Raw genomic sequence first — 72089 nt, 5'->3', positions numbered from 1 at the left:
TGGAATGAATCTTTTGGAAGGGTTACAACTTAGGCATACATGAAATGATTGCTCAGAGAGAATATCTTTTAAGCAATTCAGCACCCCTCCACGGTTACTTAGGTCTGCCAGGTCGCGAAGAATTCTAAACCTCCAGGTGATATCATAAGCCTTCTCTATATCAAAGAAAACTGCTATACAGTCACAGTGTTGTTTATGTAGGAATGCTCACTGACTGCATTTTCAAGGCGGACGAGGCGGTGAGTTGTTGAACAAGATTTTTAAATCCATACTGATGGGTGTCGAGATGTTCTAGAGATCTAAAAACAAACATCAGCCTAATGTTCACAACACTTTCAAAAGATTATTGAGACAGCTTTTAAGGGCTAATGGCCTATAGCTACTTGAGGACTTTTATGTCTTTCCAGGTTTCAGGAACGGTACTATAATGGCATTTTTCCACTCCTCAAGAATTTTTTCTTGTATGACTATCGTGTTGAAAAAATTCAAACGTCTCTCTTCCGCAGGCTTGGAAAAATGGGCAAGCATTTCATAGTGTATTAAGTCGGGTCCTTAAGCTGTTTGTTTTCTTGCCGGCACACAGTACAGTATTGATTTTTTGAAGTGTAATAGGACTACAAAGTGTAATAGGACTAGGCCCTCGAGGCATACAAGGCACTCTTTGCCTACTTGAGAGCGACTGGATTGAGTAACAAATTGTGACAGCGTTGTGCGTGTGTGTGTGTTATGCCTTTTTTTCTCTTCTATCTTCCTCCTTTTAGTCCCCTAATCCCTCTTCCCCAGTGCAGGGTAGCCAACCGGAACCTCTTTCTGGTTAACATCCCTGCCTTTCCCTCATCCTCTTTATCTATCTATATCTATGTAATAGGATAATTGTATTTTTGATTTGCACCTCCACTTGTTGGTAGTCTGTTTTTTGCTATCTTTTTGTATTTTAAAAATGACTGGCTATAGTGTGAAGAACTTGAAGTCGCAGCACTGTCGTCCCATAATTTATCCGCCAGTTCCCCTATGATTGTTTGTGTACTAGGTGTTGCTAAAAGAGGAATTGTGAAAGGTGAGCAGCGGCCATTTAGTTTTCAAACTTGCTTCCACAATTTTTTTTTCGACGTAGTTGAGCTGTTTATGGAAGACACATAACCTCTGCAGGAGGTTTTCTCGGCACTGCGCTGAATATACCGTGCTTGTGCTCTCGCCTTTATGAAAAGGATTAGGTTATTGTGTGTAGGGTATCTGCGAAATATTCCCCAGGCTTTATTTTGACGTTTTTTTGCCTCCTTGCATTCTCGTGTGTACCAAACTTCGTGGTTCTCGCGGACCGCTCCTGAAGATTTTGGAATTGAATCGTGTGCAGCAGTAAGAATGGATGATGTGAACACTTCATTGATTTCTTCTATGGTGAGATTTTTTACAATAATATTCTCTAAACTGGGGTTTTCTCTAAACAATTCCCAGTCATCTATATGCAGGTTGCGACGCCCTGGTTTTGTAAGGATGACGGTTGGCGAGGACGAAAGGCTTATTATGACGTGGAAATTATGGCGTGGAGTTACATTTAGGTGCGGGTCGAGGTATACGGAGCCGACTGTTATAGTTTTATATGTAAGCAGTGTGACTGCTATGGCCTCCAATCTAGTTTTAAGTTGCATTTCACGAGGTGCGATTCCACTTTGTTCTATAATGGCGACTCCGACAGTAAGCCTGCTCGTCTGCTCTCGGTAAAGGCGGAAAACAGTATGTTTCTTAATGACATTTGTGTGCTGAGCACCAAGGTTCGTTTCTTGTGAGCAAACAGCGGCAGGAGACAGTAAAGGAAAAATTTCTTTTATGTAGCTTAACTTGCCTATGATTCCCCTGCAGTTCCAATGCACTATGAAAGCCATTATAGTTTATATTTGTAATGTGGAAAAACTGGACTAGGTTTTTATTGGTCCCGTGATTCGGAGCCTCAAAATTCTTTATCGATCCAAGGAGCCCCGCCATCCGTCCGACTTGGACGGCATGGGGCTGCCTTGAGTAGTGTCCATCGCCTTTGCAGAGGCGCTGGATGACCGTACAGAAGGCAAGATGACTTTCGATTTAGGCCTCGCCCTGTGGGAGGAGGTCTTGAGGCCCACCGACCCGGGGGTACGCGAGGCCTCTTTTTGGGGTGGCGGAATAGTGTTAGCTACTCTACCCGGCGTGCGAATGGCCCCACCACAGGCTCACTGTGGGTGGCCTGGGAAGAAGATTTCGAAGCATAGTGTGGTGCGGCGCGCCCACACACCACATCGGCGAAGTTTTTTTTTTTTTGCGGTGAAGGAAAATCTGCTTGTTTGAGCGCATCGTCTTCTTGTGTCTTTCAAAAAAAAAATGTTTTCAGCGGTTGATGATGAGGATGATGATGGCCTCTGGCTGAATGGCACTTACCCATGGTGGGAAATTGGCCAGGGTACATTGTTGATACAAACGCACACATGGGTAAGGAGTGGAGTAATTGGATAATTTTGTGAAGACGCAAATTTGGATGATAAAAGGTGAAAAAAAGAAAATGAAAAAGCTGTGAATTCACTTTTTAGCATAAGAATCGACCTGATGCAATTATATACCCGTGAATAAAACCGCACACAGGTTTCAAGGCATATCTCTTGGCGCTTGCCCCAAAGGAGAGTAGGATCGGAATAGATAGAGGGAGCCCCAGTCGAGCGAGGGGGATCTCCAAGTATATTCTACGGAGAGAAGCGAGCCGCCGGCAAAAGACGGAAAAGTGATCTATTGACTCTATTTCGCCACAAGACTCACAAATGTTGGTCAGCGATAACCCTGGTCGACATAAAAAGAGATCTAGTCGCGGTTATCTGCAACGCAAGAGGGTCACGAACACCTCACATTTCCTCGAACTGCACATCCGCATACTCCAAGGAAATGCCAGGTGTTGAAAATCCGCTACTGCAAGGAGAGGCTCATGTTCAGCGTGTATAATTCTTTTTCTTTCTTCTAGAACGGACACGCCCTGTAGCATTCAGCATGGTCTCCTTCACAGTTTGCGCAGCGTGGTACACCGTCGCATTAATCAGAAAAGGGATCTTTCGAAGAGCATTTTGCGCAAATTTGTGAACCATGGCCGAACCTCTGGCAGTTAAAGCATCGTTGAGGGTTAAGAATGTAGGGTCTCACATTTATTTTCAGATAACCCACTTCAATTGAGTCTGGGAGAGTACTGTGCGGATATGTCAAGACTATGTTCTGTCGGGATTTCTTTGTCCTCGTTTCTCATTTTGATCCCGTCAGGCATTTTTAGACAATGAATGAAGACATTATTCTAGCGGAATTCTCTGTTTGCTATGTACGACATGAAACTTCGGGAAACAGCATGTTTCTCTGTTGGAACTGTGGAGTTACATCGATAAGTACTCTCTTGAGAGGGCGATCAGTTGATGAGCCTGAGTTAGCCACAGAATATGCATGTTTTTCGGGCTACCATGCCAGCCACCCACTATGCAGCCCAACGAGGGGATGTGATAGGAGCTTGCATGAAAGTCCCACCCAGGCGAGCTGTACACCTCAACTATAATCAAATATGACGCCACTCATGGTGGCTGGCAACATAAGGTTGACTCTCGGCGCCAGTTCAAAGAAAAAAGAAAAACCAAGAAGTGAGTAGGAGACAGGAGAGTCGTGAGAAAGGGGAATGAAAGTGAAACATGGCGGGGGGATAGGAAAAGGCGACTGCCGATTTCCCCCACTCAGGTCAGGTCGGAGGTGCCGTCTACAGGAAACTGGAGCCAAAGTGGTGTGTTGCCTCCGCCGAGGGGCTTTAAAGGTCCAAACGCTCGGCATCGGCTAAAACACCAAGATCCCTTTTACCTAGCCACGGCGATGCCACGCACGGCTAAGCGCGGTTGCTCGGGTCCGTGGTGATGCCCTGTTCACCATAATCCCCTGCGGGGATGTCCCTGCCGATGCCCGGGAACTTGTGGTGTCGCAGCTCAACAACATCTGCATGAAGCAGATGCCCCTCCTGGGAAGAAGAAAAACTAAATATTATCAGAAAAAAAAATGCGTTTGCAGCATGTATTTTCCAAACATTGTTGTGAAGCGAAAGCTTCACTACGGGACCTAGTGCTTCGGTTGCCGTGTGTCTAGTTTTGACATTCATCTGAGTTAGAGGCCAAACCATAAAAAAGAAAAAGAGAAATTGAATCAATATTTATGACAGGGAGGGGAACCCGCGGCTGCGCGTAAAGATGTCCCTTGAGGGCCGCTCAGCGACACCCCTAAGCTATCGCCGCAGCCAACACGCCTCGTGTTAAACTGCACCACAATGTCACACTGTGCATTGCAGAGAGTCGTCTTCATCAACTTCCATCTGCTCCATTCCGTGGCGCTGTGTTCTCACCGTCGTCTTCTACGTAGCACAAATGCTTGCTTTCGCTCCGATTTGGACGTAGTAAACATTCTCTCCAGTTTCGCTTTTTGCATGCATTAATCTTTAAGCACAGAGAATTAACCCTGAAGGCCGCGAACATCGAGCTGAGTCGACCATAGAATGGTATATTTAAGCATTCCCATTAATTGTATGGCTACCAGAAAAGCATGACAAACTAAAGGGCTATCCGGGTGTGAATGTAGATTGCTTATTTCCTGTTCTATGGGAATGATGCAACATTCTGAAGTGAGGTGTTGCTAATAAAATGTTTTGCTGTTTATAAAAAGCTGGTTTTTTTAAGAACTTTGAAATCGGGAACCGAAGTCCGGCCAGGTACTTTAAGCGTGCAGTTTCTGTAATACCTTCATTGAAATTGCTGTCTGAAATGAGGTCCCCACGAAGCTTTCTGTACTTTGGATACGCAAGTTGACCGTATGTGTAGGGGCAAGGATTAAAACTGTGGAACATATAAGGAGAGGTGTTAAAATTGTCTGCACCGACCTACTGGAAGGTTGCCTAATTTTTCGACTTAGGAGGAGATATCCTTGCTCGCAGCACTACATTTATTACATGATGAAACAACATACACAAGTAGTGTATATTAAGCTCATTGTTTTCAGAGATCAATGCTTTATTGAAACAATGACATGAATGTAATGAGCATTCTTTTCTCCATTTCCGTGTGCTCTACTTGCGACAAAACCTTTCCAACATATAGAACGATGATGACTTAATTCATTTACCAACTCGCTATTCCCGTCGTTCACCTCCACAGTGACTTCCTAAATCCGCAACCTGTTTATCCAGCCCATCGCTTACCTACACTTTAACCTGACAAATATGTAATCATGGGTATTTCGACGCATAGTTCCATTGGGTCTCACCTGGACGAAACCGACAATGTCGCTGTCTCCGATCTCACAGCTGCACCTCACTAATCGTCAACACGCGCAGGTAGGAAATGAAAATGAAAATTGGTTTTTAGAGGAAAGCAAATGGCACAGTAATTGTCTCACATATCTCGGAGGACAACAGAACCGCGCCGTAGAGGAAGGAAGGAAGGTGGGAGTTAAAGAAGAAAGAGAGAAAGAGGTGCCGTAGTGGTGGGCTCGGGAATAATTTCTACCACCTTGGGATCTTTAACGTACCCTGAAATCGCACAGCCCACGAGCGCTTTTGTCAGCCACTGTGGTCGCAGGAGGTAATATATTTGTATTCGAGGGCACCCTCTAAATAATCCTATTTTCAAAGAAGGAAATCAGTTGTCTCGTATAGAAAAAGTTCTGTACAATGTACATATCGCAGGATGTCAGGAAAGCTACATGAATCCTACTTCTGAAGAGCGACAAAGCCTCAAGTGTGCTAAACCCAAGTACGCTAACGGCATAGGGAAGAGAACATTCATGCTCTTTTAAATCTCCGCGCGGTTTTTAAAGTGAACTGCGCCGAGTAGGCACCGTGTTACAGAAGAAGGGAAGCGTGCAGAAAATCGATTTTTCAGAAGAGAGTCCAGAAGTTTGAAGGGTCGCTGAAGCAACTCCCGTGCTGTGCGGTAGATGGCGCGCTATGTCCACTTTCTAAGGTGAGATGCTCGATAGTCTCCCGCATAATCTACTTCACGTCTGTCTGCTGCTTTTGGTATATTTAATCTTCTTCAATGAAAGTAAAAAATACCTCTCACGGTGCACATAAATAGCAATCGATGAGCTTCTTGTCGAGTTGACCTATCTCGTTTTCTCTTTCCAGTTACGAGAGAAAAAAAATCAGGAGCATTCTAGCGTGTTATGCTTAAGTTATTAGAAGCTTCCTTAGGTTTCCAGCTTTCCGTCCAGATCGGTTAAATTCTTCAGCCACTTGCTCTGCCTTGCAAACAGTTGCATTAATGCGCATGAGGGCATCAACGATAAAAACTTTAGGGACAGTACGTTTGGTATTATTAATTTTTTTTCTCACAAGAAAATAACTGTTGTGGTGTAAAGAACGCACACTAATCAGAACTTTTTGTCCGCGAACTGCTCATGGCTTCACCAAACACGCATTCGAAGCAAAGCAGTTGCTACAATGCTTACTCAGATCTTATATCCCTCTCAAACTGCCTATTTTAGTCTCTATTGAATTAAAAATTATCTAGCTCCATGAAAATCGGCGGCTTTTACACGACAATCTTAAAAGACTCTTGATCGTGGTAAGCGTCCATAATATTTTGAATGGATATTTTGCGAACGTTCTTTCGAATCTCATCTGGCCATTGAGAGCGGCTTTGTCCTCGCTTAGAACACACACGATGAGATATAACCACAGAGGCACTGAGAACTAAATTTTACTTGCGTTGTGCCAACAGTTCTAGGCTGTTCTAGCACCTTCAGAAATTAAAAGTTGCGCTGCTGTCGGAGTGCCTCCACTGCAGACTATAAGACATTGAAAATTCAGAAGCAACGTCTCGCCTGTTATTTCGTCCTCCAAGATAGAGAAGAAGACAAGCACTTTCTGAACCCCGCCGCGAGAGCTGCAGTAGCTGTGCCATAAACAGCAACCGACATTTTTATGGACAGAGCTTGTCAACTTCATCATCATCATCATTTATTTACCCTTAAGGGCCCCAGGGGGCATTACATAAGGGGGGGGGGGGCGAACAGTAATCATGTCACAAAGAACAAAATTGGAACATAAACTTAACACATGTAGATACAACTGTGAACACTTCAAAAGAAAAACAAGCAAGTAAGTTAGTAAACAAAAAAAAAGAAAAAAGGGCCTTCAACAGGAATTAGTTGGGGAATAAATCAATTAACATCTGTTTAAATTTTAGGGAATTAACTTCATTCACAACACTGTCTGGAAGGACATTCCACTCGGCTATGGCAGCTGGCAAGAACGCGGAATTGAACGCATTGGTTGAACCATGAATGCGTTGAATACTACGGCAATTATACAAACGTCGCGATGATCTTAAAGGGGGCATAATTAGGCTCTCACGCAGTTGGGGAAAATTATAATAAAGTTTATGAAATAGACAGAGTCTTGCTATCTTACGACGGGATGCCAAGGAAGGTAAACCAACAGAGGATTTGATATTTGTAACACTCGACCGAGAATCATAATTTGATATTATAAACCGAGCGGCTCGATTTTGAATGGCCTCTAACATATGTGTGAAATACTTTTGATGGGGATTCCAAATGCTCGATGCAAATTCAAGTTTAGTGCGGATGAAATTTTCGTATGCGATTAGTCTAACCTCAGGGGGAGAAAATGTGAGCGATCGTCTGATGAATCCTAGTGATTTAGAAACGCTAGCAGCAAGGGACGTTATGTGCTTCGACCAGTTAAGATCACTTGTTATTTCTATGCCGAGGTATCTGTAGGATTCAACTTCAGATAGCGCGGTCCTGTTTAGCGTGTAAGAAAAGTGCAGGTTAGATCGTTTACGGGACACGTGCATAAACTTGCATTTAGTTTCGTTCAGTTTCATGAGCCAGGTCGAGCACCAACATTGTATCAAGTTCAAGTCGTCCTGCAGCAAGTCGGCCTGCAAAAAGAGAGTGCTCCTAGAACAAAGTACGCAACTTAACCTATAGTCGGGCTACTATTGTTCTTTGCAGCAATTCTTCGTGTGGGTGCATTGAGTCGAATTGTGATGGATTTAAATGAGCTTCTAAGGGAAATGGGGCCATATAAATATTGTAGTGTCCTCGTCTTTCAGAAGTGTTCACTGGCAATACAACTTAGTTTCCTGCGCTAGCGCCAGTTTTCGGTTGGCATGCATATTCCTCAATGGGAATGGAAATCACTGTGCGTCTGCCGTGGGCATAAATGACCCTCTCAGAATTCGATGGCCACAGAATGAATGGGCTAGGGTGCTGCCCCTATCACAGGCGTGTAACAATTGTTAGTGACAATACCAACACACGCAGTCTGCGAAGTTCGGTCGCGTAACGAGCGCACCGCCAATGAATGAATGCTGGTCCACTTCTCTACAGCAAGTCTTTATCACGTAGCGACGCGTGCCTCCAGGGGGGCTGTATGGGACTATTAATGCAATTCCGCTTTCAAGTAGCAGGCTCCTAGTAACCGTTACAATTTGAAAGCGTTGAGCTTCCTCATGCTGCTAGCATCTCGAGGGATTGTACTAAGCTTGAGGACTTATCCAAGGTGTGGCTTTTTTACATGCATGACTTGCTGAATCAGAACAGTACCAATTTGTCATGTTTAATGCAACCATCATATGAAGGAGATTTACGCAGCAGAGCCACATGATTTCGTTTACCTAAATATGCAAATTTTCAGGTCAAGTTCATTTTTTCAATGGGACGTTGTTTATGACCGCACTTTTTTCGCACATCGTAAGATTGTACTATACTCATAAATATATACGCAGGTCTATTCTCAGAACACTTCTAGTTTTCAGCGTTTTCTTGTCAAAGTACAATTTTTTTTATCTCAGATTAACTACTCAGTGCAAGCGCAGGAGAAACGTTAAAAGAAAGATTTGGCTACGTTTCGTAAACTACATCTATTCGCGTCGATAAGTTCACAACAGCATCGTAAAATGTTCCACAGTTGGCACAAAATTATAAACGATGTTCAAGAAAGCTTGGCTTGGTTTTGTTTACCGCTTGTACAAAGTTCTCTATAGCCCACCGTCTATCTTCACAGGGAATGATAGGCAGTGTGAGAAGCTGACACTGACTAACCTGGCCCGCATTGCAGCTAATGCCAGCTAGCAGTGCTGTAAATGTTTCATGAGAGACGAAGAAGAGTTCGTAGTGTAGCGAACATACTTTACACTATTTGAGTCCTTCTGGACGAATACGCTATATAGTGGACTGCATACATTTCTGAGCGACGACCAATTTGAAGAAATACTGCAGGACGGGTTCACCTAGCGGAATTCAAGTAGAGTGAATGCGCTTTGGCAGGGCATTTTATGCGAAGACAAGATAGTCGATAATCCCTGAGGATAACGGACTGGGTTCCAAGAGAAGGCAAGCGTGGAAGGCGGCGGCAGAAAGTTAGGTGGGCGGATGAGATAAAGAACATTGCAGGAATAGGGCAGCCGTAGCTGACACAGAACACGGGTAATTGGTGAGTTATGGGACAGGCGTTTGCCCTGCAGTGGGCGTAGTCAGGCTGCTGGTGATGATGATGACCATAGCATTGATGCAGATTGTAAACCAGGATGTCCTGTATGCTTTTCTTGCTCAAACTCAAATATCTCGCTCCAACAAACTAATGGGGGTAACAGGCACATAGATGGCCACACAGATGCTCTCAAACGCAACCACGTCCGATGACAGGGCGTAAAAACAGATCTGTACACAAGAAAGTGTACAATACATGCAATTTTAATAAAATAAATAAGCATCAGTGGTGTAGTTTGACTGCCTAGGCACACATCTCAAAGCCAACGGCATAATAAATTATCGACAGGAAGGCGATGCCCGGCCCAGGGGACTCCTTGCCGTCCGTAATAGATCTGACGAGATCCACAGCTGGCATGGGGCACTGTTCCGCTCGAGAAATGGAATAACAGCAAAAGCATCAAGCGCTAACATCTGGTGCTGATGTGAAGCGAACTGCAGTAATGCTTAATATTTTTCTACATGACCAGGAGCGGAAGAAGAGGCACGTGAGCACAGAGCCAATTTTGCATGTCGCCTTCACCCATACTTCGAACATTTTGGTTTGCTGGCATTAGTCCTATAGTTACAGACATACTTTCTGCTGTGCATTAATGACAGCGAATTGCAGCTTTAGTCTAGGACAGCGCTATCTAAAGCATTCATCTTCTGAAATGTTATCTCGCGCATAGGCTGACACTGAAAGGTGTGAGAAGTGAAGCCCCAGAAAGAAGTATGTTAGAATCGATCAACTTCGGACAGATATTACGGAAAATCAAAACGCAAGAAACTATTGCAGCTATGAATTGTATTCTTTCCATTGCCAGCGAATGACCCCTAATCGTCACCGCGAAGGTGTTTCAGGAGAAAGTGTATAATTATAGCTTTTATTGCGTTTTCTGAAATTTTAACTTATGCGCCTAAATGTTTAGCAATAAACATACCAATATGGCCAGCGTTACGAACATCCTAAAGTACAATATCTTAGTAATTATAATGAGGAGTAGATAAAAATAATGGCGTGATGACATTTCCAATGACAAGTTAAATTCACAGGAACACCTTCGCAAATTATGAAGCACACTTGAGCTTCTTATTTAATAATGGGAGCGATTGTGTCGCACAGAGACTTTATTAAAACGTCAGTTGCACTTATGACTTCCGAAAAGTCGCTGTTTTGACAGTTTTATTAAAATTGCCATCATAGCAGCCTTCTCTGCTATTTTGGAGCAGAATTTCATATATGTTACAGGTTGGTGTCATCTTTCATCAGATCCTTAATAAAGGTTCATATGAATGACAAGCGTTTACTTTAAATCTCATTGTGCTGTGCATATCAAACATAATGGCAAAGCAACTCTTGGTCAAGCAGCACTGATGCCAAACGAGCTAAAAGCGTTTTCGCGTGTCTTGGCCTTCATGTGTAGTTTAAACCGCACTTTCCGCATCGACGAAAATGATTCGATTCTCCTGTAGAGAACCAATGTTAGTTGAGGTACCACGAGCCTGATGATTCAACACGCAAATAGTGCCTCCACAAAAACGAGTGTAAACTGAACGCTAAGCGTTTCTCATCCACTTGAGTAGCTGTATTTTTCTAAGAGTTATTAATTGCCGCTAAGTTGTGAACCTTAATTCAAATAAAAGCGGCACTAGATATTCCTGTCATTATTACGGATAAGCAATGAAAAAAGACACCCACGTAACTCTCCCGTTATTTTATCTTTGTATAATGCTTCAGATCTTCATAGCTCCAGCTTAATCTCAACGGCTTGAGATATTTCGCAGCATAGGTCTACGCAGAAATTAGTAGGGTAGAGAACTTAGACTACTGCATTCTGGAACAACAAGTTCGTGAATCTTGTCCGTCATCTGTGTCTATAATCGCAGAAGCTGGTCAAATTATAATTTGACTGCCCCACAATGTCGCATTTACTAAAAAATAGCTGCAGCCGTTATTTCAACCAAAAGCACCAAAATGTATTTTTAAGCCAGCGGGTACATGTAAGCTCGTAGGAGAATAAAATTATTGCGATTGGAGGAACTCCACATAATAGCGAAAGGACGTGAAGAAATTCTTTTCGGTCACAAAGTGCAATGAATTCAGAGACAAAAATCGAGAAGGAAGTGTTCCGCCATCTCAAGTATTGTGTCCAACCTTTGAATAGCCTCGAGGGAAAGTCCCAAGTTTCCTTCTGATGTAATCCTTTTGAACGTCTTTTGTGGTGTGAAACCACCAGCACAATGCTATCCAACCTGGAACATTGTCGTCATCTCCTTCGTGCCCGATGTGTTTCGAAACCGAAAGCCATCAAGCGGATGGCTATGTGTCCCAGAGTTTGCTCTCACACTGTTGGTCGGGGCTGACAAGAGCCCGCCGGACCCTTCGTCGAGGTGGACGGTCTCCCCAGGGTCACTTCTGCTATATCCGGTTGTAGGATCCTCAAGAAACGAAACGTGTCTCGAAGCGTTCTCCTTTCCTGTGCTGGAGGGTGGATGCGCGGGGAAGAAAGCAACCCTTTGGCTCGACAGCGCAAACTAGTCGACAGCAAAAAGACTCTTGCCGCCAATCCTCGAAGGACCCATGCTGTGTTTCTTGGAATTGCAACGGCTGGCCCCCGACATGGGCTGGGAGCGCTGAGGTCAGACGACGCCGGCGACGTGTCCGAGGCAATAGCATTGCTGAGCAGATGGAGCAGGTGGCTGATGCGTCCAATTACGAAGGCGCGCCGTGCACACGTGCACTTGGGGACGCAAACGAGTACAATAAGAAGGGTTCTCGACGTGCTTTCCCAAACGACTATGCGACCTCAGGAGGGCAGACCTAGAAGAAATACGCGGACTTCTGTTTCTCCTTCCTCAGAGTGGTAGACTGCGTTTTAATACTTAGACCTGGTAAGAGAGAAGCTTGACACTGTAGACTAGGAATTCATCTTGCATGTTGCTCACGCTCCCTGTGTTGTTCAGAAATCCACTAGGATGCCTTGCTTTTTGTAACAAAGCTAATTTGAGCTGATATAGTTCTTCGTGATAAAGCACAACAGAGTTACGCTTTATTAGAGCGAATAAAAATTACAAGAAGAGCCGACCAAAGTAAAGCATCGTTAGAAAAAGAAAGCTCGTTAAATGTCTCGTGGAAATGTTCAATCTGCGTTCCATCTTTTCAGAGGCTTTAAAACTCGGTTTCGCGGTTCGCGCTTCTCGTAGCATTTTCCTTGGAAGATTACATCGAAATGTTAGTTTTACGAAATAAACCGTGGGTCTTGGTTCTTGCCGGTTATCCTTGCATAGAATCAGATGGAAGATACGGCATTCTCCACAGCTGTCTCCTCTGTCCCTATAAAATTGCTTGCAGACTTGATGATTCCATTCCCAAAGTCGAACCTCTTTTTATACGAATGTTTTTGTCGTGGGTGGTGCATGCGTTTGTCTCCATAGAGATCAACAATCCCATAAAGTAAGTTGTATTTTACGTATTGGATTGCGTTATTTAAGGCTAAATTTTAATGATAGTGTCGAACGTTACAGCTCCGGGGTGCCCGCTTGGGCCTCCATTAAGCGGCTCACAATTCATAAATTTGGCTGAAGGTTTTTTGTTGAATAGGCACAGAAGCTATTGAACTGCTGCTTCTCGCAGTAAACGGGTTGTCTGCCTTGCGGCAACATATTTTAAGACTGTCCGTCGTTCACACAGGCCGCAAACGATTTTATCCTCTAAAGTTCTGTTAAGCAATCTCGGCTGCAGTTTTGTAGAATGCTTTCATTTGCATGTCGCGTAAAGTTACTGTTTTGCCCGGCATCTGATATTACCCACAATGGTCGAGCTCTCTATAAGAAAGTTCAATGTTACATAATAAGCAAGTGAATCAAACCTGACGGCTCAGAGGAATTTAAAACAACTTTTTTTTTTTACATTAGGCGCGCCTTATGTTTATGGTCGCCTGCGTTGCAAGCACTCCATATTTGCGCAGTTACTTTCACTAGGTTCTTTTCAGGACTTTCATTTTCTAAACTGCACAGCGTTTCATCGCATTTCTTTGCATCGCCTTTGAATTTCTTTTTCCACTCGCATGAATATCGGTCGTTTCCTCTCTCCAAGTAGCATGCTTAAGAAAATCTTTTCTCTATAAATTTTGCTTCATTTCTGGCCGCGTGCTAAGGACACAGCTGGAATAGTTTATTGGATTTTAGGGACGTTCTCGCATTTCGTTAAAGTTCTTAACCAGACTTTACCTTTCTTGCACACGTAATGTATTTGAGGCTTGCAGTGTTAGCGTTATGGAGCTGTTAAGCCGAGTTCTTTTTTGCTGAGGCGTTGGGAAAAGCACTAGGACTGGCTAAATGATATGGGTTATCGATATAAGACCAATTTATCATGAGAGCGTATACGTGAGAGACCACGCCTGAAACTACGCTGTTCCCACTGGTTGCAACATGAAAGCGACGCGACAAACAAAAATTGAGATGTACTTCTGTGCAAGAAAGTCATAAATAGAAAAATAATAACACAGGCGGCTATAGCATGGAAATTTTTCAGAGTTAGCAAAATAAATTTCTACATCTTCTGTAGTAGAGAAGGTTTTAACTTCAATTTTGCCTAGTCTATCAAAAAAGGGCTATGCCATTCTTACCATTGAAGTGATTTCTACATTTTAACACGCCAACACACTTCTTGCTGCGTTTAACATTGGCTGTGGGCCAGATATTGAAGGAGTCAATGACCTCTTTAAGTCACAAAAGTAACCTACTAGCACCTCTGTCTTCTGCTGATGTTGGGCAAATAGGCTCGTTAAAGTACGTTCACTTTCTCGTGCTCAAAGTGGGTGAAAACTGAATTATACCACTGAAGCGACAAAAATTATTTAACAATTGCATCATTTATTACCCTGGCGCGACTTTAAACAATATTTTCCTGAAAAACAAGGAAAAATTTTAATTGAGTGAGTAACCTCTCAGAACAAGCAGTTAACCAGCCAATGTCGTGGTCGTATGTGTGCGCTAAGTTAATGACCCCATTGATAGAAAATGGAGGCTCGCTCTTCCGAGGAAGGGCTCACAGATAAAAGACAACTAAGGCAGCGAAATACATCAGCATTAGGGAACTTGCACATATTAATCTCCACGAGCATAGAGTCAACAAAATTTGTTGCTGCTCAAGGACGTAAATAGTGCTGACCAGCAGCGCAGCTTCTGTAATTGTTGGTGCAGCTAACCAGCGTGTTTCACGTCACTTCTTTCATGGGAAATGTTTTTTTAATTAACGCAATTTTACCCATAAAGCGAATGACCCTTTTCAAAAAATGTGGGCAGTGCATTTTTCTGGTTGCTTGGATTTTGTTTGTGACCAATTTTCGATGAAGTCAGTGTAGAGAACCTATTTTCGTTATGGCTACCGCTAGTAGCGAAAGCATTATTAACGTGATGGCATAAATGGTCTCGTTCAACGAAAAAAAAACCCGTCCTTGGCGTCGCCGCATAAAAAAAAAACAGGCAGCTCACCTACAATAAGGTCACATGAACTTGTGACGTCATTAAAACCTGCCCAACATTTATTTTTATTTATTTATTTATTTAACACTACTGTTAACCCTCAAGCGAGGGTCCTTACAGGGAGGGTATGAAAACTTCGTATAAAATAGAATTATTCACAATCACTAAATACATCAGCAGAAGACAGTACATTCGTTCAAGCATCAAATAGCACTTTCAAGCAGATGGTCATCCAGAGATCGCTCAAATTCATGCAGATCATTCTGTTCTACGACACTCATTGGCAAGTCATTCCACATTTCAATTACATGGGGGAAGAAGGAATTTCTGAAAGCTTCACTATGGGCGTAGTACGGCTGAATTATCCGACTATGATTTGTTCTAGAACTCCGTTTGCCTGGCGCTTGTATGTATGTTTCCTTTTGAATGTTTACCTGTCCTTGGAGCATCTGAAATAGTAGCTTCAGGCGATTTTTTTCTCTACGTATTTCTAATGAATCCAGGTTACAGGAAGAAAGCATATCTGTAACTGAGTCTGTCCTTCGATATCGGCAGCAAATAAAGCGTACTGCGTACCTCTGAACTCTTTCTAATTGTTTCTTTAAATAATTCTGTTTAGGACTTCATACTACTGACGCATACTCAAGGATTGGCCTCACAAAAGCTTTATATGCAATTAGTCTTACAACTCGTGTAGCTTTCTCCAATTTTTTTCTCAAAAAACATAACCTCTGGTGTGCTTTAGAGCACAGCTCTTCTATATGTGTGCCCCAATTTAAATTTTATGTTATCGTCATTCCTAGATACTTAAACTGAGTTACGTTTACCAAACACTTGTCACCAATGAAATATGGGAACGAAAGAACAGATTTCTTCGTTGTAATGTGCATGTACGTTGATTTCGAATAATTTATTTCCATGTTTCATTTTTAGCACCATTCGCTAAATGCCTGTAAAGAGTTGTTAATTCTAAGCTGGTCTTCCGTGTTTCTAACTGTGGAATAAATTAAGCAGTCATCTGCGAATAGCTTCAGTCGTACATTTGGTTCCATGACAGCAGAGATATCATTAATATACACCAAAAATAACAACGGTCCCAGAACAGAACCCTGTGGAACTCCTGAAAGAACTGCTAGTGAGGCGGACACATGACCATCCATTTTGACCACCTGGTTACGATTTCCTAAGTACGCTTTAATCCATTTTACAATATTCATATTAATTCCAGCTCTTTCCAGTTTAAAAACTAATTTATTGTGTGGCGCCTTGTCAAAAGCTTTGGCAAAATCTACAGCGATTATGTCAATTTGCTGCTTCGCATCAATCGTCATTGCCAAATCGTGAATTGTCTCTACAAGTTGTGTAGTGGCGGAAAGGCCTGCTCGGAATCCGTGTTGGTGAGGGTAAAGTAAACAGCTTGTTTCTAGGTAATGAAAGATATGCTTCACTATAATATGTTCCATAAGTTTACAAGAAATCGATGTAAGAGATATTGGGCGGTAGTTGTTTACAAGAGTTCGATTGCCTCCTTTAAACACCAGAATTACTAGTGCATTGCGCCAATCTTGTGGTACACAATGGGTGTGCAAGGATTTTTGAAAAATAAGTTTAAGGTATCGTGAGGCCCACCCTGCATATCTTCGGAGAAACTGGGTTGGTATGTTGTCTGGTCCATTGGCCTTTTTAACATCCAAATTGAGGAGCTGCTGAAATACGCCCTCCTGCGAAATTATGACGTCATTCATTGGGCTAAGCAACAAGCGTTCTGAACTAAGGTCTATGTCATCTTTGGTTGCGGTGAATACGGACTGGAAAAAGTGATTAAAATGATCTACTATATGCTCCTTTTTTGTCAGTACCTGATTTTCGTGCTTATTCTCCTGTATTCTCTCCTTCCTATCACTAAAGTATCGCCAGAACTTTTGCGGTGACGTTTTGAGGAAGCGGCTAAGCGTTTCATCGAAAAACTTTTTTTTAGCTTCTTTCAGCGCCTGCTTCAGCTCAGCACGAAGTCGCAAAACATGAATACCACCATGGCAGGTGGCAACCTGGGGCCACCGTATTCCAAAAGCTGACCATTTTAAAATAGCCATCTCGCGTCCGTCTGGTCCTCTCTCACTGGTTACTCATATACCCGCCGCTTTCAGACGTCTGTGGAAAGCGACTTGGCCATTGTGTAGAAGGCGTCCGGAACTCACCTAATTTAGGGTGAATTTTAGGTTTGATTTAGGATGAAATGCTTGAGAAATGGGTTTTCGACCCCGCCTTGAGAATCGAAAATACCTTGTGTCATGGTGCTCTTTGTCCATAGATGCCCTTGCACCATAAAACCCCATAATCGTACTCGGAACTCACCGTCGGCAGCATATCGCAGCCAATGGCCGCGAGTGGGCAGGTCTGGTCGCCTGCTATTGACTGAGCGCTACGATGCACCTCACTAGCGGTCGCATATCGCAGCAAATGCCAGCCAATGGTGAGGCCGGTCGCCCATCACGCAATGACCAAGTCGCTTTCCAGAGACGCTTGAAAGCCGGGGATATACCTGAGTGACCAATGACACAGCACCAGACGGACTATAAATGACAATATTGAAATGCACAGCTTACAGAATACGGCCCCTGGCCACCAGATTTCTAGAAAAAGTGCCCACAGTGGGACGTGACAGATAAATATTTATTGGGGGCGACAGGTTGCCAGGGGAGAACAACCTTGGTCTCACAGGCCCCACCGGCCCCTATCTTTCAAGCAGCCGCCTGCCGAGTAAGTGGCGCATCGCTTAAGCTGTGCACCACTGCGCAATTAGTGGTATGAAGGCTAACCGCGATCTAGGAATATGAAGTATACAATGACCAGTTCTGCTTATATGGGCAGGCAGACAGAAGCTAAGCATAAGATAAGGGTCACTAGTACAGGAGGGATCGCTGGTGCTGTCGCATTGACTCTCAAGGGCAGGTAAAGCGTTAAGAGATCGGGGAAAAAATATGGTCCGTGTCTGGAAACTAACATGCAAAAAGGCCCCTGGCCCGCTGAAGGGACCCATTAGGTCTATTACGCCATACTTTTCGAGGAGGTTGTCTCCTCATGTTTTTCTTTTTTTTTTGGACTGTCACAAAAATCGCTAACGAAATATCGCAAAGAGCTTTGAAATACAGCAATCCGTGCTACATTTAGGAACAAAAAGAAAACAATAAACCAAAACTCTGCAACAAATTGAATTGAAATCCGCAAGCGTGACTATAATGCGAAGTTTCTCATCCAGAGCTGTATAAGGCCCTCTATTTTAAAGGTTACTTTCAGTTTGCACAAAACAAAGCTTTTCGATTACTGCTATGATTACATTGAAAATGACATCTGGGTATCGTACATCAAGTAGAAAAGCATTTGTAAACGAAGAAAAACAGTTCTTGTCGTCACAAATAATTATGGGGTACACATTAGCTTAATGGTCAACTTTGTTCTCTCCCATGTTTGATTGACTTGTATACGATATAAATTTACCTATTACGGGGAATTAAAGCAGCTCCGACGAAAAGATCTCTAAGTGTGTTTCGCTCAGCAACACACTTAACTGATGGTGACAATCAGGAATCCTTATGAAGAAAACTATTAGAAACATCAGCGTCGAAGCAGTCTGTATAACCATATTTTGCTTAAATTTTTCTGCCGCTTGCGGAGTGTCTTGTGGTTTTTGTGCTTCATGACCGGAAGTTTTCAGTTGACTTCTGCACTTGCTTTAAATCCATTGCTTCTTATGGGGGTATTAGTACCATGCATAAATACCTGCCTGCTCCTATCAAACAATTCTCGGAACGTTATAGTCAGAAGCATCTGTAGGCTATGAACGCATTAAGTCTATGTAGCGCTTCCTGAAATGTTTCCGCCTTTATTTCCTACCAAACCTGTCGTGTTTCATTCCGTCAAAAAGAAAGCTTGTTTCAGTGGGCCAGATGTAGGGTTATTCATTTAATTCCATTTCAATCACCTGACATACACAGTGCAAAAAATATCATTCTGATTGCTTTTCGTGGAAGTACATTTACTGCAATCGTGCTTCAAGAAAGAGTCTTTTAAGAATTAGTTATCAAAGAAACGTCTGTCAGCTGTCAGGGATTCAGGAGAGCTGATAAAAGATAAATTCATGCAAACGCAAAATATAAGGCCAGTAAAGCCAAAAATTTCTATTGTTATGCAGCATGGGCAGATTATGGAGCAGTTTTTCATTTTTCTTGTAATTTACTTTATGAGACTCTTTACTAGAGATCAGTGTTTGTAGCCTTAAGACATTCAGAAATAACCATTAGCTATACTTGCTTTTGCTGTAATTATGTTTTCGTTAATACACATTGTTAATTTTCACGTTTCTCCAGGGATTGACACTTATTGCGAAGAAATGCTGCGTTCATAACTACTACCTGTCGTTTCCAGTGCTTGGGAATTAGAGGCTTACTATCGGCTGAATTGCGCTTAGCACAGTGGTAGTTGCTGAACATCAATATTAAAAAATTGCATGCAGGTGACGTGCCATATAGAAAGACGATTGGCAGGTACATCTGGCATATCAGCGCTAATAAGACGCTGCATGGCAGGTTTCGTCACTCCTTCCTTTGTGAACTCTATTAACCACTACATAGTGAACACGGCTTACTACAGATTACGTAAGCTGGAAAAAAAGTTAAGTTTGATAATTCACTTTGAAACAAAGCGTTTGTACAATTTTAAGTTGCATGGTGCCATTGTTTACTCCTTTTGTAAGCAGTGGTATCATGACCACAAAATGTACGTTCGGCAGCAACAGAAAGCGGTACCTAAGCGTCGAAATGCAGTGATTTTATAGCTACGAGACTACTTATGCCTGATACGAATCTTTTAAGATGCCTTCTGAGCAGGTAGCCTACTTACAGACTAAATTTGATGAGGTGAGGTGAAAATTAGCAGCGTAACAATAGTTTTTATTTAAAACGCCTTAAGAATTTTTGCTGTGTTTCTGCCGAAGACCCAGAAGGTGAGTTCTCTACTAGCATTTTGAAGCTCACCACTTTATAACACTTTAAAAAATATAAAGATACAGCTCAGCCTCTACATTAAAATATGTGTAAAGGAAGCATCGCTTTACAGTGGGAAACCGGGCTTATCGGCGGCCACATCTATACCGCGTGCCATTTGTTAGAGCCGTCGACTCAACCCCAGACGCACGCACCCGAAACTGCTTCAATTCCGAGTTCAGCTGCACTAAAATTTGTGGGCTGTAATGGCCGCTCTTATCGCCCGTTACCAGAAGCTTTTCGGCTACAACCGGGACTCTGTAGCGCTATAGGCTTAGAAGCTAGTAAGTCTACCCGACTACCCGACTGATTTTGTTGAATGAATGATTGCTGATAAGTCTAGAATAGGTGTATGTTACCGAGGGTCGCGGGTAGAGCACTTTCACCAACGTTCCTGTATTGATTATTAGCAGGATATTCGATCCGTGGTCCACTCTACAAATCTTAAGAATTCAGTGAACTCCTCGTCTCCTAAGAAAAGACCACCTGAAAGTCTAGCCATAACTTTGCAGGAATCGCCTCAGCGGTGCACGCTCGCTTCCTATGGTAATTTCCGCTATTTTTCTCAGTAGAGTACAGTTTTAAAGAAACAAGAGAGCCTCAGGAGGCTGGGTTGTTTGATTGAACTAGAGTGAAAGCCCATGATTGTGATATAGCGCACTAACAGACAGCTTTGCAATGATCTACTATATATAGTTAATTATAGACCAACTCTCGGTTATTTTTGTTGCTTTTCGCTTGTTCGCGCACGTACGAGAAAGTGAATTTATTTTATGCTCACCAAAGAAGGAAACAGTGTGGTAGAAAACTCTTACAGGCTATTGCGACACAGCAAAAACGCCTCATGCGTCCCTTCGTGGCGTACACCTTAATGTGCATTGTTCACTTAAAATTACAATGAAAATTTATTCTAAGCTTCCTCATCGAAAGTCATACATTTTCTAAAGTTCAAATCTATCCCATGTATGGAATGACGTGTCACAGCATTTGAAGGCATTATTAGGTGATTACGGTACAAATTAATTAACATAGAATGGACCATGTTCCGTAACTGCGTGTCGCATGCAACAAATTTCGAGAAAAGTTTAATTATGATAAGTTTTGAGCAATATTTATACCAATACAAAATTCCAACTGTACTAGGGCACATCGATTACCAGTTTAACGGTTACCTCTATTTTTTCCTTCCGTCTGGCACAATGCCTGACGCGCCTGTCTTTCTCATAACCAAGCTAAGAGAAGTAAAATTGCAGCTGATGGATGAGAGGATAAGTGGCTATAAAAAAGCAAGAGCACGAACAGTATGATGATGTTCTCGTGATCAAGTTATGGGAGAAGGTTATTGGGCTTCAGCTGCAAATACTCGATGCTGCCGTTATCAGACAAATCATCGAAGGAAGAGCACGAACAGTATAATGATGTTCTCGTGATTAAGTTATGGGAGAAGGTTATTGGGCTTCAGCTGCGAATACTCGATGCTGCCTTTATCAGACAAATCATCGAAGGAAGAGCACGAACAGTATGATGATGTTCTCGTGATTAAGTTATGGGAGAAGGTTATTGGGCTTCAGCTGCAAATACTCGATGCTGCCGTTATCAGACAAATCATCGAAGGAAGAGCATGAACATTATAAGGATGTTCTCGTGATTAAGTTATGGGAGAAGGTTATTGGGCTTCAGCTGCGAATACTCGATGCTGCCTTTATCAGACAAATCATCGAAGGAAGAGCACGAACAGTATGATGATGTTCTCGTGATTAAGTTATGGGAGAAGGTTATTGGGCTTCAGCTGCGAATACTCGATGCTGCCGTTATCAGACAAATCATCGAAGGAAGAGCACGAACAGTATGATGATGTTCTCGTGATTAACTTATGGGAGAAGGTTATTGGGTTTCAGCTGCGAATACTCGATGCTGCCGTTATCAGACAAATCATCGAAGGAAGAGCACGAACAGTATGATGATGTTCTCGTGATTAAGTTGTGGGAGAAGGTTATTGGGCTTCAGCTGCGAATACTTGATGCTGCCGTTATCAGACAAATCATCGAAGGAAGAGCACGAACAGTATGATGATGTTCTCGTGATTAAGTTATGGGAAAAGGTTTTTTGGCTTCAGCTGCGAATACTCGATGCTGTCGTTATCAGACAAATTATCGAAGGGAGTCATTCTGACTTAATTAGTTTCCGCTGAAGGGGATAATTGTGGTTTTTTTGGCAATGCAACCCTTAGCTGAGAAATGCAATGATGTGATTCGTTTGGATAGTTGTAGCAAGCTATCTTTAGTGAATTCGTGAATTTGTTGTTCCAGGCGCCTCGCTTCCACTACCATGGTCATTATTGTCGATAATTCATACTGCAGCCAAAAACTTGAGTTTGGTTATGTGTGCTCCGCGGTGCATTACTCATGCAGGATTACTTGCTCAGGTATGAAAATGCTTGTGAAGCAAAAAGTAAGATTAGACATTCAAGCTGACACTGATACCAATACAAAGAGATACGTAAGACCGAAGCTGCGCGCACGGATGAAGGTATACATGAGCCCTAAGAACTTCCTATTTGAAACGGGTTGGTAGGGAGTGCAATCAGGATCATTTTTTTGTCTATTATTTTGAACATTTCTTTAAGCCAGAAAAACACTTCCTCCGAAAATAACCCCTTTGAAGTCGGGAATCCAGTGACTTTTAAGCCATACCGAAGAGATAAATACCATGCTCAGAAGTCTGTTCTCAAGTCCAGACCAAGAATTAAAAAAAAAGATAAAAGTGCAGAGGGAACATATGCCTTATATAGTAACGTTAAACAAATTTTTTATGAAGCATGCGCCATAAAGTGCAGAGGAAATATACGCATTAAATAGTAACGGTAAACAAATTCTTTATAAAACATGCCGCAATGCTTTTTTGATACCGGACCATTTGAGAACTATTTCATTGCACTGCTGAATACATTCTAACGCCGAATTATTATGCTGCTCTTGAATTGCGGTTGTGCCCTAAGAAGACTCATTCTTCTAAAAACGAATCAGCATTGAACACAGCAAAGGTTGGAGCGAATAGAAACTAGCAATTAGTTTCGCTTTCGTACACTTTATTAAATCCCAGGCTGTCCGAGCAGCGAAATTAAGCTACTACCGGTTTTCAGTGGCACGCATGTTTTAAACTTAGAATGTAAAAGTAAGAAATAAGCTGAATAAGGGGTGCAGTGCAAATGCGTTCTGTTTTCAGGTAACTCCTGTGACTTATATTATGCCACACGGATTAATTAAAAACAAAGCTAATGAAATGGTACTATATATTTTGTATCCTAACTTTGTTAAAAGATAAGTGCACTGAAGTGCTGCCTTTTTAGAAAAAAGAGACCAGAAGAAAATAACTACTTTTGAAGAACGCGCTACAGATTATCATCATCATCACCCTAAGTCCTTTGCGGGAAAAAGCATTCTATGAGAGCCCTTCAATTATTCGTCTTCCAGATCCTCCTACCTGCAAGCTTCCTACGCAGGCACGCATCTGAGGCGCCCACGCAGGCTGCTACGCTTACTTCTCGTGAAATCCTGTGCGTATAAACAGCCTCATACAGCTAATTAATGTGTTGAGAATTTCGCGAGACGCCGTTCTCCATGCAGGCTTTATAATGAACTGCGCTCGATTTGCGTATTCCTTGCGGCTTCTTCCAAACGAGGTCATTAGTACCATGGCGCCGAAACGAGTCAGTATTTCGTTCGATAGGGGTACTTTATAGCGGCGAAACGTTCTCGTGAAAGAACTGCCGGATATAATTGGGTCAGGTATTTGCTGCGCAACAAATTGCGGACTATAAATAGAAAGGCAGTGCAACGAGTGTGTGGTATACGCATTCGCCCAGAATTTTTCCGTTCACTTTGCAAACTGCACAAATCGCCAGGTGGTTATATGGCATTGCACTGGTAATGATACGATAGACATCAATTAAATGCTGTGATGCATAAAACTTTAGGAGCAATTCTGAACACATACCACCGTTCTAAGATCATATAAATTTTTACGTATCGAGCTTCGTCGTTGGCAGTTGAGAGTACGAGCTGTTTGGTAATGATTTTATTAAGCATTCTCAATCGCCAAATATTACCATCTCTACGTCCCCATCCTGAGTTAATATTAGAAAAAAATCACGTAAGACACCTATTTAATTTTGCAGAGGCGAAAAGGAATCAATCATGACTGACGCTGCCTGTATTTATTTACGCGGTATAAAAACGCTTTTTGACTCGCCGTTTCTGATTACACGAAGCTTTCATCTCACGTCCACGCTAGATAATAGATCCGCTCCCTTCAAGGACAAACCTCACAGAAATCCAATTTTCCCTGTGCTAAAGAACCACCGTCTACTGTAGAGTCTGTAAAAAAAATTAATTTCAACTCCTTAATCCTCTAAAGTATCACGCAAATTATGCTATGCACGCCCGTGCAATAGCGCCCACTCAACGAATTCCGCATTTCTGCATTTCGCATGGTAATAGCATGCTTTCTGCCTAAAAAATAACTTAGAATATGAAATAAGGTCCTTAAAATTCCTGTAACACTTGTTAAAGCTTTCAGAACTTGTAGGTATACAGCACTATTTATTGAATACGTTCATATCGCAGAATCGGTGCCTACTTAGTCCTAACTCAATTTATCCCAAATGCTAATTGTTAATAATAAATCCATTTAACGACAACAATCTCGACTTCGCTCAAAAATTGCTCAGTAGGTTATCCAATAAAATTAATTACAGCGTCCACCTTGTCTAAGCAGCTTTCGACCGCAGTGAAAAGTCGCACTGTTCCAATCTTCTTGAAGAATCTAATAATCACTAATTCATTACCGCGCACTAAGATGAAAGTAACTATATAATCTAATCTTTGTAGTTTCGATGCACCTCGAGCGCAAGTCAGAGGTGCAAGCAAAACCGCACATCAATTAAACATAAAAGTCCATTCTTTGTCATCTTTTTTATTCAAGAGACCGAGTCTGAGCATGGTGAGGGCTTTGAACATATTAAGCAAAACATATTAAGCAAAACTGGCAAGACAGGTCCGCGCCTTTCAAAAATTTCTCTTACAAAGCATGCTTCATTCACTCAGAGAACTTCGAAGTTTAAATAAACTAAAAACAGGGAGACTGGTAGCAGTGGCACAACGATAACAAACGTTATACACGCTATATAATATGTTAAGCTGTCAGGTTAATGTACGTTCTTCCTAATCTTAAAAGCAGTGTAAATACTGCGTGTAAATGCTAAGGATTTCATTTGGGCTAGTTGGTTGTAACTGTAAAACATATTGACTAGCGCATACACAGACAGGGACCAAAGTAAGATTAAGAGACAGGACACAAACTAGACTTGCAACTGGATATTTTACTTGAAACACAGTATTTATACAGTTTCCTTCTGCGCCACCAGTGCCACCCATCACTTGCTGTCGCATCAAATGACGACAAATTCGCGTCACTTGGCGACAAATCGCGTCATTTGACGCGATAGCAACTGATGGGTGGCACTGGTAAAATATCCAGTTACAAGTCTAGCGTGTGTCCTGTCTCTTATCCTTACTTTTGTCCTTGTCTGTGTATGCGCTAGTCAATATTTTTCACACTAAGTGTAAATAGCTGAAAAAGGCTTATGCTTGGATTCATCAGATAAGCACGAAGGTCAAAGCAGCTGTCACACTTAATTCAGCCGAAGCGAAGACATCGCTGTTCTCAGCATTGCTGCACACCGAGTGCAAGAGGACTCGGTCAGCGTGTTCAAGAAGGCAATCTGTCGTCGTCTGTCGTTGCGGTCTTGGCACACGACAATATAATTCGTCGTTTTCCAGTTCTAAACCATTAAACTCCTTGAGCAAGGCACGCGTTTCGAAATGAAATGCCTTCATTCGTATGAGCTCAGAAAATTTGAGATATAATCACATTTACTTCGTTTTATACTTGCAAGGCAGTCCACTTTATGAAAAACTGCCTTCAATTTATGGATACGCCAAAAGTAAAGTCTTCAAAGCGCAGCGGCCGCCAGGAAATTACTCGCGTGTGTGTTCGCCACAATCTTACACACGCTTCTCCACCCCCTCTCCCAAACAAGACATCTCAGCCCGTTGGTACAGCCAGTCTTGGGTCGGCAGCCGTTTGTAATCGAGCTCCTGCCTCATCGCCAATCAACATCGCCAATTGACAGAAGTGCACACTCTTGCATGGATGTCAAAACGTGTGGAAGTGGTGCAGCCACTTTACAAAAGGTGGCACTGAAATTTACAAAGAAAGAAAGAAACGGGAGACAGTCTATTGCTGACGAGACAGTGTACTGCGAAGGATGAAGAAACAATGCGGCATGATCACATGATCGCACTTGATAACCTGTATATTTTTTCCTGATGTTTCTAGAATCACCATTTGTAGGATTTCTACAGATGATTTGAAATATCCGAAGGTGTGCGCAAGATGGGTCCTACAAATGCTCACAGATGCCCACCAACGGCAACGCGTTGACTCCTCCCTCGAATTACTTCGGCGTTATGGAGACTAAAAGGGGAACTTTTGTATTCCATTCGTACGGGTGACAAAAAGTGGGCATTCTAATTCATGCCCTAAACTAAACAAAAATCACGTGAGTTGTGGCATTCCTCTTCAACCAAGATGCGAAATTTCAAGCGAGCACATTCTCACGGCAATGCAATAGCAATAGTGTTTGAGATCGAAAGGGGGTAAAGCTTCATGGCTCTTAAGGTCACGATAAAAAACGACACGTATTGTGAGTCACTTGGATAATTCAGACCGGTGATCGAAATTGAAGAAAAAAGAATATTAGGCACTGGCGTATGTCTTCTCCACGGCAATGGTCGCCTCAACGTAATTAGTAAAATCGACACTATTCCTGCAGCAGTTTGAATGGAACATTAAACCCCCCCCCCCCCCCCGCGCTTTTGTCCGAACATGCCACTTAGTGACTGCCACTTGTTTCCATAGTTGCAAGATCATCTGGCTGGAAAGCTGTTCTGCGACAACGACGAAGTTATAGATTATGTCCTTCGCTTCCTGATCAACACGGGGGTGAGCTAGTATTAACTGGCTATGCAAAAACTGCCGCAGTGCCAACAAAAAAATCATCAAAGGGAATCGCTACTATGTGGAAAAAGAGACGATCATCACCCTTTCAAATGATGCGTCAATATTGAAAATTAACAATTTTTTTGATCTGTGAAAAATTGCAAACCCTATTTCTTCAATCACCCTCCTATCAGCGACCAAATTGCCGCATCTTCTAAATCAGATACCGAAAAACTTCCACGCCATCTACACCGATGGCATTACAGTTTGACCGAAAACGGCTTCAATGGAGAAATAAAAGACGCATTACAAGTGGATACTGACACTGCACAGCGACACGTTAAGACTGGAGGACTTGTATGCCCAGACTAACAACTTCTGCTCGCCTGTTTAACACATCAGACAAGAAAAAGCTCCCTGGGCATTCAAGTTCAAATCGAAGGCGAGTCTGTCTAAATGTGGAGATGCTTCGGCTGCTGATTTTTTTACGTACAGTTGAACCGAAAAGCCACTCAGACAATGCACATACTATGACAGTAAGTAGCGCAGATTACCCACATGATCCGAAGAACCCAAACCACCGCTAGGGGTCACTGGAAGATTACAAACTGCGAATCACACAAGGCCTCACCAAAAGCCGAATTACGAACACAGAATAGCAGACTCTCACACAGAGACCAGGCTTGATGTTGTCCATTTTAAAGCAGTCAAAAGAGGCGTGGGGCTTCCCCGATATGCCTCCTCAACTGGCTTGCTAGGTCTGGACATCCACAACGCTGTGGAGCAGCTAGTGGAGTAACAACGACCAAGCCAATTCCTAAGGTTAAGCAGAACAAGACAGGTAACGCGCTACTGCAACTCCTAAAATATCGAACAGCAAGTAAGCTTTTGCATTAATTTGTTTTCTCTTAGTTTTGTGCTGGGCTACTTCATCTCTCGCCCAAATCTATCCGTGTGAGGGGCACATCGGCTATTGTGCTATTCTTTCTCGTATTAGGCCGGGTGCATGGGGAAATATTCTTCAAGAGCGTCGGTCGTTGACAGGGGAGTGCTTAGCTTTTCTTTAAAGCTCTGTTAAGCCAACACGGATGCAGCATCGAAGAATCTTGACATTTTTATATATTCCGAAGCTACTGCGCTACACTGCATTAATATTCACCGCAGTGCTGGAGCTCTTTATCAGAAAGTTTTCTGTAACACAGTAAACAAGTGAACCAAACCAGACGCCACAGGTTACTTTACAAGTTAGTGTTCCGATGAGGCTTATTGTGCCTTGCGTTTCGCGTGCTGCAGATGCATATATTGTTATTTTACGCGACTCTTGTTCCCTGTAATATTTCGCTTTCCTAACGCCACTCTGTTTGGACTGCCTTGCTTTTCATCACCGTTTCATTTTTTCCAACTCGAACATAAATCGGTCGTTGCCGCCTCCCTGAGGAGTATGGTCCTATAATATAAAATTACAAACCTTTTCTCCATAACGTTTCTTTTACTTCTTTCTTGGGGCTATGGGCGACAATTTAAATAGTTGATTTTATTTCGGAGAAGTTGCCGACTTTCTCTTCACATTTTTAACCAGGCTGTATTTTCTCCTCAGCATGTGAAGCTTTAGAGACCTCCCGTGGTAGCATTATGTAGCAGTGTAGCCGTGTGCCTTTTAATTTTTTTAGAACAGTTGAGAAAGGCAACTGAACTGGCTTGAAGGTATACAACACTGGAAGCCCCACCAAATATCATGAGAGCATATGTATGCAAGGAACACGCTCGAGATTAGGTCGTCCCGACTGTTTACTTTGTTGAAATCATCCCGGCTAACGAAAACTGAGATTCTCTTGAACGCCGAAAAAATAATAACAGAGGCCGATATAGCCTAGAAAAATGCCAGGGTAGGCGAAGTAGAGAGTTTATAGTCTGGATTCGTTGAGAAGGTCTAACGGCTTATTTTTGCCGATGCATATATAAGCAAGGCCTGTGCCATAAAGGCCATTGAAAAGATCTGAATTTTTGTAACCAGCCACCGCAGTGCTTCCTGCATTCCTGCCTTAAATATGTTACGCACCAGTTACTTTTTTTGGTGTTAATGACCTGTTCAAAGAGCAAACGTAAGGAGCTTAAGCTTTCGTCACTCCCTTTGACGGGGTAAATGGCCCCATTAAAGCCTGAAACACCATCGTGCTGTGAATCGTTTACAAATGAGAAACCCTTGTTTGATGGAAATTATGAATTTAATTAATTTATTATTTGTAACCTTTTGTGCTCTATTAGAATATTCTCTTTACAAACAAAGAAACAACCCTACATGGGCGAGCATCTTCTAAAAAATGAGCGTAAACCGGTAATGTCTTCATCGTTAGTTAGTTACAATTAATTGTCCTATTAACCTAAATTCAGGCTTCTCAGCAACGCTGTGCTAATTAGTGCCTATGTACACAAGCACTGACTACCGCAGCGCTGCTGACAATTCTTCTTTATAACCTTGATGAATATTAACCAATGTTTTTTCTGCAAAGGTGGAGATTAACAAGTTCCATTTCGATAATGCGCAGATATTTTGTGGCCTCAAAAGTATCCATTATTTGTGTTGCCGTTCCTGGGAAGATGGAGCCTCAGTTTAGAAAGCTAGAGCTATTAGCTTGAAGAAATGGACGACGGGAACATTAGGAGTTTGTGTTTATTTTCAGAGAGGTACTGGCTCAAGAAAAGGCGTGTTTTACCTGAGTCCGTTCAGCAGATATTTTATGCGCCAGCATTTATAGTGACCATTCTCTGTATCTAGAAGAACATTTTTTTTCCTGTTTTATAATTAGATATCGTTGAGCGATAAAATAATTACAGTATTAATCTCCTCTTGGTCAACATAACAAATTAAAAGAAATCTCCCCTATGCTCCTCAGCTTAGGTGACTGTTGGCTTCCTTCATATTGTCATAAGAAGCCCCTCCTTTCCCTACATATACATACATAGATACACACACACGCTGCCTACGGTGGCAAGTAGCACTCAGATTAATTGTTGGTCGCAAGAGGTTTTTAGGGAAGCCCAACCCGTGTCACACAAGCCCCACCGACGGCGGCACCTGCCATCGCAGGGCGGTGGTGCATAGCATTACCGCTGCACCTCTTCGCCAGGAGTTGAATGAGGACTAATATAGGGAAAGGGAATGACGCAATCCCAACAACTTCCATTCGTGAGCACAGGATCCGAACACACTGGAACCGAATTTAAAACCGAAATACTAGCCTAACTACGCAAATCGACCGTCAGTTTTTTTTTAGTTCGCCAGTATAAAAGCGCCTCATCTCCGATTTGACATATGTTTGTCCGAATTCCTAGGCAGATGGCCCTCCTGCCAACCGGATAATGACCAACCTGCCTGCAGTCTATGCAAAACCCTTTGCGGGAAAACACTCTATGGCGCGAGTAGTTTTCCAACCCACAGCATTGTGAACAGGCCAGCACTATGTCATCACCGCACTTTTTTTATTTGTGGCATTGAAGTACAACACTAATCGGCTTCTAGCCATCCGAACATCCCGTGCTTTGCTTTAGATGTCGTCATCGTAATCTGCTTTCATCCTTTCGCAATGTATGCGGAACACACTGATATCGCATTGCCCTCTTAAACCGAGCCTCGAACCAAAACAGAAATGAAAACAGAAGAGCAAGCGCACCTAATTAGCCTTTGACCTAACCGCTATAAATCAGCCGTCATTTTTTCCTTCCACATTTTTTGCCAATAAAACAAATCGCATCTTTTACAGAATGTGTACATTAACCATTTTCTCGCTTCCAGGATATTTTTAATTTAATTTTGGAGATAGTGTATGTAGTGTAGTGCATGGAGATTCTGTATTGTAATTTCAAAATGTGTTTTTGTGCTGTGACTGAAGAAATCACTCGTGAACGGATATAAGAGTTACTGGAGCTAACGAACCAGTGCAAAATTTTATAAAAATAGCCAATGAAAAAAAGCTCTGCAGCGTATTCAATCCATACCCGCATGTCCGAGACCGCCAGGCGAATGGTGTCATTGAAGTGTGCACGCCGTAGAGATCCAGATACTACGAAGGCTAAGAGCATCGCTGCCGAAAGATTTTCTTGGTTTGCTGCGCAGAGCGAACACTGTAGCGGACGGCAACGATAAGTGTTGCTTAATAAGTAAGCTATTAAAAACTGCCTTACAGCAAATACACTGCGGTATAATCTGCCGACATTTTCAGCCAGTTACCCACTGGCTTGCGTCCTTTGCGCTTCATGAGCGGCAGCTTGCAATTACATTGTCCGCTTCATTGACATCCCTCGTATCTTGTTCACGTAATTGTACCATGCATAAATTTGTATGCACTTCGAGCAAGTTTTTTCTTGCTCAGTCATCCAGCGGCTTTTCAGGCTATCAGTGCATTTTTGTTGATCTTGACTTGCAACTGCACTTGCCATGTTTTCTTCGCTCATTCAGTGCGCTTTTTCAGTGGGTCAGTTTTGAGATAATCTCTGTAATGTGCCTTGTATTTTTTCCTATACGCTTTTTTTCATGGAATCCATACTTCTTCGCCTCACGCGTGCATGTTGCTCGTTCGTTTATGGCTGTAATCAATTTCTTCAACTTAGCTATCGGCTCCGCACTTATATCTGCAATACACGTTGAAATGGTGCATAGGTGCTACGCTACTGTGGTACAGAGTGTGCTACTCAGCCCATTGCATACCATAATGCTGTCTTCTAAATAACATCCCACTCATCGACACCTCCAGGAAGAAATATCTATATGAGCAATTAGTGATTATTTCTCGATGGCCAACACATGAATTTTTGAGTACTTGTGTTCGTAGTTCTTTGGTGTTCTTGGCACTTTTTTTCTCGAGAAGTGTGCCATGAGGCATAAGTTGAGAAAGGGCGAAGAAAAGCAGGAGATAGAAAGTCAAAAGAAAGAGTGAAGACTCTTTTATACCTCTCTTATCCGTAGCTAATTTTCTCGGATGCTGTTGTTTGGCTTCGTTCTGTTTATGGGATTTAACGTCCCAAAGCGACTCTGCTGTTCTTTGATCTGCTCAAGAAATGCTCTCTGTAGCTCAATGGCGTTGAAAGCTTAGGTTTTAACGACTTTGGTTTTCAAACTGCAGTATGCTAAACTGTTTTTTTTCAAACATGCAAAGTGCTTGTGCTTGTTCCTGAATTTTCTTGATCTGAAAGCTGCTATTTAGGATGTCCCAATTAATACTCATGACATATGACATAGCATACTGTTGTTTCTTTACGTTAATATCACGTACTGAAACTGCTGTTCGAACTGTACAAAGGAAGGGAGCTTCGTCCAGACGCCATTAGGCAACTTTCACCCGTCATCCCTTTTACTCTTTCAGAGAGAAATTAAGTTGTATTTGATTTGATGCAAAACCGACTAGCATTTCTGTGTTCGTAGTGCTGCATTGGCAGACGATGGCGCTTTTGTGAATTTTTTTCATAATTATTGCTCACGTCTGCGCATATGCGACCACTTTTACTACCCTCAGCAATTCAAAAGTGAACAAAATGTCGTAAGTTTAGCTTAGCTATTTTCATCCTTTCCTTTAAAAAACTAGCTTCTTCCGCATTTTTGCAACGAATGATCCTTTTTTTGGATGAAGTAGACCAAAATCAATGAATTTACTATCATGTTCTCTCTTTTCGATCATTACAAGAGTTATGGCCGTAGCATGAAGGTTAAGTGAATATAACTAATGTGTTGCAAAGAAAGACGAATACCATGCACTTTTGAAACATATGGGGTAAGCATGGTTTATGGTTTATAGGGATTTATCGCCGCAAACCGATTCAGGCTATGAGAGACGCTGTAGTGAAGGGCTCCGGAAATTTCTGCCACCTGGGGTTCGTTCTTTAACGTGCACTGACATCGCACAGCACACGGGCCTCTAGCATTTCGCCTCCATCGAAATGTGACAGTTGCAGCCAAGATCGAACCCGCGTCTTTCGGGTCAGCAGCCGGGCGCCGTGACCACGAAGCCATTGCGGCGGCCCATATGAGCTAAGTAGAGAACTACTTCACGGCATAATGACACTCATTGCACTGTCTTCTCTAATGACTACTACGCAGTAAAGACGACTGAGCAAGCCTACTGCCAGGTGGTGCGGAACGCGAACTTAACTTTATTCTCTCCCAGCGCCTTCTCTTCAGTGAAGACAATGGTGCTCATATATGGTTCGGGGATTGAGAGAAGTTCCTTTCCTAATGGCGCGATTTCTTACGTCACTTCCTTGATACCTTCAGCAGCGCTGATCGTCGCGAATTCGCTGAAGATATCTCCAGTCACCCTTACAGATGACCAACGAGAACGTTGCCATGTGCGTATAGGAAATACTTTCTGCGTGCTACAATGAACGAACTTGTTTGCCACATGAACTTTTCACAAGCACTTACCACATTAGGACCAATTTTCTAATGTACCCGACATGCCATTACTGTGAAACGGTACGCCAAAGCCGTAAGGCCAGGCATTCAAGCCTTCGAGGCGTACGAAGTCGCCTATTTCTTCAGTGTGAGAGACCTGCTTTCGGCACTGCGCCCCTTCCTGCCTCATTACTGATAGAGGGAATGATTCTTCAGCCCAGTCGCAAGACCCGCTGCAGCCCGACCAGCTGCCATCCATGCGTGAAAGGACTGACCGAGTCTGGATAAGACTATCGCCGACATGCTGCCTATGGGCTGCTCGTACGCCGAATTCGCCTGCACTCCGGCAATTCAAGAAACGACGCGTTTCATCTCGTATCGTCTTCGCTACGGCAGGGATGTTCGGACATTCCTAGGCGTGATTCTATCTTCCCAGAGCCATCAACCACTAGCATTCGAAGCTCATCAGTTTGCCGAACATGCCAAGCTGGTCTGTCAGCTTGCATCTCTGCACATCGGAAGGCAACAGGGTAAATATACACGCTGATCCAACCTACGCTGCAGTCATACATCCTATTAACCTCGCGAACTGGTACTGGACTTGTGTGTGACACATGGAATGGTCGAAAAGGCTACTTAGCCGGTATTTTGAACCCTACATGTTATTTCGACGGAACGAAGACGTTAATTGCGACGTTATACCGGTTGGTCGAGAGTAGCCGCAGCGTTGACACCCTGCCCCGAAGTCGTCCATGTTTTCCGCATAAAAATGTACTTTCAGCAGTAACCGACAAACTTTTATTGCGTTTTGAATTGGGCTTCCGGGCCTTTCCTTCAGTGGCTATCTTTCCTGTGTATGTTTATGTATTTTTGTTTATTTTTTTCTAGGGTGAATGCAAGTTCCCGCTGCGTTAGGAGACACAGAATTTCGGCTGCCGGGCTTCTCAAGATCTTGATCTGGAACCATGCCCCAATGTTCCCGCTCAAGGCCGTCTCTTATTGTTATAAATGCCGTGATGATAAGCACAACAAAAATAAAACAAAACAAAAAGGAAGGCAATACAGTTACGAAGAAAGCGTTTGAGCAATTGCTTATTCTTATTGCAAGCAGTGCTTCACGGCTAGAATGTATCCTCGCCGATAACACCGAGTGAAATATAAGCGATAAAAATGTGAGCCTTCTCTAACTATGTGCCTACTTATGCGTCCTGCGTCCAGAATTATTTGTTTATCAAGAAGTACCAGACCTAAGGCACTCAATGGGGCATTATCGATGCAGGATCGCTTACTCTGATATTCGAATGCTTGCGAAGTGAAAAGTATAAAATTTAACAGAGACCCGACATTGAATTGGGTGCTGTTTATTAAAGTAAGAGGGCTCAACGGGTGACGCTACGTTTAAATAGGTACTGTTATCAAAGTAAGACGGTTCAACGGGCCAAAGCTGCGCGGATGGATAAATGTACACATGAATAGTAGAAACGTCGTCTTTGATACGTAGTGGTGGCGAGTGCAACCAGTCTCATTACTTTTCCTGTTTATTGTTTTAAACATTTCAGTCAACCTAAAAATATTATCTTAAATATTAACACTGCAGTAATTACTGATTCAAACGAGTATTACCACATACCCAAAAGCCAACTGTTAAGAGCAGCACACGTCGCCTCAAGCCGAAGCCATGCCCTAAAATCTGAAGTGTAAAGACAATATACGGCTTAAAAGCTTATGTGAAGCCAAATGGTCATAAACCACACAGAAATGGCTTATTGGCACTCACGCCGCCGCTGTGGCTCAGTGGTTATGGCGCTCGCCTGCTGACCCCAAAAAACGCGGGTTCGATCTCTGCCGCGGCGGTCGAATTTCGATGGAGGCAAAATTCTAGAGGCCCGTGTACTGTGCGATGTCAGTGCACGTTAAAGAGCCCCAGGTGGTCGAAATTTCCCGAGCCCTTCACCACGGCGTCCCTCATAGCCTGAGTCGCTTTGGGACGTTCAGTCCCGATAAACATAAACCTAAAATTTTTTTGGCACTGAGGTTTTTTAGCTCAAGATCTAACAGTGAGAAGGAAAGAGGGCAAAACGCTGTCTACAGCACGTTCTGGCGTGTTTCGGCTAGAACACGCGATATGTAACGATAAAATTTGAACAGAAATGGCCTGGATGTAGGCACGTGCAGTTAAACGCATAGGATTTCATTATTATTTTTAGCCTTCCTGGTCGCAGCAGCTTCGAGAATTGCGGAACAGAAAGTTCGGTCGTTCGAGGCAACTGTTCTGCGCGCTGTACATAGGATATATTTGCAGTAACTTTCTACTGCCAGATCACTCTTGTTCCATGAATAATCACCAGTTGCTTAAGAACGTAATTACAAAATCAAAAGCTAATAAAGAAAAGGTACTGCAAGTTAAATCTACAGTATTTGTTAAAGAATAAATCATCCACTGATGTGCTGCCATTTGGTCATTTCAAAATGAAGTGCTCAAGAAGTAGAAAATTGATCTTCCAGAACTTAAGCAAATTTGCTACTTTTTCAACGGTGCACCTTCTCAATACAAGAATAGAAAGAACGTCACAAACATCTGCTACCATGAAACCGATTTTAAGTTTTTTTGCTACCTCACCCGGCAAGCGTGCTTGTGACAGTATCGGTGGAACAGTGAAGCGCTTGGCAGGAAGAGCAAGTATTCAGAGGCCATAAAAAGATAAAATAATGACCCCCTACGGGTTGCTCACGTGACCTGAGAAGACTATCAAGAGTGTCGTAGCCCTCTGGGTGCCCGAAGAAGTAATAAAAAAAATGACGGTGACCCACTGCGAGCGATTTTCAAGAGCGCTACCATTGAAAGGGATGCCCAGTTATCACCAAAACAAGCCTTTATCTCCTACAATAGTGCGCCCAGGACAAACGTCGTACTCAGCGACCCAGGAATTTAAAGTGGCAAGATATGAATGAACACTCCAAGAGACCTTCAGACAGCCAAACATAAAAAGAATGCGCTGAAATCAACCATACAGTGGTAATAATTCGTTTCTTCGATGTCGTTTGTAGCATGCACTGCAGTGAAGTGCCAGCGCGGAGCCCCGCCAGTGTTGAACTCAGGGACCTGACATGAGGAATTTTTTTCTCGCTTCAAACAAAAAGTACTCCGATCAATTTTTCAGAAATAAAGGCCATTGAGTGATTCTTTGAAATGTACTATATTTCATAACTTTACTAGGAACACTTCACTACGCAACAGATGGCTTATTATGGCTGAGAAGTATTTTCTGATAAAAAAAGTTGTTTAGCTCAGACACCATACATTTCTTGTTCTCTGCAATAAAGTTAATAAATTCCTTGCCTTGTGAACAACGTAAAAAATAGTTAAAATGGCTACTGTATGAGCGTACATTTAGATAAAAATTTTCAAATATGCAAGTTTTTGTATCTTTTTTCGTATTGTATATTTAACAAAAATTGAACAAATTTTGTTCACTTTATTTTGTAAAAGAGCACAACATGTAGTAGCTGTGCGAAAAAGATTTATAAGCATGCATCTAAAAGTTTATTTTTTACAATTTCTTTTCTGCGAATAGGATATGCTACTGCTTCCAAAGTTAAGATGGCGGCCACGGCGCCAATAATTTTTGTTTGCGAAAAAATAAGCTGGAAAATTGTTATTCATGATAACTTACTCACCCACAATTTTTTCCAAAGAAATCTAAAATGGTCGAGTTCGCAGGCTGGATCAGTTGGCGTGGAACGACCCTATAGCTTTAGCCTTATATAACCAGAATTGGATTGCACAGAAGAGCAGCACGGCTCCCATTTTGTTAGTTTAAGCATTGAATAAGCACCTACCCGTTCATTGTGGCGTATGAAAGTGAAAGTATCCCAGTTGTACTCTTGAAGTTTTTATACAGCGAAGGTTGGTAGGAGGTTAAATGCTTACGAAAGAAATCAAAAGTGCTCTCCAGGCGACGGTGTTATCATCGCTTGCAGCAAGGAGCTATCTGAGTTTTCTAATCATCAAAATGTTTACAGTTCCGCTACTCCCATTCTAACGCTTCCAATGTTTACAAAAGCAATCAGAAGTGCTCTCGAGGCGACCGTGTTCTCATCACCATCAGCAAGAAGTTATTCGTGTTTTCTAATCATCAAAATTATTACTGTTACACTGTTCCTATTCTATCGCTTCTATTGTTTACGAAAGCAATCAAAAGTGCTCTCGAGGCGACGGTGTTCTCATGGGAGGATTTACCTTCTTCATCCAATACTCTACATCGCACTTTGACATTTTGAGTAATGGTTTGCGTCCCGTAAAAGAGTTCTACTATGAATATGCTGCAAGCCATCATGCTCAGTTTTTTTCTTATCTTAGATCTTGCACTAATTTTGTTTCACGGGAACAACCTGAAGTCTTTTCGTGTTAAATTTCTCTTGGTTTTCGATTGGAGCGATAGCAAGCAAGAGTATTTGCTCGTAAGTATTGCGAAACGCATCCTTGAAAACCAACTACTAAAACAAAGCAAGGGAAAAGCGTCTGAGGTCCCACACTAACAAACCAACCCAAAGATATTTCGCACCTGCAAGGTTTCCGATAAATGACGAATATAGTTTCAGTTAGACTTGCTTTTGTCAAAAGCCCACAAGTGACAAAAAAGAAAACTTTTGCTTGGCAGGCGAAAGCCACTCCGACGTCTGGTCGGTGTACAACTCAGATATATAAAAATTGGCTGCGGTTTAGCTCTGGTTAAACGTGGAGTGACACGAGAGTTACATCTGGTCGAGTGGAACTCGCTCACTCGAATTGCAAAGTCAGTCTTTCGCCACTGCGTTTCGCTGGGCGTTCCTTCCCCATCTTCGTTCCTGGACGTGATTAACTCTCTCCCCCTCCCCCTTCTCCACACAGCCCCCACTTGGTTCGGCCGGTGCGCCCCGCCGCCGGCAGCAGCAGCTGCTCCGCACCACGTGACAAACCACGTGAACACGTGTCCAGGGCGCCGGCGGGCAGCAGCAGCTGCTTCGCACCACGTGACCAACCGGCTCAAGGCCACGGCGCCGCCACGGAGCTCAAAGGATGCCATGCTGAAGGCTTTGAAGAGCTGGCGTAGTGTAGCTCTCTCTACAAAAACGGTGCACACTTTCGAGATTTTTGCAGAAGACCGAAGCTGTGTGTCACGTCTGGTTTTACTAGATATGTGTTCAAGTTATCAAAAATTTCTAGTGCGACGTATGAAATGACGCCACTGACAGTGATAAATTAGCCACCGCGCACGAAGAATAAAGGCATTCACTTGAAGTAAATTCAAACCAGGCGTAAATAAGAGGTGGAGGAGAAAGTCTATAATCATCGGTCTGTGAAACGGGCATAGCTTTTCAGTTCAAGGTTGTGCAACAATGAGACGACACTGTAGGCGGGCCGTAAAAATTACGTTCAATGCTGGCAAATTAGGTTTTTTGCTGAAAAGCTTAAACAGAATGAATGCTCGTGAGCCATAAGAATGTAAAGAGTTCATTATTAAGATTAAAGAGACGGAATTACCAACGAATGCAAACTGCGGTTCTTGACGACACCTCGGGAAGTATTGAATGAAATCCAGTTTTTTTTTCTTTCAATGGCAGACTTTAAATACTGGCCAAAGTAGTAAGACCTTCTTTGGCCACAGCGGAGCAAAACGGCTCCGCGCAGATGTTGCATAATTTCATTGTTTGATGCAGAGGAAAAATGGCGCCTCCTGACTAATGATGTTTGATCGCCGCCCTACATTACACGCAGCAAGTAAGAACTACGCAACGATAAAGCGAAAACACAAAAAGAATGAAACGAAAGTCGCACAAAGCCCACGCCACAATTGATTTTGCCAGCTGCGGTAGCTCCTAATTCTCTTCGGTGGCCTAATAAATTCTTTTTCCTCACACATCTGGACTGTGTGTTCCCATCACGAGCGGTCCTTTCTTTTCCCTGAATAAACTCAATTTGGCGGAGAATCCTCACTACCCTCTCTGCTCTTTCCTCCATTCTAACAAATAGCGCCTCCTGGAAAATAGATCTTCTTGCGTAAGGCGAAATTCGAAATAATGCATGGAAGTAAAAAAAGAAGCAATTACTACGAGTAAAAGTAATGAAATCGACAGCCGGGTCTATTGGAAGGCTAATACCAAGGTGGCGTAGAAATACCAAACAGTGAGTTTTCGAGTCAACTGCTGGGAAGAGGTATGGGATCCGAAATTACTGGGTGCCGTTGTGTTTCGGTGATTTTGTGAGTGGCAATGTGCGCGTTATCAACTTACTAAGAAATGCTTTAGGAAGTGGAAGCGTCTGATGCAACGTTATAACGTAAACAAACGCACGAGCTAATTTTAGCTGCACATGAAATAAGCAATACCTTCGGCCCTCATTATCGAACTTGGCTAGGCACCCGTATTTAAAACATAGCTCTGCCTTTTCTCATCTTTCTTCACGCCTTTTTCGAATTATGAACGACATGTAGCAAAAAGAACAAATGTACCACGACTGGAACAAATAACTCAGCCAGGAAGACGAAAAAATATGCAAGGATTAATTCCTCGCATTTGGTCGAGGCAAGCGTTCAAATTTTTCGACAGCTTTGGATTTCATTTTGTAAGACCGCCATGTTGAGCTTTTTATAAACTCAGAAACATAGATTAAAGTAATGTAACGAAGGTCGTGAGCTGGTTTCAACTTCTTGTTGGGAGTGTATGTATCCTTATTTTTCCCGAAAACATTTTGCTGATGACTGGCAAAATCAACAAGAAACCGAAATCGCAATTTACATAATCAACCTTTCTATCCCGTTTTTAATTTTTATGCCGCTAAATAAAGCTTTACGACTAAGTTTTTTCTTATGCATAGCAGCTACCAATCTTCTTCTGCATAACCATAAACATATAGATTTTTACGTTTAGCACACTTATTCCTTTACGACGCAAAAGCAGGCAATGATGAGGGGTCCTTGTGTACCGCATCAGCTGGAATATTTTGACTTCTTTTAGCAAACGCTTGAATCCAGCAGAAAAGCAGCCTATACCTGAACTTAATGCGTGCCCCTTGAACACAATCAGCGCACGGTCAAATTTGAAGAATAGAATCTAAAACAAAACGCCTTGTACATTCATGTCAGAGGTTCACCGTTCAGCTTCTGCAAACCATTAAAACAAGGTTGGGGATGAGGCCGCTGAAAATTTCCAGCGAGAAAAAACAAATGCACCTATTAGAAGATTAAGGCACGTTTCCTGTTCTTGAAAAGGGTATGAGCCAAATCTTTTGGACCAGAAAAATGAGAGTCGTGTGTTAAAAACCAGGAAACCCGGCGCGTGTACTTTACGACCGGCAGGAAAAAAAAAAAAGCCCAGCTTTGGAAGCGCCGTAGAAAGAGGCCATGAAGGCTGGTGTGGCAGCCATACGGCTTGGTCGAACGGTATATTTAGCTTTTTTGTGTTTGACGTTTCAGAGAATGTTTTGACAGCTGTATTCGCAGTAGCGGTGAATATCGAATAAGCTTTATATTTTTCCTCCCCTTTTTCGAAGAACAGCGCCCTGCATTCAGTGCTGCTCTCGTTATCGGCGGATTCATTGTTCATAGAATGAAGACGCCATCCGCTTTTGGACGCGGGGTGAACAACATGAAGCTGCCAGGAAGGCCTGAGACGTTTACTTCTGCTCCAAAAAAAAAAATGCCCTGAAGAATTGTTTTCAAGTAGTGCTTTGTTGGCTTGCGTTGCTTATTTAGTTTTCCTTGCTTAATTAGTTCGTAACAGGACACACATCCGAAAAAATTTCGAGCTGTACTATTTCGCCTGCGCTGGAGGTGTGGGGAACGTGATACAAGCGGCACGAAGAAGGGAGACAGTTTTTTTAAGCGTCTGGGCGAAGAAAATTTCTTAGAAGTCATAGAGAAAAAATTGCAAGCACAAAAAAGTATTAGGAACAGTTCGATAAAAGTTTAGAAAGGATGGAGCTACATAAGCTTCGACATCGTCACATTGCACCGCTATTGGTCGACAATCATCGTCTTTTTGAATCTGTTGTCTTGCCCTGACTTGAAACTCAGCAAAACAAACGAAAATAATGCACACCCAGCATGCATGAGATTTGTAATAAAAATTCCGCATTTCTGAATGTTAATAGTAGTGTCGCTGAAAGTGGCACTGTCAGCGACAGTTTTAAAATTGATGTCAGTGAGGTGACAGTACTGCGATTATGTTTTGGAAACTGAAGTGACATCATGATAGATGTCATCGTTTCTGCGATCACCATCAACATAACCATAACTACGCCAATGGAACAGATATCTGTCTCTCCGTACCACCTTACCACCATATTTCACGACTCATTTCCCCCTATTCCCGCAAAGTTCAGTGTAACTTTCTGCGCGTCATTTAAGCACTTATTTAAAAAATATAGCAAAATTCAACCAAGGATGATCTGCAGTGCATCATTCTTTCCTATCGTTCTGTATTGGGTTGTGTCCAGAATAACGTACACAGTCTTACATAACGGAAGCCAACAGTCACCTAAAACCAAGCATCATAAGGATGTTTTTTTTTCTTTTTTAATTTGTGGTTTTCATCAAAAAAAGATTAATAAAGTTATTATTTTTAAAGATAATTGACTACAATGTAGAAGAAAAAACAACCGCAAACCGCCGGTGGGATCCGAGCCCACGACCTCCAAATTTTGCATCCGGTGCTCTACCAACTGAGCTACCGCGACAGCTGTCCAATCTCCTGCTTTCGGGGGTACTTATATGCAGTGAAACCGTACCTTGAGAGTGTTCATCAGCGCCACCCCCGTCCATAGTGGTGGACGTAGTACGTGCTGTGTTACCGCGAGTGCCACGTAGGAACGCGGCCGAACGGTGAGGGCGGAAGCTGGGCGAGAACCCTCTTATGCTACCTACGTCATCAAGGCTGCCAGAACCGAGGCTCTCGCTAGGTATCGAGCGTGCAAGGTAATGGGAATGGAAAAGAGGGGCTCGTTATGATACATGATCGAAGCCAACAGTCACCGAAACCAAGTAGCATAGAAATGAGTTTTTTTTTCTTTTTTATTAGGTGGTGTTCATAAATGAGAGATTAATAAAGCGATTATTTTTTTCGATAACTCATTTGTAAAAAAATGAAAAAAAAAACAATCATATGCAGCCGGTGGGATCCATCTCTATGAACGACGGTGGACTACTTCCGGTGGGATCCATCTCTATGAACGACGGTGGACTACTTCCACTGAGGATAGACTACGTCCGCCGCTATGAACGAGAGTGGCGCTGGTGAACTCACTGACGGTTCGCTTTCAGCACACACAAATACCACCGAAAGCAGAAGATTGAACAAGCGCCGCCGTGGCTCAGTTAGTAGAGCACGCGATGAAAAATTCGGGCGTCGTGGGTTCCGATTCCGCGACCTCCTCTTTTTGTACATAAAGGTCCATTTCCACAACCATGATGATTCGTTCTTCAGAATAATTTGTTTTTGCTAGCATTATCTTAACGGACACCAGAGCCTTTCTCTTGCATAGAAAATGCAATGTAGAGAATAACATGGGTATATTCAAGAAACTGCAGCTGTTCTGTCTGGAGAAAACTGTAGAGATTTGGTCTGTAATTGATAGTGATCACGAAAGAGAAGTTGAAGCAATTTTCCTTTCGTGCCGTTGACCAGCTTTGAGGGCAAGCGTAATAGGCAAGAAGAGTGTCATGGCTAGGCCCAGAGGCCAGGCTACAAACTCAATTAATCCTCTTCAGTCAAGCACAGCTCGCATCTAGCCTCGTCCTAGTGCGTTGAAACTATCGGATGATGATATAAAGACCAATACTGCATTACATAGCACCCGGTTGATGCACGACCTGAATATTTTTTCACTTCAAGTGATATTAGCAAATCTTAACTGAAGCATAAGATAATTAATGTATCGCGTGCTTGGAAGATAACGGCCAAACTTGCTGGGTATCATTGTTTCAGCTATCTGTGCTAAAAGTCTCTGAGACAAGACATTAAAAAAAGAAACACATGAACAAAACTAGAGGACACGCCACAAAAGCGAAGAGCATGTTTTATGCTAATCAAACTACCTGTTCCTTAGGCACTAGAAGGTTCAAGGCATTTAAATTCGTGTCCTTTTTCTCTGTATGCGCTTAGAAACCTACTGCTGCATGTCAGTTCACTGTCTCATACCTGCTCACGGGTTTAGAAGTGTCAGAGTAACGGGCGCCAGATTAACTCCGACCATAAGGAGTTCAACTTGGATTCAGAACGCGCGAAACACGGGTGCTCTTCTACATTTTCTACAGTTTAAGCAAAATTCTTGTCACATATGCTGGTTTTTATGAGATAATTTCTTTCTTTGTTTATTTGTTTGCTTGTTTCTTTGTTTCTATCTTTGTTTCTTTGTTTCCTTGGACACAGTCCAAGAGGGGGCCGAGGCTAAAGATGACAGGGCACCTGACAAGGAACCCGGCCCTTTTGCACAATATACAAAACACAAATAGCATAACAAACAAAGCTCGGTCAAGCAGTTATTTAAAATCAGGCAGTGGGAATCAATACAAAAGAATACTAGTTACTGTCAGAATAATACCTCAATACAAACATTTTCCCTTTCTATTTATACAATAGAATGATTAGTAAAAACTAAACAAGTGAATTAGTTGAATTTTGTTGCTGAAATCTGTTTCTGTGGTAGTTGCTTAAACAAATGACGACCGTAAGTGCTTTGTCTTCTCCTTGAACTACATGTGTGATGTGCTCCATGTGTGAGACACGAGAAAAGTTTTTATTGCTTGCTACAATATTTCAAAGTACGATTGGGACTGAAGACAGTTTTATTGGAGCTTAGTTGTGTTGTTATGATGACTGTATGCTTGGCGACTAAATATTTACTTATTCTTTCTGTTTCTTGTATTGGCTTCTATTATAAAGGAAGGAAAGTACGGCCGAGTGGAAGCCATACTCTGTGACTGCTAAGTGCCCCAGAGAGAGGGAAAAAATAATTCTCTAATAATTTAGAAAAATCTTATAAATGCCGTTGTAATATCGGGCCCACACAATTTTGCGAATGGATAATAGAGCCCCTGCACCCCACCGTTTTATTTATAGGCATACCACTCGTGCAGAACGAAGACAAGGAATATGGGCGGTGCGCAAACGCAAATTACGGCGCACAACTTCAGGGAAGTGAGATTTTTTTTTTCAGCAAACTGGAAAGTAGTCAAAACAGCTGATTTTGCAATATGACGAGATTCATTCCGCTGGAATTTTTTCTCTTTTTCAACCGGTCACATGCATACCAATCATTTCCAAGCAAAAGCATTTTCGAACGGGAAACCGTTTATGGACGCAATTTTTTCATATAATGGAAGATTTCGCTATAAAAATCAACATATCCAAGGTCACCCGATGGCAGTCTTGTATTTGTTTTCTACTCACGCTTTTGGTATCGCCAAAAGCGTTCTCCATTGGTATTCTACGGAAGTCTTAACTGTCCGATGCGATCGATGGAAACACTCTAAAAGAAAGATTTTGCTACATGTCAGAAAAGTGGATCATTACCTTCAATATTTATATAACAGTGTCTTACAATACTTCAATTTTCAAAAACTTTTCCCGAGAATGCTGCACATCTAATTCCTGGGATGCTGTTGTGGTTCGAGCTTTTATTGATAACAATATCAAAACTACAAGAAAAGATGTTGCTAGCCACGGCACATCTGCCCCGAAGCGTGATGGGCCTGAGCGGCGGCTAGTGGAAATAAAAAGGACAGGGAGAGGACATGAAGGGGGAAGAAATAATGGAGCGAAAGAAAAAAATGACAGGGCTGCATCGGAGCCCAATTTCCGATTGGCAGTTCCAAAAAACGAATTTTAATTTATATTAAGTTAACTATGCTCGAATACGAAACGCATTTGCGGCTGCAGATAATTATTCTGATATTGTTTGTTATCTTTTATCTCTTTTCTGCTCAGGCAGAAGATATTTATAACGATTTTGCACCACTACCATTTTTCCCGCCAACTGGCAGTTTAAAGTGTTGCAAGAGGGAATCGTGATGCTCTCGCAAAATATTTCTGCCCTGTATCTAGTCCTCCGATTGATAGCCCTCTATTGTGAGTTTGCTTATTCTTGGATAGTTATCTATTTTCACACAGTGGTTTTTTATTTAAATATTCTACTAACGACTGTGGTTTCTGTGGAATGCATGAGTTGGGGCCGTATTGCGAGTTTGTGTCATAATAAAAACCGTCATAATCTGCCGCAGCGGCCACACCTGATGCCGCAGCGGCCACACGAAACACCGGAAGCGGATTTCGATTCGATTCAGACGGTGAGCAGCAGCAGGATGTCATTCCGTTGCGGTAGCTGCTGCGCATGGACCACAATGTTTTTTACGTCACTAATCCGGTTTCTTCGACTCTTTTCGCTGCATCCAAACCACCTATCCGCTTCCGACGTTTCGGCCGATCAGGTGTGGCTGCTGCGCCAGATTATGACGCTTTTTATTATGACACAAACTCGAAATACAGACCCTGTTCTCTTTAATCGTGCCTATGGCCATTCCACCGCATATCTGTAATGTGAAAGCTACGAAAAAAATAAGCGATAGCTGGAATTAGTGTTTTGCCCCTTACTTTTCTGTCCAAAAGTTAGTTTATTTTAAATGTTTTTCCAAACTTGCCCAAAAAGAGCTACTTGTGCGACCAATCATTCATTCTATCATATTGAGTTGGAAGACGAACTACAGGCGTGGAGCCTAAATACAGAACATAACATATAATTTAGAAGTAACCTGGTAATCAGAAATGTACACAGATGTCGGGAAATTAATGGTGAAATGTTTTAAACGTTCTCCTGAGACGCATCTCGGCCTTACTCTCCTTCTAGCGATTGCCTCCTTTGCTCTGGCGATCCCAACAGAGCCCCTTTGTTGGCGTATGCCATTCCAGGATCTTATGCCCTTCCAGGAATAAATGTACTATTCCTCTAAGAAAAGTTCAGCGGACACCTCTCATGACCTCTCCTGACCTAGCACCTTTAGCATACATACCAGCCAGATGGTTTCTAGAGAGTGGTGTGAATGTAGAGAAATGCCTGGTAGGAGCATCCGGTCCATTTACTAACAACTGTGAGTCAGCGGCTCTGTCGTTCGGCTTGCGAAGCATCATGCGCTGGATCAAATCCCAGCTGCGGTTGCCGTGATTCAATGAAAGGCGAAATACAAAAACGCCCGCGTGCTATATTTTGTCACCACAAATTAAAAACCCCTGGTGGTTTAAATAAGCCCAAAACCATCCCCTGATAGCACATGTGTCGCTTCCACACGTTAAACCATGCATACCAGTGGCAGCGTCGTTGTCTACAACCTTACAGGGCGTGGCCGTATATTGTGCTCAAGATCATCCCCTTGAAAACGTGCCTATTATTGACGTGTGTGCATGCGCATGTCGACGAATTTTAATGTGCGGAAAAAATTAGTTACATGAGGAGGTGAGAATGTATGACGGCACGTCAGTACGTAACACGGCTACGTAAGCTTTGAGGGGATTATCTGAGGGTTATTCTTTTCATGCACTAAGGGCAACTGATCTTTGGTGGTGGCCGAGGAATTGTAGGTGTGAGTAGAAGATGGTTCTAGATTCTCACAGGAATTGGTCCAAATAGAACTGTGTTCGCTCTCTAAGAACCTGCTGATTATTTTTTTTTCGCATTCCAGGTATCCATCCTCCTGATACTCTTTTCGTTTGGGACAACAGAAGCTGCCCACCACAGGACCTTCGTCTAGTTCCCTGGCCTCGCCTAGCCCTACCAGTCTCCCATGTTCCATATCTTACAGCTTGCGCTGCGCAACTTTAGGATGTTGTTTAACACACAGACACACCTGCTTCTAGTAAGCGAACACAGGTGGCGCATTAAAACATTCCTCTTTATTTAGACTGTGTTTTGTGTTACAGGACCAAAGTAAAGTGGGCAATGGTTGTTAGCGGCGAAGGGGCCGATCATGTGAAAGTAAAGAGTGCATTATTCAATGGCGCTGAAGGGAATCGAAGGCTTCAGTTGCCGAAATTAATTTTACTGGTTGTTAGGACATTTTCTGTTGGAATTTTATGTATACTAGGCATTCAAAGAATAAGCGTGGCTGTGGTAGCGCAACAGATTAGCTCACTTTCACTTTTGTACGTGAATCGGGGCCTCTCTTAACGTCTAAATTCAGGAATAGTCTGTCTTTCGTAAAAGTGAATTTATAATTAAAAAGAAAGTCGCATAGCGCGGCCATATTAATAAGTCAACGTAATTTAAATCAGGCTGTTTTCTGGGCCTTAACTCACCCGGAACTACGCTTTATGTTAAAAAGTTAGTCAGTGTTAAAAGCCGCATGAGGTTGTCCACATTACCCTTATGAAATATTTTATTCCAGTACTAGAGCGACATGCTTTACTCCATCGCAGATGACTTTCTGACTGCTCTCTGATGAAATGGTTAGACCTCATTATGCCTTAGAGCGTTTGTCCAACTATTCCGGCTTTTTTTTCCTTTTCATAAGAAACGAGCTGTCAGTTACGTTGTTCGCTTTTCGGAGTCGCCTTTGCGAGCAAATGTTAATATTGGCAAGCAGCTGCGAATAATGATGCTGTTATCGTTCTTATAGCAACAGCGATGTAGAAAGCTATGCTTTACCGAATGCTAGCCGTTTCGCACCCTTGAAATATGGATAAAAAGTATTAAAACTGACAGAAATTCTCGATCTGAAACCTATGTTTTAGCTACAGAGTACTTGCCTTGACAGCTGTTTCACGCGTCACTGTAATAGCTAGGCTCATCGAGAATTCCGCAACCGGTTGTCGTGAAAGTGTCAACGCAGCGCTGAGAACTCAGGCGAAAATGTGTGGTTTCTACATCGTTGCTAAAGTTTGCGTAAGATATTAGTTTCTGAGTAGACAACTTTGCGTAACTCGGGAGGTTCAGTGGTGTGCAAGGGTTCTTACAAAACATCCACCGCATGTGGGTTGCAGTTGAGAAGCATTAGGGCTGTTATTTATCAGAATAACGTTTCGAGTAGATATCAGAACGCTTTAAGCAGTCACGAAAACAATTTTTTTTTCAATATGCAACACCAGCTTTAACCCTATTACCACAAATTCCACGAAAAATAAATGGAGGTTCCTCGCCTTACTATTCAATAAATTTCTCAGTGACAGCCGCGATATGTTACATCACTTTCATTGAGATAGCTATATAAATTGCGTTTCGAGGGCTTCAATCTCTCCTTTATTACTACGTAAAATGCGCGCCTTTTGGGCGTGCTTTTTGTACCAATCACTGCGCACCAGGTTTTCCGGTGAAATGTTATCAGAGATACTGACAACTGCAGACAACTGGTTTCTTTTGCGCTGATAGCAAGTTGTCCGTTCTCAGCTCTTGCTTCTCGCTGTTGAGACTATTTTCTTCCAACTACAACGTTCTGTCAACCTGGGTTGTTCACACTACAGTTCCATGGCCTCCGCTTATTGTTCACGGGAATTGCTGCCGATAAAATTAGTTACTTGTGCGCTTCGCTCTGCGCCACCCTCAGTCTCTGCATCATGTTTCATTTTTCATCAAGTGAATACGCTTTCCCAATAGCAGACATCGTACAAAGCTTATTCGCGAAAATCGCCCGCTTTTACCTTATCTTAATGGTCATGAAATGCTGTGAGGTCTCGTTTTCGGCCAACACCAGCGAACTTCTTCCCGAAACCGGAGTGAAACATTGCCCGAAACCAGAGCCGCAACGTATTAAAACATTTCCATATTCTATGCTTGAATGGTTTCGAGCAGGACAGCTTCCCAATCCCCGCGCCCAGCGCGTGATTAGACCCAACGCCTCGATAAATAGAGCAGCTTCGTTTCCCAACACCTCCGGCCACTCGGCGTAGCTGCAGGATGTTGGAATAATTCGACCCTCGAGCGACGAAACTGTCGCTGCCAACATGTTCCATTAGTTCTCTTCAGATGTAAAATGTTAAAAGGAGCGCTGCATCCATGATCGCAGAATTCAGCCTGGAAAGTAAAAAGATAGAAAGGCTCGTCTGTGCCGCTTTTCGCCAAGGTGTGCGCCTTGCCGCCATTCTAAACACGTCCCATTCTTTCAAATCTACCTACCCACTCCAATCTTTGTTGTCGGGATCAGAAGTGCAAGGATAAACTTCCTGTCTCAAGGATTCAGAAACACTTAACTGTTGGCACAGTACTGGCGTGAAAGGTCACCGTGTGAGTAAATGCATACCCCACTTGCGAATCTTAGATTAACTTTTTATTCCTCCGTTGGCGTCGCAGTTTCTGCAGCTAACGTGATAAACGCGCAATCGGTGCATGTCTCTTGAATCGGCTGTCTGCACTACATGGACGCATTCTATGCTTTTATGCGATGCTTTGAGCGGTTTGGTCGAAGAACGAATGTTTAATACTTGGTCGCAAGCATACAAATAAAACCAAAAGTGGTGGCCTCGAAAAAATCGGCTAAAAGTCGATTCCGCGCAGTGTAGCAACGACACCGTTTCTTTGTAATAATGCTCCCTTTACATGCTCGCTACTCTTTATAACCAAGCGTTACAAACCACGCGACAGGGTTGTTAGTATTAGTATATATCATGTTTATAAAGTTGCCCGCGGAATGTGAACCAGTAAACACAAGTGCACAGCAGGAACGTGTGGCTGCTTTTTGGAGCGATATTCGTTGCATTCCTCCTGTCTAATATGCCTTGTGTTTGGTCCCGAAACCTGACATAGCATTATTCTTTGTAAAATTCACTCACAACGGTTTTAGTGCTGCAAAAATATTTTCTACCTGTCACTTGCCACTGCTGTTGGCTTTCTTTCTAGCGAAAGACAGTGCAGCCAGGAATTCTGTACTTCACAGAACAAAGAATCAGAAATTGTTCTTTGGTCAGTTCGCCAGTGTTCGAGTTTATGTGTTATTTTGGGGCGAAAACATTTCGTCACAGCCGAACAGCTATTTCAGCTGCAATGTGGCCAGTAGTGTCCGTATCGTACTAGTGTCCCAATACTATGTAATAGTGTCTCGAGGTGAATTTTGAGTTTCTAAGAGACCCATAGCTTCACTGGGAAAATAAAATCAGCGTTTGAAATGGCCTAAAAAGCGGAAGCAGCCCTCTGTGCAGTGCTCTATATAACTTACTGTAACAGCAAAAGAGTGACTCCGCCCTTGCGCTTCCCAATGCATCTGAACAAGAACAAAAGCTCACGGAATGAAACAGAGAAAATGAATGAAGTTCGCATCTGGTTAGCATTGTATTCAAAGCATCTAACATCTTTTGTATTTGGGCCTGAAATCAAGCCCCATCACTGATCGCCACGGGGACCACTGCGCATCGCATTTTGTGGAGCGCGAGAGATATCGCTGCTCCTACGTTCTGTTCGCATTCCCTCTCTTGAGCTCACAAGAATGGCGTCGTCGCAGTGCGAGGAGTTTGTATATTTTTTCGCAGTTTTCTTTTAACTGGGTACAGAATTTTGGCAAGGCATGTAACTTCATATCCAATTCGGTGCCGAGACGCGGGCAGCGGCGGACCCTTAAATCATGCCTGCAGAGTGACTGGCTGCTCTATAGAGGCATATTTTTCGTTTGAGTTTTGTCCACAGTTACTGTTTCCATGAAAATAACGAAGGTATTTAGACGCACGAGAATATCTCCCGCAAGAAAGGGTACAGAACTGTCAAGTTTTCCAAGAGATAAAGCAGCCATAAAAAAAAAACTCCAGCTCACGAGCAAACTGTGCTCTTTGTGGTGTAACAAATATTATTAAAAATCTAAGCACACAGACTCAGTTTATGACTATGGAATCATAATACTATGTTGCGTCTAAAAGCAAGAATTGTACACGCGAGAATTTTGCGACGTATCAATGGTAGCGCGATATGCTACCTAATATTCGCAGTGGCTCTTCGATCGGTCTTATCCTATTGTGGAAGGAAAAGTTGTAACGAATAGTCTAATAGAAAATGTTCGGCATTAAATTGTCAACGACCACACATTTGTTTGGCTCGGAAGGTTCGATTTACCGAGCCAGTACTTGCAAGAAACCAGTAAACATGCATCCCGTAAAACGCTTTTAAAAAGCAGAGAAAAAAGCCGCCGCGGTAGCTGAGTGGTTATGGCGCTCGGCGGGTTGGCCCGGAAGACGCGGGTTCGATCCCGGTCGCGGTGGTCGAGTTTCGATGCAGGCGAAATTCTAGAGGCCCGTGTACTGTGCGATGTCAGTGCACATTAAAGAACCCCAGGTGGTCGAAATTTCCGGAGACCTCCACTGCGGCTTCTCTCATAGCCTGAGTCGCCTTGGGAAATTAAACCCCCATAAACCATAAAAAGCAGAAAAAGGCCTATCTTTGGCACGCTCTCAAAGAATGGCATCTATATTTCTTTAGAAGATTGCGCGTAGTCTTCAGTTTCTCAAGGCTGGGTATAAATTACAAATTGGATGCTTCCGATGTCATATATGACAGGTCGGCAAGAATAAATACCGGTCGAACTTTCTTGGACTCTTCTTGAATCAGTGTCAATGTCGCAAGACTTAGCTTGATGCTAGAACAAGAGGATGTTAAGAGAACTGTGTCTGTGTCGTTCCTCACAAAAGCGCTGTTTGAAGAATCAAGCGTTAAAAATCTGTAACCATTGACGATGAGGCATTCTCGCCTCCTTTTTGTATTCTTTTCTCGCTGCACTTTAGTGTCCGTCATGTTGACGCAGCTAGTAAGCGCATTCATGTGAACACCTGCGCAATGAATACCAGAAGCCTAGCAAATGATTGATACAATGCATTATCTTGAAGAACCAAATGGAGGCATGATTGTTTAGTAGAGAACAGATGCTTTCCAATGATCGTAAAAGCAATGCGACGAAGGCAGAGTAGATGGCAGGAGCGTGAAATGCGCAAAACAGAGCTAGGGATGTTAACTGATCATCCTGTGTTAGTGACCCCTTAAGAACGGAAATTTCAAGATGTAATGAGATTTGACATTCCAGCTAGTGAGTAAACAAGAAATAATTGCCATCTAGTTCCTTTTTTTGTCCATGTTGTCGCTTCAAATCTTTAAACATGTTTGAACATGAATTAAAACCAACAAACATTTAGATTTGCAGCTTCCGATTAAAAGCCGAGGGCAAAGTATGGTGTTAATAAAACGTGACAAACAATAAAAAACTTCCCAGCCGAAACAACCCCCAGGGTTGGAAAATATATATCGATGGCGAGTAATGAAGTTGCCAGTATCAGAGAGTTTGCTTTAACAGAAGTAGTTTCGGATCTAATGGTACTAAATATCAGCCAGCGAAGAAAATTTGGACCTCATGTCAGCACATGAGCATAGAAGGAAAGTTGTTCAGATGGTATTTGCTGACTTACCTTGAGGCAGTGCCAGCAAGCTCACAATGGCCGAGACTACTGTGTTTTGTTGGCTAAATGTGGCTTCACAAAAGTTTGTATTTCTGCTCGTGTTCTTATATAAATACCACTGACATGAGCTGTAGTTAAATGTGCTGTACATGACAAAACTTTCAATGGATGATAAAAACGAACAGGTGGCATACCAGTTTCTTGTCGCTGACTAGCGCTATTTCTTTTTGTAGACGTAACTAAGACGATATTTCGAGATATATAGCAGCTTTTGTGTATTCTGGGAATCTAAGTCGTGCCGGTGCTGCAGCTTTCTAGGCGCACACAGCAAGGTGACTCCAAAAGTACAGAATATAAAGTTGAAGTTGGGCTGTGCCTTGTCGAAATTCGCGCGACCAAAACCTTGCCTTGTGCGTAGCTCTCAGCAGGTTCATATGCGAGTGGTGAAGGTATTCACATCTTAATAGACTGGTGCACTTTCTTGCGAAGTGTATAACAATGTGCTACCTCCACACTCCAGCACTATGTTTTCCTGTAGAATATCGCGTATACTATCCTATCATTTCATTGTAAAGCTAGTGTGTATGCGCCTCTCTCTCTGTAGCAGTTTTATTAGTCCGCTAAGCTTAAACACAATAACCGTTGGCTGAGAATGTTGAAACCTGTATTAAGCCATAGCGTTGGTCCACTGAATTTAGACTCACACAAGTCGGGCTATGAACTTGTTTTTTTTCGGCATGCGTGCCTCCCGTTGGTCACAAACGTACGTTCTTATCTCTATATAGTACGAAGAGAGCTTCAGTAGAACTCTTAGTTCGAAGTCAAAGCTTCAGTCAGCTTTCCTGCTCGGTTCATTTTGGCTCTGTACGTTTCCAAACAATACAACGGGTGTATAATGAAAATGGTGATGATCGAAGTCCAGGATTTCTGTGCCTTAGAGCAGTTAAATCTTTCGTTATTCAGCTGTTATGAAAGTGAGCATCCATATAAAAGGTCCGAATTGCAGCAAGCAAAGGCTCTAGAAAACCACCCTGCTGCGTCTGTTGCTGCAACCACGCACGCGACTGGTTGGGACCACTCTGAAATGCGCGTCAGGCTAGCCGCCCGAGTTGCGACGAGGTACTGGCTTGGCACCAAAGAAGCCTTCCGGTTTCAACATTCTGATCGCCGCCGTCTATCGAAATACAGATTTATCCCCGACAGTCTCAGGCAGACGCCCGGCTTACTCCCCGAGATCACTTCAAGCGATGCACAGTCGTCCGTAGGACGTTTTTTAAACGAAGCATCTCTCCAGAGGCTCTTTATCATTCTAAGCTCTCGTATGCCGATTAAGGACCCTGCTTTTAGGTTTTTCACTTTAGAACTACCGATGCATGGCAGGGTCAATGCACTAAAAAGAGGCTTGTAGTGCGATGGATGGTAGAAGGGTTTGGAAGAAGGGCAACAGCATTTTTCTTTGTGTGATATCGTCGGAAGCTGAACCAAAGTGTTTATTTATATGGAAACAAACGTGAAAATGTTCTATAATCAATAAATGATAATATAAATGCATTTTTAAGGATATTTGTAGAAATTTGTTTTTTGTTGTAGTAGCACTCGTTGGTCTTATGAGGACTGTGATGATCTTCATGTAGCTTAAAAAGTGTTGTAATGGTTTGAATATATTAATAACAGCAGATCGCTAGAAACAGTCCAATGAAAGGAAAACGAATCACGGCTTCATGTGCCTTTAGAACACAGCAGTGCAGAGGTTAATTTCTTAATGTGTTGTGTCAAAAACGCACCTAAAAAATAAAACGAAGCAGAGCAAAATTATTATGGCTGTACAATAAATCAGTCAACAATTTGGGCCCTCCTGGATGCGCACAAGGAAATCTTAGTATGTTATGGGATGATTTACGGAAAAAACGTACAGGCGCTAATAGACGGAGACAACACACGCACAAGACAAGACTGGCGCTAACTTCCAACTAAGTTTATTCATGGAAAAGACCACTTAACAACCACACGAGCAGGCAAAGATAAAACCGATACATATACAAACGGTGACATAACAAAGGCACACGTGCCAAAAGGACCAAGCAATGATTATAACGCTGATATTGAACCACTGAGAAAACTAATCTCTTCTTCCAACAGCGGGACAGATGGTTTGCTTACACAGATATGACCCCTCTGCTTCATGTAATAAGCTTAGATGATTTCAAGCTCTACTCGGTCTTTGCACCTCTCAAAGAATTCATTGCATTCAATGAACCATTCAATGAATTCATTTCAAGGTCTAACCAGCTCAGATACAACCAGTCTGACCAGTCTTGACGTTATATGTCGTGTTTGTGCAAATAATTTGATATTGTTTTCCGTCTCCTCTCCAACTCCGATTCTCCATTCGCGCAGAGGAAAAAAGCGACGATTCTGGTATACGCGCAGTCTCCGTAAAAGTCCACTGCTCAATGGGTTTACGTACTTGAAATGTAATGGGGCTTTTATAGCATTTATGGCATTGTTTATTTTCGGATGAGTGACGAAGGAAATTCATTTTGCTTTGAAATTCAGGCATTTCGCGTCGAAAAAGAAGGCCTACTGCATGACCCAAATAATAACACGATATCTGCGCGTTTTGGCGAATGCAGCGCACGAAGAAACAAACCTTCCATTGAGGCATCAGGGTCATATTTTTGTTACAATTTTTAGATAAGCCGAAAGAGTCTAGGCATTAGAAGTACATTGTTTCAGTAGAGTATGTATGGTTCTTAAGATCAATGGTCAAATTAATGAAGGAATGGAAGCCGCACTTGTCATTTATCTCATGAGCGTTAGTGAACAAAATATAGCCAGAAGGTAACTTGCAGTAACTAATTCCTAAAAAAAGAAATAATTTATAGAAGGTGCTACGCAGGCGTCCGCAGCTATCTATTCTCGAAGCTGCTCTGCTTTCACAGTCTTTAGTGCAGATTCCTGCTTATATCCAGCTACAAAAATTTATACAACCATTTATCGGTAAAAGCCCAAATAATTCATTTATATCACGCTAGAACAATGAAACTATGAAGAATTTTTCTCAATGTGCGAGAAGCATCTCATTCCGAGAACATTCCGTGATCTAATATTGCGCTTGTAGAACCAATAGCTTTCCTCGTTCGCAGTTCAACCTTTGCTTTATAGCAAACGTTTTTAGTTGTTAGTTGGATCTTCATGTGTAATTGTTGCTACGAAAATTCACTAAAGAGAACGAGCTTTTTTGATGAAGCTGGGCAGCCATAAATTATGAGAAGTGATATGAGTGCATTTTATGCTGCGCCAGGGCAAGAATACCTGCAGCATGCTGCAATTTTGTACGGCATTCTTGCCTGTTCAGGAAAAAATAAACGGTGTTTAAACTTCTGTTGCCAACAATGATAATAAGAATTCTGCAGACAGTATATGTTCCTTCAACTCTCCATGTTCATTATCTTACTTGTCTGTATAGTCTGCCACAAGAGAAAGAAATAATTTATTTGCATACCAGAACCAAGGATGATTTAACAATGTCTTCGTTTTTTTTTCACATCGATTCCTTTTTTTTAGAGCATGTAAATATTTAGTTCTTTTATCATGCACTTTTTGCACATACTTTCTTTGGAATTCTATGCTTCTTAATAAATATGCTCCTCGTTTTATCACAGCACACGTAGTACTCAGTACAGGCACTATCGCACCTTGATAAGAGAAAATAACTGTGCAAGTTGACCTCACAATCAATTGAACAAGAACATGCTGCTAGCGTCGAAGAAAATCTCAACAAAGGATGACTCAGACAAAAAGTATTCACTCTTCAAGAAAAGAGCTTGACTTAAAGAATAATTTGCCGGGCCCAGCGGCAAATCAGTAAGAAGCGGACGGATGCACAATAGGTTTGACCACAACAAGTGCATTCATGAAAGTTATAGGCATCAAAAACGATGCGCAGATGTGGAAATACGCAAGCAGGGAGACCCTGGCTATCAAGAACAAGAAGCCGAGGTCTTGAGAGAGATTCAGGAAGGCATAGAAGCGAAAGAATGTTAAGCGGAAGCTATAGACGTCAAAATAGTTTGGATTTCGTTTGCTCTCTGACTGTATTCGACGAAGGACGGAAAACCAGTCTTGTAAAGACGTAGTCTTCGAAAAGAGCACACACAGTCAAGTCCACTGTTTTATATTGCTTTGTTTTTCATGAAACACAAAATTCTATCGTGGTTGGCAGCGCGCACCCGATGGCACACACATGCACAAGGTAAAATAACCGACACATTACGCTTAGGAAATTACCGCTAACTGAATGATATACCCGACGCATACATACACAGTGAATGATATTTCATGAACATAAATTCAAAGCTCGTTAGCTCATTCACTGCTGGTCAATTTATTCACAAGGAGGGTGAGGAATCTGTAGTTTCCAAAGCATTTATTTACGTATATGCTCCTTCATACATTCTTGGCTTCCAAAGCTTTCGAGCAATGCGAATAAACTGAGAAGTCACTCTTGTTATCCATGCGCCGATGCTAGGTATGCGGGAGTGGATGTTTACGAACACGTAGCAGCATTCTCCCTCGGACACCATCGCTAGTTGACGCAATGGAATCAGTGCACACTCGATCGAACTTAGAGTCAAACTTTGTGCGCTAATTAGGTATGTTGGCGATAACCAGGCAGAGTTGAACCGCATGTAATATTAGTATCAGTTTTTAGAATTTCGAAAATGCGGTTACCCTGGGCTCGGTGGCCCAACAAATTTCGCTATATCGACGAGTTACGTGCACCTTATAGGTCTCTTTGCCTACAAGCTTCTGAAAAGTGAATGTATTTTGGCACGACATAGCCAAAATTTGTTCGGCCACAGCACCGACAGTGAGGGCGTTTTTGAAATTCTAAAAACTGATATGGATTTTACTTTTGGTCGGCTACATGCATCTCAATAATTAGGACGCCTATCAATAATAGTTGAATAACCAATATTATTAACCTGGTAATTAGAACGCCTTAGCTGTATTCTGATGTACAAAACCACTTACAATGATATGCCGAAAACTTAAAACCCTATTTTTAAGAATTGCGTAGAGTGTTAGGTGAAATATCCTGTACATTTCTAGTACTTGTTATCTAAGGCACGTCTCCAACATAACAGCAGATTTTAAAATGGAGTCATGCGAAAAACACTTTTTTTTTTACTACAACGAATCGTTTAGACAAGCCCGGTTGCAAGAAGCTTTCACAGATGCTGCCAGTTGCACGAACGACAGAGCGCAGCAACCGCAGAGCGAGTAACTTGACAGGCGGCCATTCTGCGACCAAAGTACTGGCGGAGTGCAGTTACTATCGGTCCACCCGAGTAGCTTCCTCTTCGTTGCCAAAGAAATAAACGGTCGGAGAGTACTGAGCTAGCCTTTTTTTAGGATAGACAGCAATCTACTTCAACAGACAAAAATACCCCCAAATTTGGGCGGTTCTCAACGCAGCGTGTGACGTTTCAAGAGGGTGGAAGTAACTCGTCCTCAGCATGGCTCGCTCGCTTTGTCTCCCCCCCCCCCCCCCCCCCACACACACACCACTCCTTTCTGGCGGGAATCTCAGACCACAGCGAACGCACGAGTTAGCCGCTTCTTGGACCAGCTTGACCTCTTTTGTGACACGTCTTCTGCATGCATTCTTTCTCATAGCTCGTACTTTCAGCTGGGTCTCCCATTACATTCAGTGAGGCTTGCATGAAGGCCTTAATTAAGTAGCAGCGAGACTGTTCCTTGACAAGTTCTTAGAGCTAACAAAGGAGTGCAAAGGAAGTTTTATAAACGATGATCTGTCACGATGGAAGGGCCCATCTGTTGTCATAAAACAGAGTTGGGCCACCGCCAATTGCATGACCATGTGACAACGTTTCAGAACGGTCTTGTTCTTTTTCCAGCGCCTTCAGCCTGGATTTGTTTTTTTTTGCCGAAGTGACTTTAAAAAGTAAAAGTTCGCAAACAACCTGGCTGAAAATCGCACAGATACTTGGAATCACTCGGAACTGTTCGGCATAGTACAAGCTTCTGTGAAGACAGCCAAAGGAACGTTTTTTAAGTCAGGGTGTTCTTTCGTTTTACCATTTAGACTTTGTGTTGAAACAATACTCCGCTGTGTAGCGTTTTTATTTCGAGTAATTCATGCGTGAATGTTTGATTTCTTTATTGCTTGGCCTGAAGGAGGTTTCGCCATTGGATAGGAAAAAAACCTTGCTGCTGAAAAGAAACAGAAAATATAATGTCATTGTAGAAGCGAACAGAAAAACTTTTACAAAGTATGTAAACTCCTACCAATTTGCCATTATACGTACGTCTTTCAAAGCTAAACGCGGAGGCTAAATATAGAATTTTTACATTGCCTGCTGTATACTTCTCTTACTTTTCGCATAAGAGTACAACAGTTTTCCATTCATCATCATCATCAACAACATCATAATGGGCATGACTACACCTTCTGCAGGGCAAAGGCCTCTCCCATGTTTCTCTAATTTACCCTGTCCTTTGCCAGATGCGCCCACCGTATAGCCGCAAACTTCCCAATCTCATCCGCCCAACTAACTTTCTGCCGACCCCTGCTACTCTTGCCTTGTCTTGGAATCCAATCCGTTACCCTTAAGGACCAGCGGTTATCTTGCCTTCGCATGACATTCCCTGCCCAAGCCCATTCCTTCCTCTTTATTTCGACCAGGATGTCATAAAGCCGCGTTTGTTCCCTCACCCACTCCGCATGCTTCCGATCTCTTAACGTTGCACCTATCATTTTTCTTTTCATATCTCGCTGCGTTGTCCTTAACTTAAGCTTAACCCTTTTCGTTCCCCATAACTGGCTGAATCAGTAAGAGGAATCAGCTCTTAACGGAAAGAAGAAGACGCATGGAGCTTGGCATATCTGGGTGCACAAATCTGGGCATCTGCTCACTTAACCCTGCTTAGTAACCAAAGACAGTGCTCTTCCCGGCTCTAGCCCGGTCAAGCTGTACCACATAACGACTGTGAAGAAACTTATAGTACCAATTACACATCGTATCGAGTCAAGTTCATACACTAACCGATTGTCGTGCCCACTCACGACAATCGGTGAGTAAAAGGATGAGGTACAGAATGCAGAGTTCAATATGCAACATTCAGCCTTAGGAGGTTCCTCTTATCAACTATGTGCTCTAGAGTTCTGTGAGAAGAGCGATGAAAAATAAGCACGGAGTGGAAGACATCCGATTAACTTAGTAGTTATGGATTTCTTTGCACGAACTGAGGTCACACGGCACACGGGCGTTTTTAAATTTTCCCCTTCGTGAAAATGCGGCCGCCGACGAAAACATTCGTTCAGGCAGACTTGTGTTCAGCCACCGAACTCCAGCCTGATGGACTTCTCCACCTTTGTGTCGTTTTGTTCCCTTTATTACGTTTTTTCCGGAAATATCAAGTCATTGAAATTGTTTTTATCGGTTGATTTCGCAGCTGAAGCTCGTCTCTGCTGTATTTGCAACACCAAAAAACAACCTAATGTGCTAAAACTTTCCCGGACTCATCAATATGCCTATTGCTGATTTCTGCGCGAAATGAGGGCGAGGTTTTCATTCCTCACTACTATTATAGATAGCACCATTCACCGCACATAACTTTATTATCTTAAATTCATCCAGTTTGGGGTATCACATAAGGGCGTCTTACATGTTAGGGCCATTCGTTTTATATCTTTGGGATATTATACTACTTATGAAAACAGGCTTAGGGAAGTTACACGCAATTCCTTGAATGCTTATTTTCTTGTGAATATTTACTTCTCCCCTTTGCGTCTTATGAAGCTTTCTCTAATGGAGGAAGAAAAGCAGCATCGAAAAAAGCCTTAGACTGCTCTCTTTGCGAGAGGTCAGTGACAAAGAGACAGGGGACACAAAGCGTCTGAAGAATTGAGAACAATCTTTCCTTTAGGATTGTAAGAACGGCCGCATAGAAAACATGAAAGCATAATAAAGGATCAGCCGCTTTATTGAGAGATGTAATGAATCTACTAGAAGGAGATTAGGAGAGAACGTTATAAGGCAGGGCTGCAGGCGGAAAAAGACATCTGTTCAGAAAAGTGAAAAGTAACTCTAATAACTGGTTTCGCAGTCTGTCGAGCTCCACTACGCTGGAGCGTTTTTTTTTTGTCTCTTTCGTAAGAATCATAATTCTTCTACTCGCATTGGAGGATGAGTTGCGAAGGGGCATTTAAGGTTGCTCGTAGGCGCGACATTTGCTGCCGAGGATAATGATTACGACGTTGTGAGTGATCTTTTCTCTCTCCGTCCTTCTGAGGCGAACCATTTATAACGATTTTGTGCTAGGACGATTTTCCGCGCTCACTGGAAATTTACAGCTCCACAATGCTCGGTATGTTTTTTCTGCACCGTATCTAGGCTTCCAGCTGCCGCAACTAATGAGCGATGAACCTGGGCCCCGAGGTCATTTACTGTTGTATCCTATGCCTTTCACCGCAGTAATTATCATTAAATAAAGCTTGAATGACTGCGCTCTCTGCGGAGAGCGAGAAGCATTCTTTTTTATTGAATAAATACCATTCGTTCCCATAGCTGTAATTTAGAAGCCACAGCACATAAAATGGACGGTGAAGAACTCTCGGTTAATTTGCTTTTTTTGGCTTTGAAACTTGGTTTAAAAAAATGTTATTTCTACACTGCCCTAAAAAGTTACAACTTCTGCGTCCTGCAATCATTAATTCCACAATATGCAGTCAACAGAAAGAACTACGTGTCTAATATTATAAAAAAATGACATCTTTATTGTTTGAGAAATTATTCTATAATGAGAAAAGAAGACTACCTTCAGCAATTGAATATGAAGTGTTTTGAATTGGATGTATCACCCAACTATCGGCGACAAATGTGAAAGACGGTAATGAAGATTAGAAGATTGCAAAAAAAAAAAATGGAATGGGAAAAATGGTGGAAATTTACGCTCCTCCTTAAGGGCATGATGCTATAGTCTTAATGGCTCCCTTGAACACCGTGGAGTCCTCTTCATATCACTTTAGAGCAGGCCTTTTGTTTTCTTAATTATTTATTCAATATTCTCCTAAAGGCTCTCTAGTCGAGAGTATTGCATAGGAAGGAGCATCGGTACACCAAAGTAAACATAAAGGAGCGATAGATATACATAAAGCAAGCAGAAATCACAAAAAATGATTATACTCAATGAATAACAAACAGGCGCATTAGATTAGTAAGGCAACTGCTGGTACAAAACAAAATAGTACATCTGAATGAAACAACTCATAGAAGCAACAGCAGTGCTAGAGAGATATTTGTGTTAGGTCCTGAAACTTGTTAGGTTACTTTCAGTTGCGATGTGCGGTGGCAGGTTATTACGGTTGGCAGATTATTCCTGTTCATACGAGGTATGAACGATTTCGTAAAAGAAAAAGGGTCGCATGAAATGCGTTTAACTTTGAACGTGTGATCTAGGAGTGGAAAAAGTGTTTCTCGTGATCGGAAGAAACCGTCATGGACCAAAACATACCGATAAAGTATATAGACTAGTGTCAGCGGTGCTAGTTGGCGATGATGTGATAAATTATCAAGTTCGGCGCGCAACTTTTGTGCGTTGACGCTAGTATGACGAGAATAATTTTAAAAGATGAATCTGACAGCACGATTTCGCAACGCCTCTAAGTCATGAATAATGTATGCTTGATGCATTGCTAGCGTAGGCCGCATTTCGCGCGCCATCTCTTGAGACAGCGACGCTCTGCGACGCCTCTATGTTCTGCTGCCGCCGCATGCAGACGCCAGTACATCAGTCAGTCACGCCCAGCTGCGGTACGAGGCGACCAATCCGGGATCTTTCGCTCACAGCCAACGCACGGTCAATGTATGGCCAACCCCGACGACGCCAGATTTTCTGCATAACGAGCCCGCTAAGTCTATCTCTTTAAAAGAACGCACATGCTGACATCATTTCGCTAACCAAGGAATCAGGAAGTTAAAGAAATTCAGTTAAGGCACGTTTAACATTCCGAATTTTGCATAAAACTTTCTTTAAAACCTTGCAGAGGGGTTTCAAATTATTAACAAACCATCATCATACTGTCAATCGGCATTACTTCTATTCGCGCTCTAAAAAAATAAGTGTTCTGTGTCTCGCATATCAGCATATCGACAGGGCTTTGAATTTCAAATTTTCGGTCATCGCCTACACACAGCTGGACAGAAAATAAAACAAAATTTGATCCTTCGATATAGCAATACTTCTCTAAAAAAAATAGGAAAAAGATGCCATTCTCTTGTTTTTGAGGATCGTGACACGAACAGAACTGGCCGGTTGTGTGTACATTCATCATCATCTCAATAACTGATATCATTTTGCTTTCCGCAAATATTTGCGAAAAAAATCCATCTACAATGGGTTTTTCGTTTTCCATTATGGAATGCAGTTCTGTTTGCCATAACATTGAAACATTGGGCGCAAATTAAACGCAAAGAGAATACATCTGGTTTTCATTACTCTGCTGGAAAACATCCTTCTATACCACACTTTTTATGTTCGCTTCGGGCTGCCATAGCATTCATTCGGAGCTTCACGAGGCGAAGGTGTTGTTTGAAGTCGGAACCCTTTCAATAATCCCATGCAGTAGGTATCATTCCGGAGCCCCCCATTCTGGCACCTCTTTATTTTTTTCTCCTTTCACTCCCTCCTTCAACCCTTCCCTCACAGCGCAGTTGGAGTGTCTACCCGAGAAGTCAGACAGCTGCGTCTTCCCTTTCCTTAAAGCCTGCTTTTATTAGTGACAGTATTCTTTTCCTTTCTTTTGTACTTGCTTGCTTCGTTTATGCGAAACAAAATATCAGCTGGAATGAAGTACGTCAATCGGCTTGCATTTATCCACCACTGAACATGAGTCATGCGCAGAAAAACTTCATCTCGAATTAGATATTTGCTTCTAAATTAAATGCAGTCTACTTTGTGGAATTTCAGTTAACTCACTGGAACAACGTCTACCTTTTTTCGAACTAGTAACAAGTTAGCCTTCGAATTCTCCTGTTTAACCCCATTTGCTTAGTTGTAAATGCAAGTTTTGATCAGTGATCGTGGTCTCAGGTTCATGCCGCGGCTCAGCACCGTTTATTAATTGTGGCATCCATTTATCATACATTTTTTAGTACCGGGAGCGACGTTTCAGGCTGGACGTGCCAACTACGGCACGCTTCTATCTCCATTGCGTCCGTGCCGCCAACTCCAGACACATTCGGTGTAAGATTTAACCACCACTTAGAGGACCTTATAAGATGTCTCGTGTGCAGGGAGACGTGTAGCAGTCCGCAAACACAACCAAGAAAGAATGACACGAAACTCGATGTAAAGGACACACCATCCTGTAATGCTATCGCATTTCTACAGAAAATGTAATTAGATGCTTTAATAATTTTGTCGGACTGGAAAGAATTGACTTTTTCTTCTCTAATGTGTGGCAACAGCGGAAAAAGGTGCTTAACTTTCCTGAAAAGCCGTTTGAGTCCCTTCTGGTGCACGATAATGAGTTCCTGGAAAATTTTTTCGTCTTATCAGGAGAGAGACTAGCGAAATTTTATTAGAAACATTTCTGCTGCGTATTTTGATCAATACATGTGCAGTCAGATTCTGTATTACCTTAAAAAAAGTTCAAAAATATTTTCGTGACTCAAGTATCGAAGCAAATCGAGAAGTCTCCATGCCGAAACCGAGGCTAGAGCTATATGAATTCTTGAGGAGAGAGTAGAATCCTCTGAGTCGTGACCCGGGCAATTCGTGGCTTTCGCGCTCCAACAATGTTTTCCGGATTGATACTTTATAGTTTTTATTTATCTATCCCGGGCTTGCTTTCCGCAAACGGTTTCCGCAGCCATGACCAGCTAGTGGGGCACAGGGCAACGGCGATGACGATGAGATGAAATTCTCGCGGAACTTTTGCGATCGAAGACGCGGGAAATGATATGTTCCAGTAAATGTTTTTCGCTTCGTAATGTTAGGCGCGTGGCCAATATTCGCAAGTCATAAATTGAGCTCTATTTGCGACGAAAGCTGAGCAGATATTGGAATGCATGCACAGTTGACACGAAACCCAGCGGATAATGTAACGACGCGAGCTACGCATGTGCGTTTCAAAAAAATTATTGGGTAGTATGAATCTTTCCTGAATATTTGTGTCATTTTTCAAAGAGAAAAGTTAATCGAGAATATCCTTACAAGGTCTAGTGTCCGGAGGGGCTCTATGTGGAGTTTTCATTTTTTGGTTGCTTGCTACCGTATCCACTCTAGATGCTGCAGAAAAACAAAAAAACTTGGCTGTGGTTTAGCTCTGGTTCAACCAGTAGTCACGCGATAGCTACAGCTGGCCGAGTGGAACTCACTCAGTCGAATTGCAAAGTCAGTCTTTCGCCAATCCGTTTCTCTGGGCGTTTCTTCTTCATCTTCGTCCCTGGACATCACTCACCCTCTCCGCTCCCCTACCCCCCCCCCCCCCCCCCCAGACACACACACACAGGGTTTCGCCGGTGCGCCGTGCCGCCGGAAACTGCTCCGTACCACGTGACCAATCACGTGACCACGTGGCGGCGCCGCCACACTGAAGGCTCGAAATACTAGCGTAATGTAGCTATCGCTACAAAAAGCAAAAACCTTCTTCCAGCCACGGTAGCGGGTTGGAACACAATAATGTTCGATGTTTTTCAAAGATACCTCGCCAAAAGATCGCAGCGTACATAGAGTTTTTTTCTTGGCGACTTCAGTTAAAAAATAGCCGAATGAATCTTTGTCGAGTGAGTGGCCTATGCAAGCAGTGCGCGTGCACGCTTAACACTGAATTTTGCGAAGGGGAAAACACTGAGTATGCTCTTCGCAGATGTGCGCAAACTCAAGTCGCTGAACTTCTTGCTTTGCCGCAAGCGTTCTTTTGCAGTTTTGATCGGTCGCTGTAACGATGCGGAATGCGAAATATTTAATAGATTAACGTGTATGTTCAAGGATCGCAGGAGGCTTATTAGAAAATGGGGTGTTAGGACGAACGCTGAAAATATGAAAAAATGTAACCATCTCTTCAAGTCGTCTGGCTACCTATTTGTATTACGAAGACTTATGCGCAGACAGTGAGGTTTGCATGCTGAAAAGACATATCTTTCTCTGCATGCTTCCACAAAACCTTAAAACAATCAGCCAGAGAACACCTGTATGTGTGCCCCTATAGATTAACGATTGTTATTTCAACGCCCGGCACTTCCGATTTTATTGAGAACTGCAACTGTGTCCTCATGGTTTCATATTTTTAGTGATGAGTAATACATTTTGCTTGAATGAAAGCCTGCTGCTTTTGCGCCGCTCTTAGGGATTATTTAGGCCGTCTTAAAGATTCAGTGTGGTGATTTCGGAGCAATTAGAGCAGTCGTGTGGCAATCTACAACAAGGTTTGCGAGATAGGACAGCATTGCCGTGATCATGAAGCTCAGCAAACTGCTCTAATGTCGACGTCTCCCGGGATTGCTGGACAATTTAATTACCGAGAGCAAGCGCTGCATTGGAAACTTATCCAAGGTCACTGGGCGAGAGAGGAGGAAAATGAGGACTCGCGAGACCAGCTCTTTGCGTCGCTGTGCGTACGAACGGGGCTTTTCTCTTGGTTCGGACGTCTCGCTCATAGTAAAAACAGCAGTATGCATAGGTCAAAAAGAAAGAACAGGCGAGGCGTTGGCGCAAACTGTTGGCATAAGAAAAGAATATATTATACATAGAACTTCAAAACCAGGTTCGCGTATATTGAAGGTAGGGAATAGTTTTTAGGCATGTGTTTCATGATAAATGATCTCGCTGTCATGGAGAGCAGCAGAGGGGCCGTTTATGCACGTCCGCCTCTATTTCGGTTGAGAAGGGCATTGAGATTAAGGCATCAAGGCATTAAGATAAGCTGTAGGGTCTTGATGCAGTAGAGAAACATTGACCTCAATTAACGGAAGTGCACTCTGGTTGTGCATATACAGCCCCATTTTTCAAGAATTGTAAGCCCACAGAGCTTCCATAAGAGGCGAGCAGAATGACTCGTTCTGTATTCTCAGCGTTCCAAAATTCTTAAAATTTAAACGAACTCTATTTGCTCACCTCTCTGAAGCTTAAATGTTATAGGAGTGCTTGAGATGCTTATAAAAAGGCTTCTGTAGGAATTCTTTCATCTGCTTATTTGTGACAAACGTTCTTGATAATTGTGTTTCCAAAAATAATTATACATTTGCGAGTCAGCGTTTTCCTTGTGCGTTGGTGAATCATCCTTCGCCCACTCAACCGTTTACTTCAAGAACGTGTTACGAGTTATGCTAACTTTCTTTTTACTTGAGTTTGGCGTTTTGTTGGCATGCAAATGTATTTTGAATGTTGGCCTTCAATAAGATTCACTTTAGGCAAGATACAAACGGCGCGGACCTCAAAAGTTTTAAATCCCACGAAGACATACCTTCGAGTACATGAGAGAGGAAGAGGTGACGCTGCCGACAGCGTAATTATATTCCGACCCCGAGAAATTTATAAGAAATGTAAGCTTAAATATCCACATTAGGTCCACAAAAAACAAAAACACCGCGCCAACTGCCTTGCCGAGTCAAAACATGAGACTTGCGGATACGCGTCTCACACTAATATCTGGACACGACACAGACACAAGCTCGCACTTTATTTCAAAACCTCGATGATTGAAATCCTATGAACACCAGCATTACATCATTAATATTTTTTTGCATCGAAGTGAGTTAAAATCCCAGTTTAATCAAACACTGGCCACGAAGGCACTCTGAGTAATGGAACATCATAACCACCGGTGGCGGCTAATGCTCGATGGGGATCTGCGCTAACAGAGGTGCTCTCCACATATTTAGCTTAGAAACCGCTTTACGTGGGCCCTCTTATGCCCGGACAGCTTTATGGCTAAAAATAATTCCTCAGTCTTTAGAAATTCAATAATGTTATTTCAAAGTATTCGTCTTTTATTCAAGGAAACTAAATTTGATCTTCAAGATCTGAGTAACCTAGTAACCTCGCCGCAGTTACAAGGTTTCCAAGCGAAACTTTCTGCGAAGGTAGAGCCTCGGAAACCTGCTAACCAGGTTGGACCAGCAGTTTATTCGAAAACCATCGGGGAATGTCTGATTTAAATTTTCATTAATTCGTGTGCCCTACTAGACCACCGGAGACAAGGCTGACGCAGCCAGGCTGCCGTTTGCGCGCTGACTGCACGCGGCAACAGCACTGAAGGTGCAGATCCAATTAGGTAGGCGACGCACGGCGCATTACTGGATGGGCCAGCAGACAAACCTCTTGACAGGTATTCAAACTTCTCATGTTTTTTGCCATTTATCGATTTCGCTTTCAAAGCTGCCGCTGTGTCACTCTTGTCACGCTTATGCTTCCACATCAAACGCTTTGCCCTGCCGGCAGACATGCACGCCTGATTTCCCTTATACACTCTCTGGACGCACTTGACCTGTGGTTACCAGCAATTTCAATGAAAACGTTATTATTGTCTGTTTTGAGAACGAGACTCCTTGGGGGAGCTAACAAGAGCTAGGAGACACTCATCAGGCTGTGCGCAGGCGAGAATCGGCCGTTTTTCGACTTGAGGGTGAGTTTATACGACGCCTCCTCGTTCATTATAAACGAGCGATGAGGCCGTGGTTGCCTGTTTTTTTCTTAGACGCGGTGTCTTAGCAATAATAAATATTTTTATTGTAACATCAATCTCATTCTTAATAATCGAGCGTTCGTTATAAATCCAGCCCTTATAAGTGGGCTCGGCTGTAAACCCAACCGCTATATACAACCTTTTGATGTTACGAGAAAGCATTTGAGTCAGTCGTAACCTCAGTAGTGATGCAGGCAATTCGCAACCAGAGTGCAGAAGAGTCACATGCAAAATACGGGAAGATACATATCCACAGCGGCTGCAGAACCACTAAAGTCTTTCATAAACAGAAAAAATAAAATCTCAGTAACAAAGACTGTCAGTCAGAGAGACGCAATCTTTAAAGTTATGTTGACCGCTTGTTTGTAGGGGGCATTCAGAGAACTGGGTTGAGAACAGTGGGGATAACATTTAGTAAGAATTCCTTAGTAATCTGAGATTGGTTGATGATATTGCATAGCTAAGTAACTCAGGGGACAAGCTGCAAAATATGTTACATGAGCTGGACAGGCAAATCAGAAAGGTTGGGCTGCTCTGTCTATCACTAGGACCGCAGTGCCAGACCACGAGCCTAAAATAACTAAAAGAAAAAGTTTCGAGTGGAGCGAAATTGGAAGTTACTTTCAGAACCTGAAAGCAGTTCGCCAATATTGCTTAAGAGAAAGTTTATAACAGCTGCATATTACCGGTATTCAACTATTGGAAAGAAAAGTGGACATTAGCCAGAGGGTTCACCTTAAATTGAGGAGAACGCAGTGAGCTAGCTATGGAAAGGAAAATGATAGGCGTAACGTTAAGAGACAAGGAGAGTCTAGAGTAGGTCAGGGAATAAACACGCATTCATTACTTCCTAGTAGAAACCAAGAAGAAACGGATTTGGCTGGGGCATACGATGCGAAGGAAAGATAACCGGTGGTTGCTAAGGATAACGTACTGGATTTTAACTGGAGGTAAGCGTATATGTTGGCAGCAGAAATTGAGTGGGCGCTTGAGATTACGGAGTTCTCGGGTATAACGTGGCAGCGGCTGGCACAGGGCAGAGTCAGTTGGAGAGATATGGGACAGGCATTTGTCCTCCAGTCAGTCTGTAGACGTTGATTATATTTTTCCTCTTATGCTGTGATCTCATCCAAATATTGTCCTACAGCAATTAATTTTTCCCGGCATCATCGCTTCGGTTGGGTAGTTCGCCTTTCTGTGCTCGAGAAGTCAGCGAAATAAATAAAACGATTGGATAAATCTCAATTGAAACCAGCTACTACAATTTATGAATCCTTATTCATAACGATCCAACAAAGTGCTCAAGTTTCTGTTATTATTGCCTCTTTCTTCGGTATGTTAACGAACCATTATTTTTGTAAGTGCATCAATATAACCTTGACCAGGTTTATACCAAGTTTAATATGCTAATAAGTGCCTGACAGAACACACTCGCATAAAGAAGAAAAACCAAAGCGTTCCTTTGTGTTCATTGAACCTTTCTGCGCCTCTATGGGCATGCCAGTCACTTTACACCATCTAATTCAAATGAACCGATACTAATGCAAATTCATATCAACATCCTTCAACGCTTCAAAGTTTTCACTTTTGAGAAATTTAGACTATTCATGCACCTCTCAGTTCATGCACCTCTTTGGTAGATTCAAAGATTATTTGCTTGAGTATTTTGAACACCCGGCGCCAAGACCTAGAACAATTGAAGAGTACTATTTATTCCGAGAGAGTAGAAACATGTCTAAGTCGTTTGTGCTACAATGTAGACGTGTACCGTACATCGTGCCTTTTAATGTCGAAGAGAAGCCTACAAAGAAAAAATAACTTTCTTTTTCCACCAAACAGCATGGACGACTGCTAAATAGATCTGAAAATTTCCTTCCGTCCTTTAAACTTAAGGCAATACGCAACAGCTTCTTTGCATGGAGATGCGCATATGTTTTTAAGTTTGGGAACGTGTGCAATGTTGCCAAATAAAAAAAATTTGCCGACTGCATTCTCCCCACGAGGATTTTTTTATTGCAGTAAACAATCAGCATGTCGAGTGATTCGTGTTTACCTCTTGTTGGTAATGAGTTGCAGAGAAATTGCCTCCATCTATCGGCCTTCGAGTAAAGATCAGTGCCTTGGAACTAGGATCACGAATGAGGTCCTCACTTAAAACGCCCAAGGGAACAAAAAAGCTAAACATTATGAAATAAATCGTTTCTATATCAGGCCGCAGAAATTCAGGAATGCAGATAATGCAAGTTAGAAGTGAAAAGGAGTCTGGCCACAATTTGTTCCGTCCTAAAGACAATAGAAAGAGAAATTGGGGGCTAGGTGATCGAAACATTCCTTCAGAAGAATTAGGCTGGGTGAAATATTAGAGGCCGATTGCTTTCGGCAACGCGATGCGTTAGCCAAATTACGTAGGCTAGCGTGGTCTAGGATGAGCGGTACACGAACTAAAAGTCGTGTACAGTGAATACGCCCCCCCCCCCCCCCCCCATTCTCCCATCATCCCCAAAAAAGCTTTATGCTTTGCGTTTTTGTGGTGCTTGTGTTGAGCAAAAAAGTGTGGAGGACATGAGCCGCTCGTTATGACTTAAATATTACGGATGCTGAGCTGAATATTGCATTCATGGCTCTGTTTGTTAACGTTTTTCCTATTTACATGAGGCATTTCCAAAAAAAGTAGCCACATTAGCAACTCAGAGAGAGAGAGAGAAAAAATTTATTTGGTCCATTATGTGTTTAGCGTTCGGTCTTCGTCTGCATCGCTGCAGGCTCTTAACCTTCAAAGCAGGGTTGGGCCCCTTGTCCAGGGCTTCATTGAGTCGCGCTGCTTCGCTTTCGTGCTGCACCATTGCCCTTTGGGCGGCGAGCTCGCAGCTGGTGAGCCGGCTCTCCCACTGCTCCGCACTCGGGGTTTTGTGTTGGTAGAACGTGTAGTTTCGATTACACTCCCAGGTTATATGGTAAAGCGTGCGGGTTGCCTCGCACCACGGGCATGTGTTCCTATACTGTGTAGGATACATCTTGCTAAGTATATGTAGGTTAAAGAATGTTCCCGTCTGCAGCCTCCGCCAACTAGCTGCTTCTTGTTGTCTGAGGCCCTTATGTGGCGGGGATTATCTAATTCTCCTGCCTCTTTGATAGGTTAGGTATTCTGAAAATCAGATCTCTACGGTGAAGTGCTGTCCCAGGGCGTATGGCCGCTCGGCTCGGTACGTGATCTCTCGAGCCAAGCTGTCTGCCCTTTCGTTTCCTTCTATCCCCGTGTGTAGCAACTCAGAAAAAATGCATGTGTAGGAAAGAAACTGAAAGTTGCGCATGGATGCCAGGGAACTTTCTAGTTGTTATACCCGGTGTGGTAACATAATAAAAAAAACACGCTATGAGAGCAAATGCTTTCCACAGTGGAGTTGTGTGCTTACGTTTCAGCCTTAAAAAGTATGTCTTTGCTTCTTTCTTCTGCCAAACAAATAATGGTGACCGCTTT

Source organism: Amblyomma americanum, chromosome 6, assembly GCF_052857255.1.
Source record: "Amblyomma americanum isolate KBUSLIRL-KWMA chromosome 6, ASM5285725v1, whole genome shotgun sequence".
Taxonomy (NCBI): domain Eukaryota; kingdom Metazoa; phylum Arthropoda; class Arachnida; order Ixodida; family Ixodidae; genus Amblyomma; species Amblyomma americanum.
The sequence above is the reverse complement of the archived record's forward strand: the minus strand, read 5'-3'. Positions refer to the sequence as shown.